This window comes from Musa acuminata, chromosome BXJ3-6 (assembly GCF_036884655.1).
Source record: "Musa acuminata AAA Group cultivar baxijiao chromosome BXJ3-6, Cavendish_Baxijiao_AAA, whole genome shotgun sequence".
Taxonomy (NCBI): domain Eukaryota; kingdom Viridiplantae; phylum Streptophyta; class Magnoliopsida; order Zingiberales; family Musaceae; genus Musa; species Musa acuminata.
In genome coordinates, this window is record NC_088354.1 from 32370601 (window position 1) to 32441716 (window position 71116).

General features: G+C 37.4%; 7 protein-coding genes across 12 annotated transcripts; 1 reads left to right on the top strand and 6 right to left on the bottom strand.

The window, feature by feature from the left end:
- Nucleotides 1-26128: 26128 nt before the first annotated feature.
- On the bottom strand, nt 26129-30306 carry LOC103989014 (uncharacterized). 3 transcript variants are annotated; one of them, XM_065154359.1, is made up of 5 exons: nt 30124-30306; nt 29825-30036; nt 29625-29732; nt 26975-27049; nt 26129-26617 (listed from the first exon to the last, which is right to left on the bottom strand). In XM_065154359.1, the coding sequence occupies exons 2-5, from the start codon at nt 29956-29958 to the stop codon at nt 26383-26385; spliced, it is 552 nt and encodes a 183-aa protein (XP_065010431.1). In that variant the 5' UTR covers nt 29959-30036; nt 30124-30306; the 3' UTR covers nt 26129-26382. The 3 variants fall into 3 exon arrangements, with proteins under 3 accessions (XP_065010431.1, XP_018682623.1, XP_065010432.1); XM_018827078.2 differs by having other exon boundaries at nt 29825-30029; nt 30120-30306; XM_065154360.1 differs by lacking the exon at nt 26975-27049 and having other exon boundaries at nt 29825-30306.
- A 7827-nt stretch (nt 30307-38133) lies between these two features.
- Nucleotides 38134-39580, bottom strand: LOC135641428 (BTB/POZ and TAZ domain-containing protein 4-like). Its single transcript, XM_065156785.1, has 5 exons — nt 39356-39580; nt 39137-39270; nt 38764-39070; nt 38371-38684; nt 38134-38290 (listed from the first exon to the last, which is right to left on the bottom strand). The coding sequence occupies exons 1-5, from the start codon at nt 39563-39565 to the stop codon at nt 38134-38136; spliced, it is 1122 nt and encodes a 373-aa protein (XP_065012857.1). The 5' UTR covers nt 39566-39580.
- Nucleotides 39581-41124: 1544 nt separating this feature from the next.
- LOC103989015 (small ribosomal subunit protein eS1) lies at nt 41125-44690 on the bottom strand. Of its 2 annotated transcripts, none has more exons than XM_009407743.3 (7): nt 44598-44690; nt 44450-44497; nt 44263-44368; nt 42113-42193; nt 41860-42045; nt 41565-41765; nt 41125-41439 (listed from the first exon to the last, which is right to left on the bottom strand). In XM_009407743.3, exons 1-7 carry the CDS (start codon nt 44606-44608, stop codon nt 41347-41349), a joined length of 726 nt encoding a protein of 241 aa, XP_009406018.2. In that variant the 5' UTR covers nt 44609-44690; the 3' UTR covers nt 41125-41346. The 2 variants fall into 2 exon arrangements, with proteins under 2 accessions (XP_009406018.2, XP_009406016.2); XM_009407741.3 differs by having other exon boundaries at nt 42113-42250.
- Nucleotides 44691-52780: 8090 nt separating this feature from the next.
- LOC103989016 (cysteine-rich and transmembrane domain-containing protein WIH2) lies at nt 52781-54463 on the bottom strand. Its single transcript, XM_009407744.3, has 3 exons — nt 54306-54463; nt 53996-54188; nt 52781-53044 (listed from the first exon to the last, which is right to left on the bottom strand). Exons 1-3 carry the CDS (start codon nt 54352-54354, stop codon nt 52999-53001), a joined length of 288 nt encoding a protein of 95 aa, XP_009406019.2. The 5' UTR covers nt 54355-54463; the 3' UTR covers nt 52781-52998.
- A 3083-nt stretch (nt 54464-57546) lies between these two features.
- LOC103989017 (uncharacterized) lies at nt 57547-59017 on the bottom strand. 2 transcript variants are annotated; one of them, XM_018827522.2, is made up of 3 exons: nt 58581-59017; nt 58307-58506; nt 57547-58188 (listed from the first exon to the last, which is right to left on the bottom strand). In XM_018827522.2, the coding sequence occupies exons 1-3, from the start codon at nt 58849-58851 to the stop codon at nt 58063-58065; spliced, it is 597 nt and encodes a 198-aa protein (XP_018683067.2). In that variant the 5' UTR covers nt 58852-59017; the 3' UTR covers nt 57547-58062. The 2 variants fall into 2 exon arrangements, with proteins under 2 accessions (XP_018683067.2, XP_009406020.2); XM_009407745.3 differs by having other exon boundaries at nt 57547-58194; nt 58581-59010.
- A 4687-nt stretch (nt 59018-63704) lies between these two features.
- On the top strand, nt 63705-65329 carry LOC103989767 (protein SOB FIVE-LIKE 5-like). Its single transcript, XM_018827532.2, has 4 exons — nt 63705-64476; nt 64561-64638; nt 64731-64805; nt 64898-65329. Exons 1-4 carry the CDS (start codon nt 64054-64056, stop codon nt 64931-64933), a joined length of 612 nt encoding a protein of 203 aa, XP_018683077.2. The 5' UTR covers nt 63705-64053; the 3' UTR covers nt 64934-65329.
- Nucleotides 65330-67674: 2345 nt separating this feature from the next.
- LOC103989018 (UPF0496 protein 1) lies at nt 67675-70925 on the bottom strand. Of its 2 annotated transcripts, XM_009407747.3 has the most exons (3): nt 70559-70925; nt 69219-70438; nt 67675-68074 (listed from the first exon to the last, which is right to left on the bottom strand). In XM_009407747.3, exon 2 carries the CDS (start codon nt 70426-70428, stop codon nt 69244-69246), a length of 1185 nt encoding a protein of 394 aa, XP_009406022.2. In that variant the 5' UTR covers nt 70429-70438; nt 70559-70925; the 3' UTR covers nt 67675-68074; nt 69219-69243. The 2 variants fall into 2 exon arrangements, with proteins under 2 accessions (XP_009406022.2, XP_009406021.2); XM_009407746.3 differs by having other exon boundaries at nt 69219-70925.
- Nucleotides 70926-71116: the final 191 nt, after the last annotated feature.

The window sequence follows — 71116 nt, forward strand, 5'->3', positions numbered from 1 at the left end:
GCCTTCATGAGGTGGCCACATTTTCCTGTAAAAATGACCCTCGTCGGGATCATCAGACGAGGCCCCTCCGACGAGCAAGTCAATGGAGTGATTAATTGATCCTTTTTTTTCTCTCCCTTCCTGGATCAGGTCGGGGGTATTTATACCTGCGTGCAAGAATTGGTCAGGCCTTGGTCCGGCATGACCATTGACTCTAGGGGCGAAACAACCTCTCTGACGAGATGCCATCTTCAGGGGTGCTTGAGCGGCGTCAGACGACACTGCCCTAACAGCAGACGACACCCATGATCTGGGCAGGACTGACCCTGCTGGTCGAATGTTAGGGGCCTGTCAAGGCGAAACCAAAGCGTCGAAACCGGTGAGGCGATACCTGCGCAGTGAGGCTGGATTGACTCGTCGGGGGGCATTTTAGAGGGGTGGTGCCCTGTGATTCAGGCAGGACTGACCCTACTGGTTGAATGGTAAGGGCCTGTCGAGGCGAAACCGAAGCGTCAAAACCGGCGAGGTTTGATTGGCCGAGGTGCGTGGCTCGGACGCTGGATTTGGCCGAGATGTGACTTGGGCGTTCGATGGCCGAGGTGCGTGGCCCGGACGTTGGTTTCGGTCGAGGTGCGCTGAGGCATGGCTCGAGCATTTGTTTGGCCGAGATGCATGGCTCGGGCATTGGATGGCCAATGTGCGTGGCTCAGATGCTGAATTTGGTCGAGATGCGACTCGGGCATTGAATGGCCGATGTACATGGCTCGGATGCTGGATTTGGCCAAGATGCGACTCGGGCGTTGGATGGCTGAGGTGTGTGGCTCGGATGCTGGATTTGGCCAAGATGCGACTCGGGCGTTGGATGGCTAATGTGCGTGGCTCGGACGCTGGATTTGGTCGAGATGCGACTCAGGCGTTGGATGGCTGATGTGCGTGACTTTAACGCTAGATTTGGTCGAGATGCGACTTGGGCATTGGATAGCCGAGGTGCGTGGCTTAGACACTGGATTTGGCCGAGTGGGTAGCTTCGGCACTATATCGAGTCTGGGGACCAAGTTGTGAGCTCGACTCCGAATTGAACCTGGGGACCAAGTTGTGAGCTTGGCTCCGAATTGAACCTGGGGACCGAGTTGTAAGCTCGGCTCCGAATTGAATCTGGGGACCTAGTTGTGAGCTCGACTCCATGTTGAGTCACCGACGGGTCGCCAGTTGGGAGCGATCCGGAATGACCCGGGCGAAAATTGAGCTTGGGTTGCCAACGGGTCGCTAGTCAAGAGTGATCTGTAGCGACCTAGGAAGGAATCGAGCTTGGGTTATCGACGGGTCACCAGTCGGGGGCGATCTGGAGAGGCTCGGGCAAGAGCTGGGCTAGCGAGCCGCAGGTCGGGAGCCAATTTGGAGAGGCTCGGGCAAGAGCTGGGCCGACGAGCTGTAGGTTGGGAGCCGATCTGGAGAGGCTCGGGTAAAAGCTGGGCCGGCGAGCCGATCTGGAGAGGCTCGGGCAAGAGCTAGGCCGGCGAGCCACATGTTGGGAGCCGATCTGGAGAGGCTCGTGCCCGAGCTGGGCTGGCGAGCCGCAGGTTGGGAGCTGATTTGGAGAGGCTCGGGCAAGAGTTGGGCCGACGGGCCACAGGTTGGGAGCTGACCTGGAGAGGCTCGGGTAAAAGCTGGGCCGGCGAGCCACAGGTTGGGAGCCGATCTGGAGAGGCTCGGGCAAGAGCTGGGCCGACGGGCCGTAGGTTGGGAGCCGATCTGGAGAGCCTATGGACCTTTTATCGCGATTGGCTTTTCAGTGGGAGATTTTGGATGACGATGCGTCTTTCGATGGGTCCCCTAGGACGTGGAGTTGCTTCTCGGGTTTTCTCGAGATAGCACCCGAGGTGACCTTTTCGGATGAAGTCCTCACTTCGATTCTGGAGGTCACGACAATCTTCTGTGCCGTGGCCATAGTCCTAGTGGAACATGCTCAGAGGGAGAGGTGGAGGCCTCGGGAGAAGTAGCTCTTGTCAGTTGGGTCTCTAGCGGGGTTGTATCGGGGCTGCTGAAGTTGTTCCCCAGGATTGCTCCGCCCTTGGCCTCTTGCCGTTTATGCGCTTTCCTGCCACCAGAGCTTCGGCGGTGATGTACTAGTTAGCGCGCTAGAGCATCTCAGGGATGGCTACTGGTGGCCTCTCGATTAGTGACTAGAAGAACCTTGAAGGCTTCAAACCCATCAGAAACACCTGCATGATAAGGGAAGGGTGAGCGTCCGGGAATCCCCAGATCTCAGTAGCAAAGCGTGCCATGAACTGAGAAAGCGACTCATCTTCGTGCTGTGATAGCGTGAGCAGGGTGGCCATGGAAGGCCTAGGTCGCGCACTGGCGAGGAAGTTCTGCTCAAACTCCCTGGTGAGTTGGTTAAAGGACGAGACCGAGGATTGGCATAGCCGGCTGAACCATTCTCAAGCCGGTCCCCTTAGAGTGGTCAGAAATGCTCGGCACATCAATGCATCGGAGGTGCCATAGAGGGTCATCTGAGCCCGGAATGTGGAGACATGCTCCTTGGGATCGGAGCCATCGTCGTATATCTCCAAAGTCGGCAACTTGAAGTTGAGAGGTACCAGATTGTCCTGTACTTCCTGAGTGAAAGGGGACCTGCTCGAGCTGCCTTCATTGGACTCACCCCGCGATTTTTGAAATTCACGCTGGAACGCATCCAAACGTTGGTTGACCTGGGACAATTGGGCCCTAAGCGAGTCGTTCGCTAAGTCGAATGATACGATGTTAGGCTCGAAGTGGGGTAGTGTGACTCGGTAGGGTGCGGGTATGCTCTGCTCGGGTGGACCTCTCGAGTCCGTCGTTTGGTCTTGGGCTTCTGTCGTCCCGACCTGCTCCCTACTCGGCCTTTGCCGGGTCGGGTCAATCGAGGGAGCTGCTAGTTGCACGATTTGGGGAATGAGCGGGACGAGCATCTGCATCATCCTTGCCATCGCTTGTACTTGCTTGGTCAGGCTAAGTAACGCCTCGGGTGACACGACTGAGAATCCCGTGGTAAGTCTAGGAGGTGGTAACCCCGGGTCAATGAATGGGTGCCAGCAGGGATCTGGCGTCGAGGCCAGGATCCCCCCATCTCGAAGGACGGGGAGGGCTGATCTTCGGGCCCAACAAAAGGGTGATCGGCCGGTGGTTCTTCCTCAGGGAGAGCTCCCATGGGATGCCCTTGCGACATAGCCCTTCTTCTAGCGCCAAAATGTTAGTGAACAAATGTGCCATGGCTAGTGAGTTAGCATGGTTAGGTCAACGGGCCGATGTCGGGAGTTTCTGTTGGCTGAGCTAGACGCCGAGGTCGACCGGGCCCTGGTGACGGGGTGTTGATCAGCATTCCTTCGTGTGCTGATCTGGGCACCGTGTATGCCAAGCTGCATCTCTCCTTCTCCGGGGTGGTTGGCAGCTCGTCTTCGTGAGGTGGCCGCAGCCTCGGGAAGGGGTGTTGGTTGGCATTGGTCGGGATCCGGGCTAGTTGGCTGCTCTCCTTTGTGCACTGGATGGTGATTCTCCAGTGGTTGGCAACTCGCCTTCGTGAGTTGGCCGCGTTTTCCTGCAAAAATGGCCCTCGTCGGGATCACCCGACGAGGCCCCTCCGACGAGTAAGTCAGTGAAGTGATTAATTGATCTTTTTTTTCTCTCCCTTCTTGGATCAGGTTGGGGGTATTTATACCTGCATGCAGGAATTGGTCGGGCCCTGGTCCAGCATGACCGTTGACTCTAGGGGCGGAACAACCTCTCTGACGAGATGGCATCTTTAGGGGTGCTTGAGCGACGTCAGATGACACTACCCTAACAGCATACGGCACCGCCCCTAGCTCTTGGGGTGGTTAGGCCGCACAGTCGCACCGTTGGAGCTTGACATGGTGTGCACCCCGTGGTTCTGGAGGCGTACGGTGTCACTTCAGTCTGCAGCGCCTGTCGGTGGTTCACATAGGGCCAAAATACGCCCTATCAAAGCTATTAACCACTATGAATTTGGTCGTAACTATCTTTGAGCATAGTTCGTCTCCAAATGTAATGTGTAGGTTTACGATCCCAAGGGGGGAGATTTAGTCGCTTGTAAATCCCTTTAGTAAGAAAGTCATGAGAGTGAGATCATTAGCTAAGAGCCCAAGTTTTTCAAAAATAGAGGATGTCGGTAGAGCTACATATGTTGATCCTGACCCTCTTTACTATACGTTAATCATCTTTACGAAGACCACCAAAGCATCATTATAGTTTTGGTCGAGGTATTCTGTCTCATCTTCTCTGAAAGTTATTTGTTGTTCACCTTTAGTTCTAGAAGGCTTGCCAATGATGACTTGGGCATAAGCTTTACGACTCGAGGTGCTATCTCCTCTTGAGACTAGGTCACCGATGATGATGTCTATATATCTTTCAATCAGCTCTTGAGGTCGACGTGATGGCTCCCAACATCTTCAGATGAGCCGCTTGCGGTGTCCTCGTTATATGAGTTCCTCGATCTATTCCTTCATGTCATGATAATACTCCATATCATGACTGTAATCACAATGAAAGTGATAATATCTATATTTGTTTCTCTTTTAAGTGGAGTTCCAATTGGTCGGGGGTCTCTTAGCAAGCCTCTTTCCCTCATCCACAAGAAAACTTTCATCCTATTCAAGTTCAAGAGGGTTAGTTCATACCCTAGGCAAGGTAAGCCAGGTTATTCACCTTTCCTCAGCTATGACGATCTTGGGGTGGGGATGGATTGTGATTACTCTTGTCTCGGTCTTTTGTGGAGTTTCTCATGTTTGCTTAAGACCATTGTATCGACGGCAATATATCGGTTAGTTCTTTGAAGTATTTCAGGCACTATTGTTGATATACTTTCTACCAACAACCAGAAGAGGCGGGAGAGCTTTAGTCCCATCATGAAGGACTAAATCACATGTAAGAGGTGGACATTGTCTATGTCTCGAATCTTATTGGTGAATCGATTGACGAATTTTGCAAGCGTCTCCTCACATTATCTTAAGCCTAGAGGCATTGTTGTCATGGGCTTCGGACATATGTGGTCGAGGAAGTAGAGCTCGAACTCCTTCACTAGTTAGGCAAAGGAACTAATAAAAAGTGGCTTTATATTAGCATACCATTCTCTTGCCAAACCCCTTAAGGTGGTTAGAAAGGCGCAACACATTAAGGCATCCAAAGTGTTATATAATGACATCTGTGTCCAGAAGGTAGCGACATGCTACACTAGGTCTGTAGCACCGTCAAAGGTTTCCAATGATGAGAGGCAAAAATTTATGGGGCTCGACTTCTCTTATATGTTCTGAGTGAATGAGGATTGACTTGGCGTGGAATTGATCTACCCCTTGCCCCTAGATTATTGGAAGTCATGATGCATTTCTTCTAAGCACTAATCTATTTGTTGTAATTGGATCCTTAAGGAATTAGCCATTGAGTCGGTCGAGTAGCCTATAGAATTTTATAGTTCGAGAGTGGGAAGAGGGCTCCACTGGTGGTTCGATAGTTCATGGATACTTGAGGGGTCTGGTGGTTCGTCAACCGAGAGGATGCCGACAAATGTTGACATCAGTGGCTACGGAACTATCGTCGGTGGTTGAGGTGGTAGTGTCACTTATCAACTTGACCATGACAAGAGCGAGATGACTGCTTGTACTACACCAACTAGTGCTTGCATTTAGTGGGTGAGATTCAGGAACACCTCAATAGGATCGAGGAGGTGGTTAGCTAGCACTCATGGATATGAAGCTCTAGGGTCGTTAAGTGAACACCTATGCTGTAGTGGTACTTGTGGCGACGTGGATGTATCTAGGAAGGGTGGTTGCTGACCTATCTGGGTGAAAGCATCAGAGGTCGGAGGCAATGCCTTGCTTAGATGTTAGGGATAAATCACTGATGTTTGTATCAATGTGGCCCTGATCCGAATGAGATGAGTCATCAAGGGTTTCTCTTGCATAAAGACTAAGGTCGAAAGGGGTTTCTTGAGCTAGTCCCTTCGGCGTTCAGGTTCCTTCTTTCCTTTGGTGCTAAAGACATATCTTTATACTAACCTCAAGGGGGGGATGGGGGAGGACATCTTGTGAAGGTTCTATAAAGGAGGCAGTTCATAATTGACCTGACATATATTTTGATATTCTTAGAATATACCTACAAATATTCCTTAGACAAGTCGATTTGTAATCAACCTAAATCACCTTCTGATCCTCTAGGAATATTCCTTGGGAGAGCTGGTTCGTAACCAACCTGAACCACCTTATCTTTTGAGAATATTCCTATAAATATTCCTCAAGGGAGTTGATTCGTAACCAATTTGAATCACCTTCTTATCCTCTAGGAATATTCTTGCAAATATTCCTTAGGGGAGGTGGCTCGGCAACTCGATAACTGACTCGAGTTGCCTTTTAGACTTCAATCTTTGTAGATAAGAGAGTGTTGGCCTGATATGACATTAGCATGGTGAATGATGGCTAGCTTATTTTATATTCCTTATCAGGGTGCATTAAACATGGGAGATGCATTGGCTATGAAGACCACATGAAACATGTAGCACAATTTACCTGATTATGGTGTATCGAGAACGAGTCTTATTGGCTATGAAGGTTGCATGGGTACCTCACATGTTTTGCCCATTTAGGGCACGTTGAATGCTAGGAGACACATTGACCAAATTGGCCATGTCGATGCATTGAACATTGGTTTGCTCTCTATTAGAGTGCATGGAGTGCGGAGGGACGTGTTAGCTACAAAGGTCATGTTGAGTGCATCATATGCTTTGCCCTTACTAAGGCAAATCAAGTAGCAACAGACTTGCTAAATTAATAGGCCACATTGAGCATATTTCACGCTTTGCCTAGTTAGGTTTCGATGAGCACTGTGAGATGCATTGGCCATGAGGGCCACTTCATGCATTTCGCACACTTCGTCGATTAGGGCTCATAACATTAAACACGTTGCATGCTTTTCTCTATTAGGGCAAGTTGAGTGGTAGGAGACACATTGGCTATGAAAGTCTCATTATGTGCATTGCATACTTTTCTTAATGAGAGCATGTCGAGCATAGGGAAACACATTGGCCACAATGGGACTTGTGAGCTATGAAGGCCACACCGGGCATGTCACACACTTTGTGTAGTTAGGGCACATCAAGGATGGGGAGACTCATTAGCTACAATGACCATATTGGGTGCATCATATGTTTTGCCTAGTTAGGGTGTATCGAACATGAGAGATGTATTGCCTAGGAAGGTTGCATTCGGCATGTAGTATGCTTTGCCCAAGTAGGATGCACAGAGGGTGAGAAGACTCATTGGCTACAAAGGCTACATTAGGCACCTTACACGTTTTGCCCAATTAGGGCACGTCAAACACTAAGAAACACATTGGCTATGTAAGCTTACATCGATGCTCACACACTTTCCTCTATTATGATGCATGGAGTGCAAAGATATATATATTGGCTGTGAAGGTTGTGTCAAGCACATCATATGTTTTGCCCTTACTAGAACACATCGAACAATGATAGACCTATTGAATTCGTAGGTGACATCAAGCACGTTGCACACTTTGTCCGGTTAAGGTTTGTCAAGCATAGGGAGACACATTGGCTATGAGAACCAGTTCATGCATTTTGCATGCTTTATCGGTTAGGGCCCATAGCATTCGGCACGTAGCATGTTTTTCTCTATTAGGATACATAGAGTGTTGGGAGACGCATTGGCTCTGAACATTACATTAGACACATCGTGTGCTTTGCTTGGTGAGAGCATGAGCATAGGGAGATGCATTGGCCATAAGGGCTATGTTAGATGGCTATGTCAGACATGTCACATGCTTTGCTTAGTTATAGCACATCGAATGCTACATCGAGTCTGTTGATCATTTGCTTGATTAGGCTATATCATGATAGGATGCGCATCAAGTACGATGAGATTCACTAGCCTCGACGGCCTTATGTTCTATTGTTGGGGGAGCAGCATATGCCAGATCAAGGTTGGATGCGACCATACCTTATGAATCTCGATGATTTCCAACTTGCTCAAGTCGGGCAAGCTTTTTCTTTTTATTATTGTTGCCATCATTGTCTTGACCAAGTCGAGCAGTAGATTAGAGGCACATGAGAAGTATGGTCATGTGACGCAAGAGGACAAGTTGGGTAGCGAGACTTAGTAGAGACGGGGTTGACTTGAGGGCGTGCACTTGAAGGAGGGTGCCACTGTTATGAGGACGACCGAGTTGAAGGCAAGGCCAACGTGACATTGAGACCGACTTGAGGATGTGGCTGACTCGAAATTGTGGCCATCCTGAAGGTATGGCCAAAGAGACAACTTGATAGTCCATTCTTCTCAATAGAAAGAACACACCAGCAATCGTACATTGATGGTAACAGTTCAAGGACATTTGTTTGGCACAAATTCTAACAACCTAATCATGTACGAAGAAAAAGTAAATAATACACTTTGATCCATTTCTTGGTCTTTCTTCCAAGTATCTGAAACTACTTTGATCCATTTCTTGGAGCTGTGGTGGCCATTAATCCTTCCAAGACCTCAATCCTTAGAGCCACAAAGCTCATGCACGGCATCCATGATGGCTTCAGTGGTGATAGCCTGCGGAGGCGGAGGGCGCGGGTTCTGAAGGCAGTCGATGAGCCGTGATGCAAAGTCGAAGACGGGCTTGAAACGGAGGACGACGACAATAATCTGCCCGATCACACCACCGGTGCATGCGAGTATGGTGAGAGGCTCCATGTCGAGAGGCAGAAGGAGAATGCAATAGTTGGAGAAGGAGAAAAATGAAAGGAAGCAAGTGGATGTACAGTGAAAAGTAATGCTTCATTTATAGCGTATCTGCAACGCCTACTATCCGTGGCTGTAATGGTTGAGAGGTGTTGCAGCCAAACAACAAATTTGCAGCAAATAGAAGGCCTTCATTTTGCTGTTGGTTGTGAATTCAATTTGGTTTTCACTCTTTGCTTCAGTTGCTTTGTTGATCTATTCAAGGAAATAGCCTTATTTGGTTTGTTGATTGTTGAGTTGCCAATAATGAGGATGATAACGGGTCGGACATTCGGATACTCAATTGGCTTAACAAACCCGGTTAGGTAAATTAGGTACATTGGTCTTGTTTGGACTTCAAGATACCCAATTTGACTGACTTAAGTTTGGTTAGTAATTCAATTGATTGTTTGATTTAATCCAATCTCACTACATTATGTGGATCAACTGAAACGAATAGCCAATTATAAAGTATAGTAACCCGCTAGAATAGAGTGGAATTGATTAGTAAAATAGATTAAGATTAAGTTAACTTGAAATGTTTATATTACCATTTAATGTTTAAATTTATTATAGGTATAATATAGTAGTGTTAAGTAAGATTTTGATTGTTTGAGTTGGATATTGATTGGAAGCCAATTGAGATCGTTGTCCATATTTTATTCCAAGATGATGTTGATTGAGTTATCCACTTGTACATCCAAACTTAAATCAGTAAGGGATTTGGGAGATTCAACTAGACTTTTTAATAGAAAAAAGGTCTATGTCTTGAAACACACCTAAATAGCCCTTTTATAGAAGGGTTTCAAATGTAATGCTAGTTATGAAGAAGGTAATGCTCTTCTTTCTAACTTAATGACAATCATGGTGCAGTGAACTCGGGACATATGCATTTGGAAATACATTTATATTTTTAATGTACATTTGGATAAAGAAGTTTGAGTGAATGTGCAATTGTGGAATGCTTTAAATGTTTGTTAAATAGTAGATAAAAATTACACTTTAAATATGTATTAACATAAGTATTGTTTGATATAATTCAATTTCAAAAGTTCATGAATATTATGTGATAAATTTACCTTTCTAGTATTTTAAATATTTATTCAAAAGTAAATAAATATTTTTAATTGAAATAAATAAATATATGTAATCTTACAAAAAAAAATTTGTAGGGTCTAGATATAATAAATAAAAATATAATCATATAAATGAATGTCAAATAATCATTAAAATAAATAAATAAAATTTTCAGCTTACAAAAGACATTCGAGAGGAGTCATTGACATTAGTGATAGGGTTTCGATTATTAGTAGTAATCTTGTGATTTTAGAGAATGTCATAAGGTACTTTGAAAAATCTAAAAAACTTTCTTAACATCTTGCAAATGTTAAAATGCTAATAATACCCTAATGTAGCATCATTAATTAAGCATTTACAATGCAACATCCACGCTCATATGTGATTTGAAAAAAAATTATCAAGCACCAATTCACATTTGAAATGTGCATTAGGCCCTCAATTCACATTGACCCAAGTGCACCTGTGATAACATCCAACTCACTCTGCCATGTGCATAGAGGTTGAGCATGTGGAAATGAGGTGTCGATCATATGGCACCAAGGTGTCGACCATATGACGTGGAGGTGTTAGCCATGAGGCATCGAGATGTCGACTATGTGACATCCAAGTATCAATTGCATGGTGCTAAAATGTCAGCCATGAGGCTCTTTAAATTTCTCGAAGGCATCGGACTTATGCTTCATAAGTATACATGTTCATACCTTGAGAAATCATCAGTAAAGGTAATAAAGTAGGAGTAACCTCTTTTGGCATAAGTTGACATGAGACCACATACATATGTATGAGTTCTAGCAGCTCAATTGCTCTATCTCTAGTAACCTCTTTTGGCATAAGTTGACATGAGACCACGTACATATGTACATCCAAACTTAAATCAGTAAGGGATTTGGGAGATTCAACTAGACTTTTTAATAGAAAAAAGGTCTATGTCTTGAAACACACCTAAATAGTCCTTTTATAGAAGGGTTTCAAATGTAATACTAGTTATAAAGAAGGTAATGCTCTTCTTTCTAAAAAAATTTTGTAGGGTCTAGATATAACAAATAAAAATATAATCATATAAATAAATGTCAAATAATCATTGAAATAAATAAATAAAATTTTCAGCTTACAAAAGACATTCGAGAGGAGTCATTGACATTAGGGATAGGGTTTCGATTATTAGTAGTAATCTTGTGATTTTAGAGAATGTCATAAGGTACTTTGAAAAATCTAAAAAACTTTCTTAACATCTTGCAAATGTTAAAATGCTAATAGTACCCTAATGTAGCATCATTAATTAAGCATTTACTATACAACATCCATGTCAAATGTGATTTGAAAAAAATTTATCAAGCACCAATTCACATTTGAAATGTGCATTAGGCCCTCAATTCGCATTTCAAATATGTCCCCCAAGTGCACGATGTGATAACATCCAACTCACTCTGTCACGTGCATAAAGGTTGAACATGTAGCAATGAGGTGTCAATCATGTGGCACCAAGGTGTCGACCATATGACATGGAGGTGTTAGCCATGAGGCATCGAGATGTCGACCAGGTGACATCCAAGTATCAATTGCATGGTGTTAAAATGTCAACCACGAGGAAACAAGGTGTTTGCTACATGATATCGGGGTATCAAGTATGAGGTTGAGTTGACTAAACATGTTGAGGTGCACTATGGGTCGATTCAACTATATGCATTATCATGGCATGCTTTGGGTTGAGTCAATTGCATGTGTTGTTGAGGTGCGATTGCTAATTCAGCCACATGCATCATTGAACTATGCTTTGGGTCAAGTCGATTGCACATGTCAGGCATGATTTCCCGCATGTGTGGTTCCTCATGTGAGAAAGTTCTCTATGGCCACTATTTGCAAGTGCAAGGTATCATCGTCGTCTTTCTCACAAAATCTTTAACATTGCACAAAACCTAACAAGATCTGGTTCTTGACATTTGTAGTGATGGTTTGACATCAGGCTAATGTGGTGTCACTTGGTGCTTTCACGTGCTAGTTGCTTGGTGCTAGTCATAGGTGTCCTGCAAGCCAATCGTGTTAGTGATAGCACGTGTGACATAACACGTACTCTTTTTGCTTATTATATTAGTCGGACAAACTAATACTTTGATATTTTATCATTTTATATTGCTTGTTTTATATATATATATATATATATATATATATATATATATATATATATATATATATATATATATATATATATATATATATAGTGATGTCCGTGGATCTATGCTCTAAATAATCCTAGTCATAGGTTACTCGAGAGGGACATTGAGATAACTAGATAAACTAGTGTGTTGTATACCCGTCCATATAATAGAGGCAACTAGTCTCACAACTGCTCGTGTGGAGATTCTAGGGCTATAGTGCAGGTACTTATTGGAGAATGAGTTCACTGATTAATTCGCTTACGGAATGCTGGATGGTTAATGATACCTCATTGTTAGACAGTGATTATATTATCCTAGTGGTGTACTTGGTCCTTAGACTTGAGACACCAAGAATATCCTGTATAAGTACTTCACTTTTTGATACCAGACTTATAGGTTTGGATATTACAGATCTAACACAATCGGTCATCGAGAGTGGCAGTCAACCTTACGAGAGCTATTGAGTATCGATATAGGATCATCCGCTCTCGGTGTTATGAGAGGAATATCTCATATATTTTTACTTAGATAAATCCATAGCTAAGGTCATTCAGATTAAGAGAGAAAGAGTTCTTTGGGAGAATCCGATTAGAACGAGACTCGAGTAGAAACCGTATGGGTCTGACAACACTATGCTCGGTATACGATCTCTGGGATATTAAATGGATGAGGGGCTATAGGTACACGATAACTAAGAATAGATAGGTAAAAAGGATTGGATTCCCCTATATCATCTACGGGCTATAGCGTAGTGGCCTAGTACGTCCACAGTCGAATAGTCGAGTGAATTATTATTGAGATAATAATTCACTGTGCCAAAAGGAGTTCTGACAGGTATGACTCACGGCTAGCTCGATATTGGGCCTAGAGGATCACACACATATGGTAGGTATTACAACGAGTAGAGGTTCAGATATGAGATATTTGTTGGAGCCCATATCTTATTTGATATCCAATAAGCCTTTGAATTATTAGGTCTTATAGATGAGATCTAATAAGAGCCAATGAGAGATTATTTGATAGAGATCCACTAATCTAAGAGACCTAGGTAGTTGGATGAAGATTCAATACCTAATAGAGTATGATCCATTAGGGTTAAGTAGATATGAGACCTCTATAAATAGGAGAAAACCAAAGACTCATAGGCTAGAGGTTTTTTTGTTGCTACTTCCTATTCTCCTCTCCCCTTTTCCTCCTTAGATAGCAGGTGTGGAGATTTGAGTAGCGATTTGAGGAGCATCGTCGCAGCCCTACCGTGTGGATCATTGTTAGAGAAGAGGGTGCTTGACCTAATTCATCCTCTCCTACAGATCTATAGAGATTCAGGGATATACAATCTCCCTAGGTAAAACACATCTATCTCATATGTGGATTTAAGTTTCGTGAGTTTTGTGCACCAATCTTTGCACGACGACGAACACCTTTTGAAAAATTTTGGCTTTTTGTTTTATGTTCTTCCGATACACATGTGATGTCGCCCCTAGATTTCTAAATCATTGAGGATTTTGAAAGATCATAATGATGACTTAAATAACTCTCGATTGCCTAAGTGTTGCCATATTACCCCTTTCTCGAATCATTCGGGAGTCAAATGAGCATTCGAGATAATTGAAGGGTTACCCTCGGCCCCTATAAATGGTGGACCAGATTCATTCATTGCTCTCATGTCTTCAAACAATTTGGTGCATTTGCACCATAGTGTTTAGACTCTTCCCCAGCTTTAAACAAAGGTCTGAATGTCTTCCTCTTCCACCTTCTCCTCCAGCATATGGGACTCGAATAGATCACCATTTTCGTCACAACTCTCGATATCAACAATGGAAACTTCTTTCGCAAAAGGAATCAAAGTGATTGTGTCAAGGGAGGCCTTTCGAGGACGAATCCCTTAAGGGGTAGAGTCTCACCACCTTCAGCACACTCGCTCACCTTCAACTCTATTGTGTCGGCCTCTAACCTAGATTACATCCGAAAGGCCTATCACATTCCAGCAAAGTTTGAGTTGATTATTTCTCAACTTGGTACCTAACCCTATAAGTCATGTCATTATTTCTGCACTATGCTGATACGTTGGAGGTGGGACTACGCTTCCCCCTCCTCTCTTTTTTGTTGAGGCTTTCGAGTACTATAAGTTCTCGCATGCCTAGATAGTATCGAACTTATGATTCTATCTTGTGGTGTTCATTAGGGAGTGCAGAAGGTTTTGCATTGCCCCAACACTGACCCTGTTGCTCAAGTGCTATAATGTGTGCTTCAAAGTTTTGGCCTACATATTCTTTGCCCGCTCAAGCTGCAAGGTCAAAGATGCTCCACCCTTTAAAAAAAGTTAGAAGAAGAGATTTTTTTTTGTTTCTCTAAGGAATTGATAGCTGATCAACTTGAATTGATCCACTCATAAGTTTTCCAATGTTGCCTTAAGGCTTTATGGGTCAAAGAAAGAGCAGTTCTGCTGAATTGTTCTCGCTCTATCGGAGTCCATCATTATCCTTCAAATATGTGAGCAATGATTCATTAAGGCAAGTCTTAGCCCTATGCCTTAAGAATTAAGGTAAGCCACAACCCCAAGCCTTAGCCCTGCACTTTAGGGATTGAGGCAATGATTCAATGAGGCAAGTCTTAACCCTACACCTTAGGGATTGAGACAAGTCATAGCCCCAAGCCCTGTTCTTATTTTTAAGATTTTATCGATCTTGTGGCTAACTTTGCTTGTTTGTAGATATGGATTTCTGCAGCAATATCATCCAAGCTAACAGAAGGACAAGGAATGAAAATAAAGATAATAGTTCTACGCCCTTCGGTGAGGGCACACATAGAGGAAAAGGTTAGGTAGGAGTAGAGTCACTAGTCATGAAGATGCAAGCATCATCTGGCCCTTGGATTAGGCATCCTAGGATGTTTAAGGGAAAGAGAAGGGCCCTTGTATACAAGTATCGATCAGAATCTCCACCACTGCCTTTGCTTCCAAGCTAATACTAACAAGGAGAGGAGGCTCCTTTAATAATAGATTTGACTCCTCTTGCCCCGGGGGGAGCTCTCTTGGGAAATTGAATCCTCCTATTAAGGGGGATCAGAGGGAAGACCACCGATCATAATAGCAACAATAGTAGTACCAACTAACTTTGCTTGTTTGTAGACATGGATCTTTGCAGCAATGTCATCCAAGCTAATAAAAGGACAAGGAATGAAAATAAATATAATGGTTCCACACCCTTCGATGAAGGCACACCGAGAGGAAAAGGTCAGGCAGGAGTAGAGTCACTTAGTCATGAAGATGCAAGAATCCTTTGGCCCTTGAATTAGGCATCCTAGGATGTTCAAGGGAAATAGAAGGGCCCTTGCATACAAGTATCGATCAAAGTCTCCATCACTGCCTTTACTTCCAAGCCAGTACTGACAAGGAGATGAGGCATCTTTAATAATATATTTGACTCCTCTTACCCCAAGGGGAGCTCTCTTAGGAAATTGAATCCTCCTATTAAGGGGGATCAGAGGGAAGATCACCGATCATAACAGCAACAATAGTAGTACCAATAGAAATCCCCATAGTCTCCTCCAAAAAGGATTGAACGATTCAGGTCCCTCAGCACACGTTGGCAACCTGCTACCCATTAGCACATTCGGGATTCTACCTATTTGGTGGAACTCATACAATTATGAGTCAACAATGGGGTGGCTCGAGGGAGAGGAAGCTATGATCTCTCCCACCTGAAAAATCATTAGTACAAGCTGGCCTTAGGAGGATCGTGGAAGGCCATCGAGTGGAACCGAAATATACTACACCTAGGGTTGGCCAAGGGTCTATACATATTGAGGACCTCATGATGCCTATAAATAAATCATCATGGTAAGCAACTTTGACTTATTATTTTTCAAGTGCTACATGTTATCCTTCTAACTTCTCTTCTTAGTTAGAAACTCTTATTGCATGATGGTGATGATTAATAAGGCACAAGACTCCTCGATCACCATGGCTTATCTAATGAAAGAGAATGAAGAATTAAAGAGGAAAGAGATGAGCTAAAGAATAAGACAATCGAGAGAGATCATTGCTATGACAAGTTAGCCCAACTCTATATTTAGGTGGACAAACTAGAGCATTAGAATAAGGTGAGGTGAAACTCAATTGTAGAGCTCCACAATAGAGTTGAGGTCAATAAGCAATAGATTGATAAAGCAAAAACCAATAGAGTTAGATTCAATGACATGGCTTTAAAGTCTCAAGCTGAGGTTGTTGTCGTCCAAGCCAAGGTTGGCTCCCTCCAATGCATTATGAGGGGTTTACAAAGTAACTCAAGGAGTCTAGCCAAAGATCAAGATGAGAGAGGTGACCAAGTACAAAACTTCTTGGGGATTTGAGAAAGGGCCAACCTGATTGAGCCTCAATGCTTTAAATTTTGAGGACCAGCTCATAGTCTCCCATGCACACTATGATCATCTCGAGATTGATCTCTCGAATGACTCTAGAGTTTCATGCCCATTTGATGATAAAGTACTCTTTGTCAACTTAGATAGAATTAATAATCGGAATGACACCATGATTCTTATGGAAGACGATGAAGTTAAGTCAAGCAAATAGGTCGATGGAAAACCTAGAGAGGTACAGCCACCAACTAACTTAACCCCTACTGACATGAAGGAGTTGACTCTTGAGCTTAAGTCCCTACCAATTCCCACCAAGATCTTAGTGCTTGATCCTCCCCAGACTTCAGAAGATAATGAAGTAGAAATCATTTAATAAGAGTCAAGTTGGCTTATCATATCTATCTGTTTTTTTTGTCTCTTCTTCTTTCTGATAATGACAAAGTCTACCATAATATGTCAAATAGTTTCTTATAATAACTCTGGAAAGTAGTTGGAGGTTAGGTGATAACCTTGTACAAAAACCTCAATGGTTGGAGCCCACTAATATATGTGATAATGAGAACAAATAAACATAGATCCGAGACCATCCTTAACTCATTATTAAATTTCTTCGTGTAGCTTGCCAATGACTCCTTATCCTCTTAGCATATGGCTTGAAAAATGTTATGAGTTTCTTTAGGAGCTTATAACTATTAAACTTAAGTTTAAACTCTCATACTAACTGCCCAAATAAGGAGATCGATTTGAGAGACAACTTGGCAAACCAATCGATCCTCACAGGGTCATTGAAAAAGTCTAACATATAAAGAAGTTTGTGGTCCTCTATAGTATCATATGCGAAGTGAATGCCACCACGTGCTCCTTTGGATTTGATTTTACATCATACAAATCAAGTGTAAGCAAGTAAAATCCCTAGGGTATGGGTTCATCTATAATATTCTTGATGAAAGGAGATAGTGGATAAGAATCAATTTTATGTTGTCGAGATATTGATCATGTGACATCGAAGTGTTAGTCATATGAAACCGAGGTATCAATCGTGAGGTGTTGAGATATTGATCATATGTCACTAAAGTATCAATCATGTAGTGTTAAGATATTAACCACGAGGCATCGAGTTGTCTAACATATAAAATAATGTATCAATCACAAAGCGCTAGAGTGTCGATTGTGTGTTATGGAGGTATCAACCATGTTATTATTTTCATATCAATTAGCAAACACAATAAATATTAATCCATCTAATTTCATTTATGAATATGATAAAAAAATAATAGTGTCACTAATGATTTGATATGAGAGAGTTCCTTAGAAAAACTCTGCTTTTCACCTTTTTCTCATATAAAACTCATGTTACTTCCACATAGTTCATCCTTTTTTTAATATAAAAAAATACCCTAAAGTTATTTTTTGATTTTTTTCTTTTTTATACTCATTTAATAGAATCAATATATTCAATGAGACTGATTTAATCTATTTCAATACTTAGGCCAATCAAAAATAAATAATAGTCAATAAAATTAAATTATATATAATTCACTATATAAAATGGATCTAAAATTAAAAATTATGAAAAATAATAAAATAAATCAAAATTGATATTATTTATTATAAAGTAAAACATAACACATAATATTTATATTTGAATTAAAAATAATGAAAGTGTTGAATAAATCACTAAATATTAAATATTAATTAAACCGAATGACATTACAATGATACATCAAATAATAAAATATTTTAATCAAAATTATCTTTATCTAAATAACAAAATATTTCTCACATAAAAAAATAAACTTAAAGATTTTCTTATCAAGATTCACTTCTAGGTTTCATACAGGAATATGGAATGAGGTCTTAGGCTTCCCATCCATGAAATAAGAGGCTAATTGACAAAAATATGAGAGATAATGCTAATTTAAATATTTTTTATTCAAGTCATAAGAGAGATAACGTTAATTTTTGACTCTCTATTCACAATCAGTATAACTGAGCCTCAAGAGACTCATTCATGGATTTTTCAGGTTGAAAAGATTTGGGAGGTCAATTTTTCATAATAGTGAAAAAACAATGAAATGAGGGACTTTACCGGATATATATATATATATATATATATATATATATATATATATATATATATATATATATATATATATATATATATATATATATATATATATATATATATATATATATATATATATATAGAATAATCCATTTATCACATAACTAAGCAAGCCTGGACTTCAATTTCATGACAAAAAACAAACTACCGAGATATTAAATTGATGGTAAATGATAGAGAGTATAAAAATGTTTGATAGATATATAAGAAAATCTGACAATCCCTTATTTTGTCATTTAGGAGTTTGTAAAGACCAGATTATGATCAAGCTAATCTTGTTCGTCAATCCGAGCTGACGAGGTGAGTCTGTCTGGTGTGATCCGCTTGAGTGCTTTCCATTCTGACAAAGGAAAATAATATCGACTTCTTTTAATTTCCTGTGGCCACGACGGGATCGCTGCATCCTCACTGGACGATACTGGTGTCAGTGCCGCGCCCCTCTGGTGGCTGGTCTTGTGTCCCTCGACGTCATGGGAGGACCAGAATACCTTGCCGCACCGAGAGCACCTGTAGACCTTGAACTTCATAGGCGACTTCTGCGTCCGCGTCTGCTGATCCTCCAAAGGCGGCGTCTGCTGCTCGTGTGCGGGCTCGTCGGACTGAAGAGGTTGCTCCGACGGCGGCAGCAGATTTTCATGTTCGGAAGCTCCTCCGCCACCCGCGCTGCTTCTAGAAAGCATTATGAGGGCAATGGCGGAGTCGATCTCATCCTTGGTGAAGCGGCTGTGAACGTCAGAATCCTTATCGGGGGCTACGGGATAGGGGGAGATAGCGAAAGAGGGAGGGGGAGTGGTCGAGGCGGAGGCGGAGGCGGAGTAGGAGGCCCCGGAGCGACGGCGTTTCGATCGCTTTCTCTTCTTGTACCAGGCTACCTGGTACAAAGGCGGCGGCAAAGGTGGCGGCGACGGCGTCTCGTCCCGGCTGACCATGGAATCTGCAGCATCTACGTCCATCAGATCTGTGGATAACTCCATGCGACCAAGAGGAGACGAAAGTTGGCGGAGATGTCTCGAGCAGTATATACTCTGAGAGTTTGGAGCCAGTAATGGAAACTTCAGGCAAGGCCCAGTAAACAATTCCTACGTTGTGATTGGACAGACAGAGGGTCCCACCATACACGTGGACGAGTACCCCATTCTAAACTGGTTTACCTTATCGAAGCTTCGCAGGACGTCATACTCTGACTGGTGACACGTCATAGGAGATGACACGGTGAAGAGGCAGCAAAGACGTTACCCGCACGTACAACTGCAAGAATTCTCTTGTGGGCCTCCTTGCTTCTCCAATTCAAAAGCAGGTAAACAAAGTGGGCAGCATGCGCCGACGTTTCAATGAAGAAGTACGACCGAGCGCGTGCCCGACAGCGGTCCGGTGGTCAGTCCAGCGTTGGAATTCGAATCATGATTGGAATCCACCGTAATTAAAAAGATAACCCCAAATATTGTGGCAGGTTTCGAGTATTTGGGTAATTCACCGAAGTCAATTAAGGGTTTATTTATTCATTTATAAAAAAAAATATTCCATATAAAAACGATTATGTGCGATACCGATAAAAAAAAAAAGATTGTGATGGGCTTTTCTCCTTAAAGTGCCTAAATTATTTTGGATGCTTCATTCATTAACTTGGAACACGTACGAAGATTAAGGTCCATCATGATGACCACTATAAATTACTTCTTTTATTTATCCACAAGAGAAACTTCTATTTTTATGACTATAGTTTTGAAGTGTTATATTATATCTCGTTTACTCTTTTTTTTTTTTTTTTTTGGGTGAGTAGTCTTATATTAGCCCTTAGTGAATAGTCTTTATGAAAGTAGATAACGATAGCGACTAATTAGTGTTTAATTAGTGTTTGTATGTACTCACATCAATTATATTTCTTTAAGCTCAATTAAAATATTTACTATTTATATCTCATATGAATATAAATAAGTATATTTTTTATAAAGGGTATGTAAGTGATAAAGAAATATTTTGATTCTTAATCTAATAAAATTTTTCTTAACTACACCATTTAATAACCTTAGATTTATCAAAAAAGACTTTGAACCATCAAATTATAATAATAATAAAGTCGTAAGTTCTAACTATTTTAAGTAACTATATGGATCATTTATCACTATAGAGATAAGTAAAAAGTCATATGTTTGATAAGTTTAGAATATTTAAACTTTTATTTATCTATCATTTTAAGTTTATCTTTGTTTCTTCTTTTATCACTAACATTAATCATTTTATCATTATGAGGTAACTATAAATTCTCATTTTATCATTATGAGGTAACTACAAATTCTTCTATTATTATTATGAGGTAACTACAAATTTGTATCATTATCATTATGAGGTAACTATAAATTCTTCTCTTATCATTATGAGGTAACTATAAATTCTTCTCTTATCATTATGAGGTAACTATAAATTTTTATCATTATCATTATTAGGTAACCATAATTTTTTATCATTATGAGGTAACTACAAATTCTTCTCTTATCATTAGGACTTGAGAGTATCATTATGAGGTAATGGTAGTACCATTAGGACTTTGTAGGACTTGAGAGTATCATTATGAGGTAATGATAGTTTTATTATGAGGCAACTACAAACTCTTCTCTTATCATTAGGACTTGAGAGTATCATTATGAGGTAACCATTTTGATATTAACACATAATTTCAATGTGTAACTATTCTAATATTAATGCACCACTTCGCGAGTAATGACCTTGAAATCTTACTATAAAAGGTGACTCAAGTGTGTTTCCCAACTCTATGTGATACTTTTAACTTATCATTATCATTACGAGGTAACTACAAATTTTTTTCATATCATTATGAGGTAACTACAAATTCTTATCATTATCATTATGAGGTACCTACAAATTTTTATCATTATGAGATAACTACAAATTTTTATCATTATGAGGTAACTACAAATTCTTCTCTTATCATTATGGGATAACTACAAATTCTTATCATTACCATTATGAAGTAATTACAAATTTTTATCATTCTGAGGTAACTGCAAATTCTCATTTTATCTTTCTCTCATTTTATCTTTTATTCAAATGATACTTGATTGATTGTTATGAATAAAAATATTTTTTTCTTAACTTCCTAGTAACTTTAAACGTTTATCTGAACATTCTTAACGTAGTCAGACAAACTATAATAAATATATTAAATACATAAATTTATTTATTTATATTTTTAATGCATGACTAGCATTTGTTTTTCCCAATGCCATCTTTTAGAGATAAATAAATTTCTAGAGCATACTTACCATTCTGATTCATTAGCACTTAGAAGACAAACCAAAGGCCGATTGATGAACATAATCTCGTGGTATCATGTCATCTATGTTAAATGGTTTGTTATGGAAGGAGGTACCTTTTTCAACTATTATGTTTGATAGAATTTGTAAATTTTTAGATTAGTTTGTTTTGTTTTGAAGAGGAAAAGCTATGGGAGTAGAGAGAGCTGTGGACTTTCTTCTTTGTTGGTCACTTTCTTTGAAAACCCTCTCCCTTACCATAGAGGTCATCTAATTTGTTGTTAATGTCGTTTGAATCTCCTCCCATGGATATCAACATTATATAAGGCCTCTTCTGTTTTTGCTTTTTCTCGAAAGAGAAATGCACTTAATATTTTACCCGAAGGTCCCTCAAATATTAGAGGAGATATCCTATAATGTTAATGACAATTCTATCATTCAGGCATCCTCTAGAGATATAATTAGAATTGTTTAGGAAAACTTAAAGATATTTATAGTAGCATACAAAAGAGAATTAACCATGTTAAAACTAGAGAGGTTGAGGTCCACTCTAGTGTCATGTAATCGATACCCTAATGTCATGTGATCGACTCCTCGATACTATATGGCCGATAGTTCAATACAATATTTCTAACACTATGGCATCATATGGTCAACACAGTATTATTCCTTAGGGGCTACAATTATCTCCACGATCATTGTATATTCTTCAAATTCGATATGACATACTACTCATGATTAGGAAAGACGCATAATCATTTTGATATTAACACATAATTTCAACATGTAACTATTTTAATATTAATACATGACTTTAAGAGTAATGATGATGAAATCTTACTATAAAAGGTGTCTCAAGTGTGTTTCCCAACTCTATTCGATACCACAACTTATCATTATCATTATGAGGTAACTACAGATTCTTCTCTTATCATTACGAGGTAGCTATAAATTCTTATCATTATCATTACGAGGTAACTACAAATTCTTCTCTTATCATTATGAGGTAACTACAAACTCTCATTTTATCTTTCATCGAAATGAGACTTGATTGATTGTCATGAATAAAAATATTTTTTCTTAACTTTCCTAGTAACTTTAAACGTTTATCTCAACATTCTTAACATAGTCAGACAAACTATTATAAATATATTAAATGCATAAATTCATTTATTTATATTTTTAATGCATGTCTAGCAGTTTGTTTTCCCAACGCCATCTTTTTGAGATAAATAAATTCATAGGGCATACTTACTCTTCCGATTCATCAACACTTAGAAAACAAATCAGAGGGTGATTGATGAACATAATCTCATAGTGTCAAGTCATCTATGTTAAATGGTTTGCTATAAAAGGAGGTACCATTTTCAACTACTATGATAGAATTTGTAAATTTTTTGATTAGTTTGTTTAGTTTTGAAAAGGAAAAGCTACGGGAGTAGAGAGAGCTATGGACTTTCTTCTTTGTTGGTCACTTCCTTAGAAAACCCTCTCCCTTACCACAGAGGTCATCTAATTTGTTGTTAATGTCGTTTGAATCTCCTCCCATGGATATCAACATTATATAAGGTCTCTTCTGTTTTGCTTTTTCTCGAAAGAGAAATGCACTTAATATTTTACCCGAAGGTCCCTCAAATATTAGAGGAGATATCATATAATGTTAATGACAATTCTATCATTCAGGCATCCTCTAGAGATATAATTAAAATTATTTAGGAAAACTTAAAAATATTTATAGCAGCATGCAAGAGAGAATTAACCATATTGAGACTAAAGAGGTTGAGGTCCACTCTAGTGTCATATGATCAATACCCTAATATCATGTGATCGACACCTCGACATTATGTGGTCGATAGTTCGACACCATATTTCAAACACTATGGCATTATATGGTCAACACAGTGTTATTCCCTAGGTGTTACAATTATCTTCACGATCATTGCACATTCTCCAAATTTAATGTAACACTCATTGTGTAACTATTCTAATATTAATGCATGACTTCGAGAGTAATGATGATGAAATCTTACTATAAAAGGTGTCTCAAGTGTGTTTCCCAACTCTATCCGATACTCTCAACTTATCATTATCATTATGAGATAACTACAAATTCTTCTATTATCATTATGAGATAGCTACAAATTCTTATTTTATCTTTCTCTCTCATTTCCAAATGATACTTGATTGATTGTCATGAATAAAAATATTTTTTTCTTAATTTTCCTAGTCACTTTAGACGTTTATCTAAACATTCTTAACATAGTCAGACAAACTATTATAAATATATTAAATACATAAATTCATTTATTTATATTTTTAATGCATGTCTAGTATTTTTTTTCCCAATACCATCTTTTTAAGATAAATAAATTCCTAGGGTATACTTACCCTTCCGATTCATCGGCACTTCGAAGACAAACCAAAGGCTGATTGATGAATAGAATCTCATGATGTCATATGATATATGTTAAATAGTTTGCTATGGTAGAAGGTACCTTTTTCAACCCTACTATGTTTGATAGAATCTGTAAATTTTTAAATTAGTTTATTTTGTTTTAAAGAGGAAAAGCTACTAGAGTAGAGAGAGCCGTGGACTTTATTCTTTGTTGGTCACTTCCTTAGAAAACCCTCTCATTTACCTTAGAGGTCATCTAATTTGTTATTAATGTCATTTGAATTTCCTCCCATGGATATTTACATGGCATAAAGTCTCTTCTGTTTTTGCTTTTTCTTGAAAGAGAAATGCACTTAATATTTTACCCGAAGGTCCCTCAAATATTAGAGAAGATATCCTATAATGTTAATGATAATTCTATCATTCAAGCATCCTCTAGAGATATAATTAGAATTGTTTAAGAAAACTTAAAGATATTTATAGTACCATGCAAGAGAGAATAAACCATGTTGAAACTAGAGAGGTTGAGGTCCACTCTATTGACATATGATCAATACCCTAATGTCATATGATCGACTCCTCGACACTATGTGGCCGATAGTCCGACACCATATTTCTAACACTATGACATCATATGGTCAACACAGTGTCATTCCTTAAGCATTACAATTGTCTCCACAATCATTGTACATTCTCCAAATTTGATGTGACACACCACTCATAATTAGGAAAGACGCACAACCATTTTGATATTAACACATAATTTCAACGTGTAACTATTGACTTCGAGAGTAATGATGATGAAATCTTACTATAAAAGGTGTCTCAAGTGTGTTTCCCAACTTATCATTATCATTATGAGGTAACTATAAATTCTTCTCTTATCATTATGAGATAACTTCAAATTCTTATCATTATGGATAACTACAAATTCTTCTCTTATCATTATCATTATGAGGTAACTACAAATTCTAATTTTATCTTTCATCGAAATGACATTTGATTAATTGTTATGAATAAAAATATTTTTTTCTTCACTATCCTAGTAACTTTAAACATTTATCTCAACATTCTTAACACAATTGAATAAACTATTATAATTATATTAAATACATAAATTCATTGATTTACATTTTTAATGCATAACTAGCATTTTTTTCCTAATATCATCTTTTTGAGATAAATAAATTCCTAGGGCATACTTACCCTTCTTATTTATCGGCACTTCAAAGACAAACCAGAAGCTGATTGATGAACAGAATCTCGTGGTATCATGTCATCTTTGTTAAATGGTTTGCTATGGAAGAAGATACCTTTTTCAACCCTACTATATTTGATAGAATATGTAAATTTCAGATTAGTTTATTTTGTTTTAAAGAGAAAAAGCTATGAGAGTAGAGAGAGCCGTGGACTTTATTCCTTATTGGTCACTTCCTTAGAAAACCTTCTCCCTTAATGTCATCTAATTTGTTGTTAATTTTGTTTGAATCTCCTCTCATGACTATTGACATGACAAAATGTCTCTTCTATTTTTGTTTTTCCTCGAAAGAGAAATGCCCTTAATATTTGACTCGAAGATCCCTCGAATATTAGAGGAGATATCCTATCTTCTATTTTTGTTTTTCCTCGAAAGAGAAATGCATGATTAGGAAAGACACTACCATTTTGATATTAATATTTTTGTTTTTCCTCGAAAGAGAAATGCATGATTAGGAAAGACACTACCATTTTGATATTAAAACATAATTTCAACGTATAATTATTCTAATATTAATACACGAATTCGAGAGTAATGATCCCGAAATCTTACTCTCAAGTCTTAATACATTTGGCTCTAAGAGACTTGATAAATTAGTCAATACCTTAGACTAGCTTAAGCATAAGCATCTTATGGACTTTATCAGATACATCTCGATATAATTTTGTAGCGTTTGATATAATGTGAATCAAGTGGGTTCAGTGTTTTCCGACACTAGTAAAAGATAAGCATGGAATAGAACCTCGGTTGTTTCTGATTTCACATCCCACTCAAATACCTAGAATTTACAATATTTAAAATATGTTTGGGACACTATCATTGCCCTTTCAAGGCTTCCGGTTTCTATGTTGGATAGCATGTTCAACAAACTCAGCTGAAACTGGATAATTGGATTAGATATTGTATCCCAACCAGGCCGGGAGAACTACCCTCGTCAGTTTGTCTTGCATGCCTAAGAGATTACCCCATGGATACTAGATAGATAACTTAAGCATTCAGCACATCGTAGTCATCCAATCTCTCATTATACTCCATCACCTTCCTCTTGATCTTGGAAGAATCCACCCAGGTCACAAAGTCCTCCATGTTCCTTGTCACGAGAAATGCCGGATCTGTCACCACATCTGGCCCTACCCGGACGTGGCCTTGTTCGATGTATGTTACAGCCTCCCTTAGATGCTCAGCAAACTTTAGGTACACCAAAACAGTAGCCAGCCTGCGTCTGCAACAACAGAACTGCCTTTAGCTGCGCAAATGTGGTTCTTCTCCACTGAAATAACATGAGAAATTGGCTCACGTGTTGAGAACATGTGAGCTACAATTGATGAAACCTAAACATCCACCAATGAGAAACAGCTATAGCATAGTTATTATGAGGTTTATCTCATTGAAAGGTATTGATAAACCAAGCTACCTCATCTACATCCACATTCCCAGATTGATTGGGTATGAGATGGGAACTCAGGTGTGCCCAATTTGTAAATGTTATTGTGTGTGTGTGTGTTTGTAAACTCAAACAAGTCCAATTTGTAGAATAGAAAGCTTCCATACTGATTTCAAGTAAAAACGTGATGTATACCTACAGAAGGAACTAACTGAGAGTTTGTCACACTTGGCCAAGCTCTTTTTTGTTGAGATTACACCCATATTATAACTGCAGCACACGAAACAATTTAGATTAATCAAAATGTAAATAATCGAATTTGTTAGACCAATTCCACAAAAGCACAGAAGTATGATAAACACAATCCTAAAGAAAGCATAAATTGTAGCCAAAGTAAACCATGAAATACAATATATTAGTTGTAAATAGGATGGCATTTGATTACTAAGATGAAACATGCCCTACATATTGCCTTGAATTGCTGTCTTTAGTGAACCCAAATAATACATCACAAACTATAGTCATCAATTGTTACTTCCTAGTTTTCATCTTATAATACAAAGTCTTTTATTATTCTTAATAACCAAGAATGCCCCCCAAGTCAACTCTTTCCTTGAAGGAGATAAACAACTATACAGATTCTAGGCCCTGGAAAGTTCTGTTGGCCAATATAGGTTGGCAATAATTTTTACATCTTAGTTGTAGAAAAAGTCAAACTAAATTCTTTTTATTTTCGGATCAAACTGAATTATGATCTCATTAAACTAAAAAACTAACCCGAGTCACCTCACAGATGATGTCTATACCATTTAAACTCCAGGATTAATCTTCTCCCTTTAATTATTTATTCAAATAATTACCATCACCACATGACAGTACCTAGTTGCCGAATATGTTCCTCTAAGATTGAAAGTGGGTTGCACAATGTCCATCAAATTTACCTCCATATTCCAATAGCATCAGAAAACGTCACAAACATGTGTTGTCACATAACCATAATAATATCCAAATTTTGCTTTCTAAACTTTCCAGATATTAATCCACAAATGAGTTAAACTCTATACATATCCAGATATCTGAATCTCTAAATATACCTTTTAAAACTGTCTATTTAACTGATACAGAAGTTGGCTATTTTACCAGTTTATGTAAAAGCATTTTGCTTTTTTTTTCTTATTCTTCTTTTTACCCCAACATATGCCTTTTGGTGTTCCTATCCAAGGAACATCAATGAGAATTGTTGCTTAAATAATGAGTGATACTCCTATCAAATTCATGGAATAGCCATATCTGCATCACTCTAGATGTATCCTGAATCCAAGTCTACATATGTACAATTCATGTTCACATTCATTTTTTATTTGAACAATTATGGTTTCGACATTTAGCATCTGAATCCACATCGATATTCATGTCAACTGGTACATGTCAATACATATCTGCTTTCCTGATATCCAATCAATGTCCAGTCTGATTTCCCCCTAGCTAATGGCATCACATTAAAAACATATTCGAGCAAAGAGAGCTCATCTGTGTCTAAAACCTCAAAAATTTTGGGCTCTTGATCAGAGCACAAGTATATACCATAAATACTAGCATCAACCAAATATGAATGTTAGGTTATGCAATAAGTGGACAATATAAGGTTGATGAGAGTAAATTAAAGCTGGCACATGGATTCAACAACAAATCCAGACATGACAGCCAGTTCAGGAACCTTGAGAAGATCACATTTGACCTCAGATTCCTTGAATATAACAGGTCAAAAAACCCCATATAAAGAGGGCCTCTCTACCACCAGTATGGGATTTAGAAAGTGATACCACAGATTCCTTCTCACTCTATACTTCATTCAGCTGTTAACTTGAACATCTGATAAGCCCCATCAAAGATTGCCTCGATCCCTTTCTTGGCTGTCTTCAATGATGCAGGCAAAATCTGTCACCTAGACTTGTACTCATCCATTTCAGAAGTCATTTGTATGTGGATTAACAGCACCAACTTACATGGTTCATGGCATTGACTATGATAGAATTCTATCTCAGCCTCCTCAAATTCACCAGTGAAACCACTAGAATTATACTGAGAGCTGATCGATATCAACCAGATTGGATCTTGCAGAAAAATGACAAGATCAGCAGAGAAAGAAAAAAGAAAGAAGGGATAGGAAGAAGAGGAGTTCTAGATTCCGTAGAGAAAAAAAAAAACATTCTAAAACATGTCAGAAAAAAGTTTGTGCGTGAGTTATTATCACTTGATCAGCATATGAACATTATCCAGTCTCATAGAATGGAGAAACTGATTCTCCAAAAAAAAAGATGAGGCACTAACAAGGTAATAGCTTTCTCCTCTTGAGTAGAATTGATATGACATTCAGTCTGCAACAATCAGAAACCACTCAACGATTCTTCTAAGAAGAATTTCTAAGAAGCAATTGACACAACTGAGAGTAGGAAGCATCTATTTATTTTATTCATAGGAAAAAGCAAGCACAATATATAAGTAGAACCCTGCTGATATGTAAAGTGCATCATACAGAATACCAATCAAAAGCGTTCATGTTTGGATACCTATAATCACAGTCCTAAGGAAGCTTTTAGTCTCCAACTGCAGAAGGCTTTATGAGAGGACAGCCTTCTGAGAGGACCAAAAAGACATGCAATAACAAGTTGATCACTTACACATACAGTCAATTCTAGCAAAGAAAAAAACTCACAATGAGTATTGAAGCAAATCATGAAGAACCCACTTTCCAAAATTACCAATTCATAGAACTTCTACGAGGAAGACAAATTAATCATAGCATCTTAAACAAAGAAAAGGCTCGGTCATCTAATGGACTTACAGCTTTTCCAGCAGGGCATCTGTCGTCTCGATACGGAAAGGGTCTCTGGGATCCATTTGCTTCAAGACGTGCACTAGCTTCTGCACCATCCTGCATATACTCGAATACCTAACAATCGAAAAAAGAAAACTCCTATAAATATCAACCAAAAGAGCAACCTTGCTGCCAAAAATTAAGGGAGAGGAAAGTGAACAATATACTTCTTGTAGTCATCTCTCTCGGTGAGGTGGTAACGGCGCGTGACGAGGGCTTCTCGGTGGCCGCCCTCGCGTTTGTACTCGATGAAATTGACCTTCTTGAGGAGCTTTTTCTCGTGGAACTTCAACTTCCTCATCTTTGCTCACTGCTCCGATGGATCAAATGAAGAAGAAACGAAACCTTCAAGTCCCGATCACACCTTTCAAACTGCGAAGTGAACAAGGGAGGCGCAAGAAAGAACGATGTTTAGGAGAGTCCCATCCGATTCAATGAGTTGATTTGTTTACAGTTCAATACTAATCATGCAGGATTTCTTTCGGTGGCATTCTGAGCTTTTAGCGACTTCTAACAGAGGAGGAACAGGATGGTGGTGAGCGCCGCCGTTGAGGGTGGCGGCGGAAGACGGTTGCGCTGTGAGCGGACCGCGGTGAGCAGGATTTAGGGCAGAGAGGACACGGAGGGAGCCGACGAGGTCGGGGCTCGTTATAACTTATTTATTTTATTTATCTATTTTTATAACAAGTGACTACTTTTATAAAAAAAAAAGATCATATTTTACATTTTTTTCAAAAAAAATCCCTTTTATTTTTTTCAAGCAATAATTTTAATTTTAAAAATATCTAAAATATCCTTCAAAAATTTTCTCGTTAAATTTTTATAATCTTTTTTATTAGTTTTCAACTGTTATAGTGTTTTCTCGTTTATAGTATTTTTCAATAGTATTTATAGTATTTTATTAAGATATTAAAATATTATTAATATTATTAAAAAATACTATACATGACATGATATTATGTCCTTTTAGTAACACCATTAATCATAGACTATTATAATACTATACTTTTAGACTTATGATTGATTCAGTTTGGATTTAGAGTCTATTTAAATCTTTTACTATGCTTTCGAGTAAGGTCTTATAATATTTTTATTATGATAGTCAAAACACTATAACAAGTGAAAAAACTTTGAGGGGTAATTTGAGTATTTTTAAAATAGGGGTATTGATTGAAAAATACCCAAAATGTGAATATTTTCTAAGAAATTTATCATTTTAGTTTTTCTTGCATATTAAAAATAATTATTTGTGTTAAAATATAGTATAATAGTAATAAAATTATGAGATTGTTGAGGAATAAATCAGATTATTTCATTCTATGTTTACACGTACAAGGTCCAATTTGATCTCCATCAAATAGCTAGGTTTTTTTTCTTTAACCCTCTTAAATAGCTTACATAATATATTCGAATTTAGTTTTAACCCATCTAAATTACGAGAGGAATGTTAGAATCATGGTTTTGTTTTATATATTGATCCATCGAAGAGACCCGAATGGTATTTTGATTTAGTTTTATATCAATTTATCTGATAGACCCGAATAATATTTGGGTTTTGCTTCAGAATAGTTTCATATCATCAAAGTTATATGAGAGGGGATGTTTTTTAAACAAAATATAAAATAGTTTTATTACATAAATGACATATATGATGTTCACATGTGAATTCGAACCTAATCAACTTAGATACCTTAATAGAAATACGAGAGATGTTTAAATCATAATTTTATGTATCAATCCATCAAATATACTTGATTATGGTTCGGTTTGAATCAAAACCAAATCAGGTCTATAGTTTGGTGGTTTCAAACTGAATCCTACTGAATTACAATGGTTCAATTTCAATTCTATTTTGAACTTGCTAGAAAAATAAAAAACCTAAACAATCAAATATCCCTCCAAATGATTAATTTAAGGAGCAAATGAAAACCAAAACCGCATAGAACTGGTTCGGTTCCGATTCTTTGACATAAATTAGACAATTATGATATTTCAATAAAAACTTGTATCGATATTGACGTGATACTCTTATGTTTCTCCACAGAAGAACAACCTTCTATTCTCATGCTTAAAACACACAGTCTTACATTAACATGTGTTCAATTGGCTCAAATCAGGTACAAAGAAAAAAAAGCATAGAATCATAACTTTCGTAGCAAATAACACACATCGTCATTGTCTTCCTCCAAAGCATCCAAAACTACATGCTTTGATCCATTTCTTCGAGCTAAGGTGGCATGGATCATCACTTGGCCATTGATCCTTCCAAAAACTCACTCTTGAGAGCCAAAGGCCGGTGCACAACGTCCATGATGGCTTCGGCGGTGATGACCTGCAAAGACGAAGGGTGCGGGTTCTGAAAGCAATCGACCAACCATGAGGAGAAGTCAAAGACGGGCTTAAAACGAAGGATGATGATAACAATATGCCCAATCACTTTGCCAGTGCATGTGAGTATGGTGAGAGGCTCCATGTCGAGAGGAGGAAGGAGAATGTAGTAGCAGGAGGAGAAGGGGAGAGGCCTGAGAGATGCAATGAAGGGCAGTGGGTGTAGAGTGGGTAGTGATGCCTCATTTGTAGTATGTCTGCACTGCCTACTACTATCCAAGGCCACAAACAACAAGCTCGCACCAAATAGAAAGCCTTCAACTTGCGATTAGGTGTGAATTCTATTTGGTTTTCACTCAACTTCGGTTGTTTTTGTTGATCTATTCAAGGAAATAGTTTTGTTAGTTTGTTAGATGATAAACGGATCGGATTCTTTAGATCCTTAAGGCCTTTTCCACCCGCTTAATTTATTAGTATACGGGTCAAGTTTGGATTATGAGAATTAGGCAGAAAAACCCAATCTGTTGAGCAAAGGTAAAACTATATTAGATTAAATCACTAAGAACAAAAGAGAGGCCTGCGGATCATCCGTTGTGTACAAAAAGGAGGAAGAACGAGTGTTCTCATATCTTTCACCATTTGTAAAAATAAAAATAAAAATAAAAGGTAGGTGAGACACTTTCACCATATTAAGTTTGTAAAAATAAAATAAAATATCACAAAAATAGATCTCAGCAACCACGGGATGGGAGTGAATCCCTGGATAAAATTTAGTATGGACAAAGAATTATACTTGATCCACATGTGAGTTAGTTGAAGGTGGTCAAGAACCCTTCCAATATTGTCAATGCTTCAGCCATAGGAGGGTTGACTACCTTTCAAGGGCTACCACCGAGCCAAAAATGAGAGTTATCAATGTTCAAAGTGTAAAATCCTACCATCGCACGAGGTCAACATAAATAAATAAGATATCAAATGCAAGAATAATTAAAACTCACCGGTAGTCTCATGGGTTGTCTCCTAAGATCTCAACAAAGCCCATAGGATCCTAAGCAAACTAAAGGAAGTCATTGGTAGCAAATAAGGTCTTTCTCAAGGGTAAAAAAATATTGGCAAAATAGTTACAATACTTGATATCGTTACGATTGTTCCACAAGAACCAAAAGAAATTATAAATAATGCTAAGGAGCTGGTCTTTAGGGGAGTCATCAAAGGAGGAACCCTCCTTAATTAAGGACCTTGAGACCAAGAAAAGAAGAAACAGAATCTGAGATGAAAGTGCTACTATAAAGTAGCCCAGAATTAAAAGTGATAATCCAACAAAATACGTAAAGAAGAGTTTAGATGCAAATGGTAAACATAAGTCTTGTCGATAATAATATGATAACATATATGTAGTTGAAAATAGAAAGTGATTCTAAGAAAGTTTTCATAGGAATATCTTGATTTTGGGAACAATCCTAAGACACCACATCACCTTTCAATTAAGTTTCCTCAAGAGTGTAATATCTGAAGAGGTAGGGATTACTTATTGTATACTATTTGAAAGAGTGCTAGTGGACGAGGGGTCCTCTCAAATATCAATGTTGTTTCTATTTTCATTGATCTTTTAGAATCCATCCTTGATGGGAAGGATCAAGGATGTAAGTTTTCATATTTAGCCAAAAATATTTTAACTCAAAGGGTGTCATGAGAGTTAAGGATATATATAATACACTTAGCACAAATGATTTTCTTAACTACTAGAAGATTATAAATACTAAAGCCATCTTCAACTTTGGGTAAGATCATGGTATTCGTATTGATAAGATTTATTTTGTTCTTTTGACTATCATTCTAAAAGAAGTCTCTAAATAATTTAGAAAGCATAGAAATGAGTTTACCATATATCTAAGAATTGAGGAGGATTTGAGTAGGAAGTCTCTAAATTAGGAATTGAGGAGGATAGCAGGGACTTGTGCCAACCTTGGATTTTTCCCAATGCTTTATCAATCAAGGTGCTTTGATACATATCCTGCCATCCATCTTTAGAGGAGAATATTTTAGCAGCCAGCTGCCCTCCTTGATACCTAGGTTAGAGCATATAGAGTGCTTAGTCATTGGGCCTTATTGGGAAGAGAAGTAAATGTTTGATTTATCAATGTTGACTTTAAGATAAGTAAGAGATTCAAAGATTTCCAAGATTTTAAGCATTCGGGAGCAGGATTTGGAATTGGCTTTAAAGGATAGGAGAAGATAATATGTGAATATGAGATAGAGATTTTAATACCTTTAATATTGTAGGGTGTCATCAATTGAAAAAGGATTAACTCCCTTCTTTTCACAACTTTAGCAATAACAGAAGAGAGGATTTGCTGAACAATTATGAATAGGTAGGGTGACAAAGAATCTCTTTCCCTTATCTCATGATTACTCTTAAACCAATTTGAGTGCTCACCATTGATCAAACAAGTAAAGATATGGGAGGTAACACATGATGCAATCTTATTAATGAGTTTAGGAGGAAAGTTTATGAGATTTAGAGAGGTTTTGGTGGCTTCCTAAGAAATCAAATCAAAAGTTTTTTCTAAATCTAACTTTAGAAGGACATATAAATTTTTATCCTTAGATAGGCACATAAGAACAAGCTCCATAGTTATAAAGATGATATTATAAATGTTTCTACTTTTGATAAAAAGTAAATTGTTTGGGACTGATCAACTTGCTTACATATAATTTAAGATAGTTGACAAGGAGTTTGGTAAGGATTTTGTAGATCATATTGCATAGTGCAATGGGGTCTAAAATCCTTGATGTAAGCAGCAGCACTAGTTTTAGGAATAAAGACTAGCAAAGTGTGGCCCCAAATTTAGGAAATGGGAGCTCATCAGGAGTAAAAGTTAGTAAAGGAGGCCAGCATATTATCTTGCCAACCCTCATCTGAGAAAGAGCTAGTTTGATTTCAACAAACGAGAAAAACCTAATAAATGAGACATAATCAATCAGAGCTCTGAGTCTAGATTAGGTAGTTGGCAAAGGGTAGCATACTAGTCTGCCAAGAGGGAAAGAATAGAGTTAAAGTGTCTAAGCAATCAAGAGAGTCATTGGTTTTGATGAGCCAAATCTAGTTTTTCCATCTTCTAAGGGAGCACATATTCTAAAAATATCTAATGCTTTTATTCTCCTCATTGATCCATTGAGCTTTCGATCTAGTCTACCATTTAATATGTCATTGTCTATTAAGGGCAAACAGCTTATTGGATAGACTTTGCAACTTTCGATCAGGGAGGAGTGAAATTGTGTTTAATAGATGATTTGAAATCATTATTAAGGAGCCAATGGAGATCAAATTTAAAATGTATAAGGTTTTTTTTTATCTTTCTAGGAAAGTGACCAAATCCAATAGAGAGAGGAGAGTGATTGGAAGCTACACTCACATTAGAGCACCATCAATTGATTCAGTTACATTTGTTGGTCACAAACTCTTGGTGACCATGAGTAACTTCTCAGCTCAGACATTTGGTTCATTAGCCTTCTCCAACCTAATCTTCTTTAAAGATGAAAGCAACACTACTTATGCAGCAAATGACGTGCATGGGAGGGAGTCTCAACAGGCATGCACAACATGATCGTCTTCGACTCGTTCCTTGGAGTTGTGGTGGCATGGAACATGCATGGCATGTTCATTCTTTGGTACAGCTTAGTTCCTAGAGCCACGCAGCTCGTGGACGGCGTCCATGATGGCCTCGGTGGTGACGGCGCGCGGAGGTGGGGGGCGCGGGTGCTGAAGGCAGTCGACAAGCCGCCGGGCGAAGTTGAAGGCCGGCTTGAAGCGGAGGACACAGATGGCGATCTGTCCGATCACTCCGCTGGTGCATGCGAGTATGGTGAGAGGCTCCATGTCGAGAGCAGGAAAGACAGTAGGAGGAGGAGGCCTGAGAGATGAAAGGAAAGCAGTGGCTCATTTATAGAGTTTGTGCGGTGCCTAACATCCACGTATGTAATGGTCGAGAGGTATTGTAAGCAAACAAACAAGCTTGCATCAAATAATGTTATTAGGTTGTGAATTCTGTTGTGTTTTCCTCTATTTACTTGTGTAGTTTTTCTTTTCTAATTCAAGAAAATGATTTTTGTTAATTATTCATACGATGGGAATTCTTTATATTGGATAGAAAAAATAGAATCTTAATTAATAGGGTTCGGATTCAGATCAGAAAAAAAACAGTATTTCTTTCCAACCAATAAATAGCTATAAAGCTTAGCAATATAATAAGACAAATTGAAATATCATCTGCTTATTGGAATGAATATTATAATGGTGATGTAGCAAAAATGGGTATTATTAGATAAAAGATGGATCCTAAAATTCTAAGGATGATGTTTGGTTTTGGAACCGCAAATTTGTTCATTTAAAAAAAGAAGGAAAAGAATATGATAATAAACATTGGTGAGTTGTAAATGTTTTCAAGCATTTTTACCTTTTTCTTTTCTAATAGTTACAACAAAAAATATCTACAATAAAATAAATTAAATCCAACATAAAAAAATGACAAGTAAAAGGATCATTCAACCTATAAGAGTGTCAAGAAATAGAACAAAAAGAAGAGATGTTTTTAATAACATCCAAATAATTTTTTGTATATTTGTCTTGTAAATAGCATACACAGTCCCACATACAACTAAAAATTTAGGTGACTGTTAAATGCAACGCATAATAATGTAGACTGGTTTTAGGGTTATTGGTGATTTGCAAAAGCCAAAATATTAAGTGGGGAGAGGGATTAAGACATGTTTGCAAGCTCACCTTTGTCGTAGGAGCAGTTCAGTTCAGGTCACCCTTTCAGCATGGATGGACTGTGTGTTGGTAGTGTTGTCACCTTGACAAAACTTTGTGCTCATTGGAGTCTTGTGAGTTCGAGTTGGATTGTTGAGAGAGAATAAAAAGATGAGAAGAAGAAGAGCCCCAAAAGCTCAACTCAAGATCGACCAAGAAAAACGTTAATTCACTGTTCATGCAGAAAAGTAACGATCCTAATAAATGAGAAAACCATTTCAAACATTATTGCACAAACAGAACATGTAAAACTAGGAATTTGTAACTGTTAATCAGATAATTTTGAGAGCATTAAATTTAGGGTTAGTGGGAAACCCAACTTCAAATCATGTTATGTCTTGGGATCATATATAATCTTGAACTTATGATGATTTCTAGTTCTTACTTTTTTTAATATTGTTGTCTTACAAAATATAATTGTTTAACTTATTAAAAAATCCTCAGTAATTCCTTTTTTTGATTCTTTGAATGATTCTCCATGACTAAACTAAAAACTATTTTTATTCATGTAATTTTGTTTTTTCCTGAATCATTTTCATATTGGAAAATTTTTATCATAAATTTCCTTTTCATTCAAGCCAAATTATGCATCAGAATAATGTAGGCTATATATTGGGATATTAGCCTTCTTTATTTATTGTAAATATAATTGGGATATTAGGGTTGGTAAAATGATTTTACATTTCTTAACAGGTTCCAGGTTACTTGAGAATCCAAGTTATGGCTTTGGTGAAGAGAAGTGTAGGAGAAAAAATAATTTATTTTTTGTCATGTATGAAAAAAAAAAATCCTTTAATATAAAGGATTATTTTTCCATGTAAATATCATCTCAAATTTATATGCATCTAGTGTTTCCTCTAATACATAAATTTCTGTAGAGTTTTATGTTAGAAATTGTTTAGATTTGGATTAATTTAAGAGATTTATTCTTTATTTTTGTTATGTTTACATGGTAAATGATTTAAAATTTTTAAGAAGATAAAGGAGTAAAACTTTTTTCTTTTCTCTCTCTCTCTCTCTCTCTGTGTATATATATATATATATATATTCTCTTTGGTATTCAGTAAAGGAGCTATTGTTCCATGTAGCATAGGATATTTAGCTTGTAATTGCATCTGGTATGATTTATATGACCCAAATCAAAAAGCCCTGATGTAACAACTTAGTTTATCTTTCTTATACGTTCTATGTTGCTTGTTTGTCATACAAGTAGGTCACAACTACGACACAGTGAGTTCACCATGGCAGCTCGACCAGGCGTCCGTTCCTTCCTGCAAGTTACATTGCAGCGATCTACAGTTCATCGTGCTCTTCCAAAAGAAGAGCCGTGACAGGTCAATGAAACGTGAGCTGGGGCTGCGTGCACACCACCACCACCGACGAGTGAACGCGTGCCCGCGAGAAGTCCGCCGCCTCCAGCACTTTGCTCACCAACAGTTTCCACTTCACCTCGTCCTTCTTGCTCTGCTGCCTCAACCTCTCCTTGAAATGCCTGCAACCACAAGCCGTAAGCATGGAAGGAGGAGTCCTCTAAAGGAATGGACCGATGACCATGAGTGGGTTACCTACTACCTGCAAAGCGGGACTTTGCACCCGTCCACCTGCGAGCACAGCCGCGAGTGGAGCTCGAGAAGCTGCCACATCCTCTTGCAGTGGGTGCAGCCACCGAGCACTCGGTTCTTGCAGCCGGCGAAGTGGCGGACCAACGCTTCTAGGCCTTTGCAGGCGGGGAAGTTGCAGGGCGCCGCGTTCTGCTTCAGAACCTTGTCGTGAGGCCCGATGGTGCGGCACCCGTCCCTGCAGATGTGGACCAGCGCCTCCATCGCTTCGTGCAGCTGCAGGTAGATCTTCCTCTCCTCTATCTTCCTCACTCTCTCGATCTTGCTCTGGTAATCGGAACCAGGTGGGTGTTCATCGACCTTGAGAGCTAAAACGAGAAGGATAAAGTGTGCCCAAGGAGCTTACTGAATCGTCATCGATCACCGACTCGAGAAGCTCCTTCTCGAGCACGGGGTCACTCTGCCTCATCACCTTCCACCCCCCGGAAGCAGACACCTCCTTGAACTGCTTCACTATCAACCGGTGGCAGAGGAGGCAGAGGCGGGGCGCGTCGCAGAGCCTCGCGAGCTGCAACGCGTCCACCGCGTTCTCCGTGGTGAGCAGGCCTCTCTCCAGCTGCTGCACGCACACCATCTTCAATGATGGGATCACGAATGCATGCGACAGCACCAGCAGATGCAGCACGAACTCGTTCATCTCTTCCTCCTCGTAGCTATCAGAACAAACACAAGATATCAACGGGTCCAGCGATTCCGAGTCGCAGTGTGTAAGCTGTTACCATGATGTGTAGAGGAAGCGAAGAAAGATGCGGACGGCATTGTGAGGAACACCGCGGATGGAGATCGCCCTCCGACGCCCTCCTCTTCTCTTGGACTGCTTCAGCATGGTCTTGATCACCGGCGAAGCCATGCCCTGTTCATCACAAAGAAACGTCGAACCAACCAGAAGAACACCGTGCTTCGATTCTCGACAGGGAAGATGGGGGAAGGGGACGTACAAGAATGCTGGCGTGGGCCAGAATGATGCCGTCGTTGGTGTAGACGCCGACATCGGCTCGGTATCCGTCGGCGAAGAGCCGGTGGAGTAGATCCCTGGTCAGGTTGTCAGCCATGCAGCAGCTGTGCTTGGCCAGCCTCTCGCAGTTGTTGCTGGTAGCAGCTAAACTTAGGACTGACGGTGGCTGCGGGCAGCACCTATGGATGCTCATCTCCCACCTCTGATCTGCCATTCGCAAGCTTTTTCTTCTCCTCCTCTTCCCTTCACGGGGATCGCAATCGTGCATCAGTTACATCTCATCTAATTCTAAATTATGTGCCAAATGTCATCAAAATCAAAGAGAAATCTTACAAGCTAGAGGAATGCATGTCATACCAGGAATGTTAAGGGACAAGAACTACCCTTTCCTTGATCAACGAGATTAAACGAGAAGAGACGAACTTGTTCAAGGATCAAACGAAGAGCTTGGGAACATGTACGGATGTGGCCCGAGAATGAGCTCTGCTGGAATTGAACAGAGATGAAGATGGCGCAGAGATCTCACCTCGAGGAATCTGGCTAATGCTTGGCTTCTATATATCTTCGGCATTGCGCCTCCCTGCACAGGGGTTGTAGATGGTAAACACCCTGTGCCATGCAAGAATGTGTTGTCTGCTTCCCCTTCCACGTCTTCAGGAGATGTAATGGTGGTTCCCAGATGATTACAGGATTAGCCTTCGGAAATGGTGGCATGCAACAAAAACAGCGATGACCATTCATGCAGCTGGTCAATTCTGTGGCAGGTTTGATGCCATCATTCGAGAAAGACCAGGTCAAAATCTAGCGGGAAGAACAGCCTCATGTTTCTAGTTCGCCGCATCTAATTTTGGGACTGTGGGACTGGAGGATTATTTGTCAATCGAGAATTGCTCATCAAGTGATTAGATCGGTGAATTTTTTTACTAGATTAAATGAAACTTAAATTATAGGTAGTTATTGATAATCTCCATTTAGAACTTTCTTTAATATATTGGATATTTATTTGCCTTTTGTCCCCTTCGAAGTTAGTTTTGGTTTTTTGCCTTTTTTTTAATAATCCATAGTGTAATTAGTTTTCAATTTAATTTGTGCTGGGTAATCCATATAGAAATATCACTGGAAATCCATATGAGTAATCATCATTTCTAGAATCATTCTTAAAGTTTATTTATTTATTTATTGAGAACTTCATGATAATTTACAACAAATCCTTTTCGATTACAATCTATAAGTACATAATATGGTAAAATGACTCAACTAATGAATATATAATGTGGAAGTTAAATATAAAAAGGAACTCGAACAATTTATTTGCCAACCACTCTCAAGAAACCACAAGTCAATTAGTCAAACAATCAATAAAACATTTGCTTTAGTACAAAAAGACACGAATAATCCGTTCCGGAACGACCAAACTTCTTTCTCTACGTACATAAAGTATTATTAGTTCTTCATTGCCTATTTTATTTTGATTTAAAATATTATTTTGATCATTTGAAAATTAGTTTCCTTGAGCTTTAGATTTATTTACTCTCTTATTATTACTGGAAGCTTTTTCACAGACAACCTCTGTCAGGAAATGACATGCAGGGGATTGTTGATATCCATGAAAATATAATATATTTACAGACAACCTCTGGCAGAATCCATTTGGTAGCGTAAGACATTTCCTTTCGCTTGAAAGTTATCAGGATCTTACAAATGAATAAATTCTGAGGAATTAAAAAAAAAAAAGCTTCAAATCTTAGTTAATTGAAAAAACCCATGGCAGCTAATTAAATGGATCATCAAGTACATTTAATATTAAAAAATAATTTCTGTGTTTGTGAAGAGCTCATCCATTCCACTAAAAGAAAAGCCAACCGATGCTGGAAATAATGCCAAAGATGTCACTGATCAACTCAATAGCAACAGGAAACACAAAACTGCAGCAACTGCATTCATGTGGATGTTGGCAATAGAAAGACTAGATATCTATGCCCCAGTTACTTCTTCACCTTCCATCTGGACATCTTCAGCAGGTCTGTCTACCTTGGCACCCACATCCTCCTTGTAGTCACCATGGACCTGCAAATGGCAATTGTCAAGGAGACTGAAGAAAGAGGGCATTGAAACCCATTTGATTAACCTACAGATTGCCATTGTTCACCCAGTCATGTCAAAAGAAAAAGGAAAAGAAGGGATAAGAGTACCTCCATAAGCTTCCCCAGATCGAATTTGGGAGCCTTGAGAATTTTGACTTTGCGGATGAAAACATTCTGCAAGGGGTAAATGCTTGTTGTTGCTTTTTCAATTTCCTTACCTATGACCTCTGGTATGAATTTCTGTACCAAATCCTTCAGATCACCAGTTGTAGCTTGATTAACCATAATCTCTCTCATCTTGCGGCGTATCTGTGACCACATAAGAAGGCATGACTAAAACTGTCCCTCCCCACCCCCCACAATAAATACAATAAATATCAAATGCATTTTACAACAAATTTACCTGTCTGATCTGACTAGATTGGGCGTAACACGTGCGTTTAACCTGATTTGGGCGTCTCTTAGTGAAGCCAATACAAAACATCCTCAAAGTGTAATTGTCGGTCGTCTTCACATCAACATGTGCTTCAATTAAAGTCTGCCACTTTCGGACTACGTATCTAACCTTGTCAGTTGTCAGGTCCATGCCCTACATAAGTAAACAAAATAAGATGGTTGAAAATAAAGAGTTAAGCACAATAGTGCAAGACACATACCCAGAAGTTAGTTAAAACATTCTTCCCTTGCACATCCTCCGCACGAAGCCGGATTTTTCTGTGCGCCTGGTCCTCATCATTCTGCAGGTCAGCTAAACAAACCTCAAAAACTCTGTGCTTCAAACCTTCAGATGCAATCTGAGATGACAAGAAAGATCTTCAACACCTTTAAGCAATAAAAAATTCAGCTCACCACATACACCAAGAACATTAATGTCCAAACATATTCCTGAATGAACCATTAGAAATGAAAACCACAAAATTCAAGCAATTCAAATAAATAATGCCAGATGGTATATTATGAAAAGCAAAAAAGGTCAAATCTTATGGCAATCAGAGGTGACATGCGAAATGGTCGGGTTGTGTAATTGTTTTTTATTTAGGCTTGAAGTTACAAAGAACAATCTCATACCAAGAAAGCTTTATGGTTATCTCTTCACCTCTATCATTTCAGGTTTGAGAAATGATTTAATTTTAACTTCAATAGCATTTTAGTTGACAAAACCTTATAGTGCAATGTTTTCAATAGGCGCTCAACGCTCACCTAGACGTTCGGACGATGCAAGGTGAGGCCTAAGTGCCTCGAAATATATTGGGGGGAGTTACTTCAAAGAGGCATGACTCAAGCATGTGCCTGAGCCCAAGCACTGGGTGACTTAGGCATGCACTTGAGACAATTGAAAGTTGGGTTCAATTTTGAGAGCCTAGGTTCAATCAATTTAAATTAGTTGGCTTAGTTGAGCCAACTAATTCAACAACTTACTCCTGTATAAATTAAAATATCCAGTTTCAAAAATAGAACTTCATGGTCATAGAAAATAATTTCATTCGACACAAAATATGGATTAAAAATGTACTCAAAGATCCACAAATTTAACCCATTGTTATGCATTTAGGCATGTATGGTTGATAATCCAATTCAAGTACCACATATGTATTATTCCTTTAACATTCATTTGAAGTATCACCATTATGATACATTCAATCTTTAGATTCTGCATAGAGATATCATATCTTAGAACCAAGAATGACAATTTGTTTAAAAATTTGGTGTGACAACCAAGAAGGTGAGGTATGCCATCCACAAAACACTTGGAAGCATGGTCGAAGACCAATGCAAGTCTCAATAATATTGTTGTGCCTTCTCCAAACTCTTGTGATGGTGAAAATCTTTAAGTAACTATGAATCCATTGCAACATTGTGGGCTTCCGATTCTTACTTGGTTTCACAAACACATATTATAGCTAAAGCATGTTGAAGCCCAAGGGCACCCAGTTAACCTCAACTGAACTGAAAGCAGATATTTGACTTAGTTACGTTTTAATTAACAAAATGTCTATGAACCATATTCTGTACATGTTTATTTCATTGTGTATATTATTTATTAGCTCAAAGTGCAACCCAAATGTTTATCAACCATATTCAATACATGTTTATTTCATTGTGTGTATTATTTATTAGCTCAAAGTGCAACCCTTCTCTCATTTGATTCTACCGGTGTGGGAATTCTCGTAATATCTAACATTGATCATATCTGGACTAATTCATCAAGAGAAAAAAAGTGCCCCTTGTAAGTGCATGATTGTAGGATTCACACTGAATTAAAAAGTGAAGCTGGAGCATCCGGATCAATTAGTTTTAAACATACCTTATTATTTATCCTTCCCTCCGGCTTCATTATCTTTTTTCTACTTTTTGAAAATAATTTTCTAACGTGTAGACAATAGATTATGATCTCCTCCATAGATAAGAACAGAGCAACACTCCTTGATCAGCCCATAACAACAAGCTTAAAAAAGAACTGATATTTAGAGAAGAACATCTGAAAAAAAATTTAGCAGACGATGGTACACCATCCATGGACAAAGTTTAACTCCCAAGAATTGCACCCATTCAACGCAATCTCACTCCCACCTGAGTCTGATAGTTAACTAGAAACCCATATCCCGCAAAATTTTTCTCTCTGACAAAGCAAAACTTTCTCCAAGGGCTCATACATTTCAGAAATATTATCTTATAATCCAAAATGTAAAACAATTTCAACAATCGACACATAAAGATCTCATTTTGACCATAAAAAAAAACACCGAATGCTTCTCGACGAGACACATAAGCAGAACCAGAAACAACAACGATAGCGATAACACACCTTGGTGCCCTGTGTCCTTGAAACAAGGGTCTTGCCAATGTTCCTCACGTTGAAGACTGAAGGAGCCTTAATGTCGTACCAATCCTTCTTCGCGAAAGGATCAACCCTAAAAAACGTCAACCGGAGCACGAGAAAGCGTCAGATACAGCAAGAGAGAGAAGAAAGGATGGCTGGGGCCAGAACTCACGCCTTCTTCTTGCCTCCCTTCTTCCCCTTGGAGATCCTCTTGTTCTTCCTGAAGCAAAGGAGAGAGGGGGAAAGAAGAGTAGATGAGAAAAAGGAAGCGAAAGGGTAGAAAGAAGATCAAGAGACGGACAGATAGAAGAAATCCCAACCCGACCGCCATGGCTGCGGCAGATCCTCCACCTCCAAAGCGTTTCGGCGCCGACGATGGACGATAAAGAGGCTGCTGCCCTATAAAGGCTTTATCTATGTCACTTTTTACATATTTATCCTTGTACTGTTTCGAAATAGCTTATTTGTCTTTGTAGATCTTATTATAGCTTAATATGTTTCTCCAATAATAAGATAATCGAAATCTAGATTATATATTAATTTAAAATACCTTTATACCCACAATATTCTTATATTTTAGGTTTTTTAATATATATATGTTGAATTTAAAATTAAAAAAATATAAAAATCATTATCTTTAGAGGGATATATATATATATATATATATATTTAGAATCTTGTATGATTGTGACATTTGGATTTGAAGCTTGTTAATCGGACGATCGATATTTGAAGATTTTAAAGCATTTAATAGATTGCCTTCCTGAACCCATTTAGTGGCATAGTTTAATTTGACGGCCCCCTATTAATTGGGCTCGTAAAGCCCATTAGCCTTTTGGTCCAACGATGTTTAATATCTAAACCTCACATATCATACTGATTAGGCCGAAAAAGTAATAATTTTTACCATTTCATCGTACACTTTATTTTAATATTTTATTCTTTTCTTGTGATTTACAGTTTTTGTAAGAGTTATATGATGATCTAAGAGGATATGAAAAGGGATTGTTATATCATAGTCATTTAGGTCTAAATATTCATTAAGGGTTGATTATAAATAAATAAATATATATATATATATAATTTTTTATTGGACTATAATAAAATTTGAGGATGAGATGGATTTTATTAGACTTTGGGATTGAGCTTATATGATACTATCAAAAGAGATATCAGATATAAATCTTAAAATACATATAGAGATAAGTTTTCATGAATCACTAATCATCTCTTTTTAAAAAGGGTTATATGGTATTCATGTAAATGTACACACTTGTTCTTATCCTACCCACCACTTTTTTACTATGAGGCATGTTACATTCATCCAATGAAAATTCATCCTTATAAAAATATTATAAATCTGACATTTCGTACTGTAATAGCCAAGATCCTTAGGTGGAATGTTCTCAAGAGTGAGAGGCTTTACCTATCTATTTTTTTCTTTTCCCTCCTCCCCACCACCCTTCTCTTTCATCTTCAATCATCATAACAATATCATCACTATTATAGCAGCAACACCACCACTAAAATAAGTAATAACATTAATCACTAATGGACATCAACATATCCCCCATCGACAACTACCACCTTACATATCACCTTTTCTATCCTGTGCTTGATCGTTGTTTCACTGCTCAAAGCCAAGAGCATTATTTTTTTATTATTATATTAATCCAATCCCTTGATTTAGGATTAGCTCAGTATACTTCACCATTTAACTTTTTCACCCAAAGTAAGCTTCTAACTCCTCTTATTTTAAGCTTGCTTATAGATTTATTAAATGGAAGATGAGTTAATATCTTTATTGCTACCACTTGTCTTTTTCAAACTTACTGACTACATCATTTCTCATTACATCTTTTATTTTTTTTATCATCACTCACCCCTACATTAGATTTTATTTTTTTTATCATCACTCACCCCTACATTAGATTCGCATCAAAGCCTTGGTCGAATCATTTTTTACTTCTTATATGACTTATTTTATTTCTTTGTATCGTCATTTACTTTCAGTAATTTTTAACTTTCATTATCAATATTGTTCTATTTATTTTTAATACTTAGACACCTCCAAATAAACCCAAATTTAACTCATTTGTAATGCTTTGAGTCCAAAATAAATTCTAAAATTTTAGACAAAAATATCACTTATAACCTCTCCAAACACCCTAAAATTTCAATTCTATCTTGATGGTCCAAATTACACATATTCTCATTATATGACTACCTATAGTGGAATCGCTTACCATCCAATGAGCCTATAAATCTAGGATAACCTAGGATGGATTTAAGTCAGGTTATACAAGTGTTGGATTAAATCAATGCTAAACTTGAGGCTATGAAAGTCCATTTAGTTTGTTACAAGGAAAACTATCAAAATTCAAAGAGCACTTAACCACTCTTAAAGTCACTTGATCGTCACCTAGATGAAGGGATCATCTTGATAATAACCTAACTTTTATGACCATATAAATCTACTATAACCTAGATGACCTAGGGAATATGCTACACCAATTCGTGAAGCTCCTTTGTATATACCTTATAATAGTGAGATAGATTGAGAGAATGAATAATTTAATTTAAGACACTGATGAAATCACTAAGACCTATATTCTAAAATGATGAGAATGATATTACCAATAGGATTTAGTTAAACCTAACTTACTTTGATGGGAATCTTGATCCTCAAGTATTCTTGAACTAGTTAGTGGCAATGGACCAAAATTTTAATTAGTGCTTGATACTATAGAATTGTAAAGTTAGGTTTCTTTGCTTGATGCTAACTAATCTGACTAAACTGTATTGGATTAGTACAAAGTGCCACCTAGAGTGTCTTGATATGGTTCCCGTAGATTGATGGGATAGGATAAAGTTTAAGCTTTGAGAAAAATATGTATCTCCCTAATTTAGAAACCAACTCCTAAAACAATTAAGCATCATACGTTAAGTCTCTATAGTTTCTAACTACACGAGTTATTTTGATAAGCTCATGGTTCGATGTGACATTCATGAAGAACCCATTTTTATTATAACTAGATTTATTACTAATTTGTGATGAGATATTCAACATAAAATATCCTGCTTTGACTTAGATTCCTTGGAGTGTGTATTCTAAAGAGCTCTTGAAGCTAAACAATACAATAAAAATATAATTAGAAATACAACTTGAAGGCACGTAAACCCACTTGTATGCACTCCTACATACTCCCACGTAGATTAGTGTTGTCCTACCTAAGCAAGATAACAAAAATACGTCAATTGTTATCAGGAATACTCGAGATAAACTATAATGTATTAAATATTATAAGTATGGTCACTATATCCGAGAGTGTCCACATATAAACTTACACCTAAATAAAAATGAACTTATAAATGACTATACAAAGTAATATTATGATGATGAAAAGAATAATTTTGCTAATGCCACCCAACACATTATACACTGTAATGGTCATATTTGTACATTATGTCTTAGCTCTACCTAAAACTTTTGAAAATTAATATCGCATAAGCATCTTTCACATATACACTGTAATGATCATAATTATATGATTATTATAGATGGAGGAAGCAATCTTAATGTAGTGTCTTAGATTACTATAATCAAATTTAGATTCAAATATGAACCATATCCATAATATTAAATGTAGCTTGAATAAATAAAATTAGTTATCAAGAAATGTTTAGTTTCTATTAGTTTAATTATATATAAGAACCATGTTTGGTATGATATGCTTTCAATAGATTTTTTTTATGTATTACTTGATAGGTGTTAGTTATATGATATGAATGTCACACATTATAATAAAGCTAATACCTAGTACTTTAAGCATAATGAGAAGAATATCAAATTGGTTTTCTCGCCTGCTAAGGAGATTAGAGTTGGTACCTTTAAGAGGATAACATATAAATTTTTGCATATTTTTAGGCTTGACCCTTTTTTTATTGAGCTAAAAGACTCATAAATTACTTTTACCTTACTAGCTAGAGAGGTTCTCTTTGAATCTTAGACCAAATTACTTATTGATGTCCAAAAAAATTTTTAAATTTTTTTTTGACATAACCCTTAAGAAATTCCTAATGAGTTATCTCTAATGTGTATATCCAATATGTCATTCACTTAGTTTCTAAAATCTTTTTACCAAATTTATCTCACTATTGGTTGAATCCTACTAAGCATGCAGTGCTTAAGAGGCAGGTTGTTGAACAACTTCACAAGGGGTTCATATTAGAAAGCATTAGTCCTTTTACTAATTTGGCATCTTAACTTTGAATAAGGATGGTAGCTAGCACATGTCCATTGGTTATAGAGTCATTAACAAAATTACTATTAAGTATTGGTTCATCCCTAAGTTGAATGATATATTAAACCTTTTGATTGATCTTAAGTGATTTACTAATATTAATCTTGAGAGTGATTGATTACTATCAAATTAGAATCTAACCTGGTGATGAGTGAAAAACTACCTTCAAGACAAGGATGGCCTCTACAAGTGGCTAGTTACGTTGTTTAGCCTCACCATACCCTATTCATATTTATGAGAGTCATAACTCACCCAAGTTTTATGACCCTATCTTGGAAATTTCTTATTGATAATATATAGGACACCTTATATAGATATTAGAAGTTATTTTAAAAAAAATTCTCTACTTGAATCTCAAGAAATGTTCATTTCTTATCGATAATATTGTCTTGTTTAGATTTATAGTATCTATTAAATGACTTATAATTGACCAAAAAAGATAAAAGTTATTCGAGATTGACCTGAACCTACCATAAGCACTAAAGTTCATAACTTCCATGACTTAGCGACTATTTATCATACATTCATCAATAATTTTAGCACTATCAAGGCTTCTATCACATATTGTGTTACGAAAAATGTGTTCATACAAATCAAAATTGCTAGCAAAGCTTTTTAGGACATTAAGATTAAAATGATCGAAGCCCAAGTACTTAGACTACTTGATTTATCTAAAATGTTTGAGATAATGTGTGATGCAATTAATATCGATAGGACTTTGAGTCAAGAAAGATATCTCATAACTTTCTTCAATGAAATATTAAATGAAGGTAAAAGAAGATGCTACACTTATGACAAAGAATTAAATTTAATTGTACAAGCCCTTAGGTATTAGAGATACTATCTTCTATACCATGAGTTTGTCTTCTACAATTATCACTAAACTCTATCTTACGTTAATATCTAAAAAAAATATAGCCCTAAATATACTAAATAGGTTAAGTATATGCAGCAATTTATATTTGTTATCAAATACAAAGTCAAAAAAAAAAAATAAGATAGCCAATATGTTAAAAAGAGTTAACATATTTTTGTACACCTTTAAGGTAGGTGATTGGATTTGATAAATTGAAGGATGCCTATGTAGACTATCATGGAACCGTATACACTATTATCACATAGATTTATTAGTGACCTATATTATACACTATATAATGAGTATATATTTTATGAAAATATGTTGTGTATTCCCAAGACCTCAACTAAGAGCTTTCTAATTTGGGAGTTGCGTGTTGAAGGTACAATTAGACACCATGATAGGGATCATATTATTGCACTTATAGAAGATTGATTTTTCTGACTTAACCTAAGAAAGGATATAGCTAAGATTATTAGATATTGTCACACTTATCAAATAGCCAAGACTAGAAAGCAACAAAGACATAAACACCCTATTACCAGCACCCACCTTGGAAAGATATAAATATGGATTTTTTTTTAGGCATCCCTCACATTATCCCGATTCCATTTTTGTTGTTGTTGATTGATTTTCAAAAATAATATATTTTATCCCTTACTCTAAGACCTCTTATGCCTCTTATATGTACGTTCTTTCTAATTTTATTGTTTGATAAAAATATATATTTTGTCAGCTAATTTTAAAAGGCATTATGAAAATTATTAGAGGCTAAACATAGGTTCTCCTCGATGTATCATTCCATGCTTAGCCAATAGGTCATTGATAATTTTGATATTTGGTAGGTCACATAGCTAACTAGAATATGGTACTACCTATAGTCGAGTTCATATTTAATAGTGTCATCATTGCTCAACTTATTTTAACTTATTATTGGTTAATATTAGTTGAGAAAACATATCAATCTTATCTTTTTTTGTCATTCACTTTCATCCCTTAGATACTACTGAACCTTTTGCCTAACATATTCATGAGTTATATAATAAGATTAGATAAAAAAAATTATTTCAAATAATTTATTATAGAAGTAAGCATAAGATATATATTGTAGGTATAAATCTTTCCATAAGAAAGAGTAAGTAATGATAAAAATTTGACCTAAGAGATATCCCATATCATAAAAAAGGTTATATACTAGGAGCATAGATCCTTATAAGACACTACAGAGGGTTAATGAAGATAACTATATTCTTGAGCTACTAGAAGACATAGGCATCAGTAATATCTTCAATGATGAGGACTTATCCCCTTACAATAAATTGATAGAGCCTACGTTAGAGATATTTTTTAACACATAATAATGATAACAGAATCATTCCTTTTCTTTCATCTAAGTATCTCTAGTTTCAAAATTCCCTCTACACTTGATCATTCGATAGTAGATCGAGAATATATTGGATAACTAACTCATGATTTTTTTCACGGAACAAGAACATAGATATTTGTTACGGTATCATAGAGAATCTAACTTTGATGATACATAAATTTCAGGAAAAACTGCTACGATTGACAGACATCGATCTCTTAGAGTAATACTCACTTTTGTCGCATCACCTTTTTTTTTGTGTTTTCAATCACCGTACGCAAAATCACTCACTCCTACATTAGTATTAACTTCTTTTATAAATCTTGTAAAGGTGTTTGATTGGGTATATGAGGAAACAGGGGAATCTAAATTTGTTTTGTTTCAGCTGTGAAAACAAAGAAGGATATCACTGTATTAAAAAATTGCAATACGTAACCCTTCTTTTATAATCTTCAAGTAGTGGACAAAATTAAATCAATTGAAAGAGTGGCACAGGGTTTAACCTTATCAAATAATCTGCTTATCTATCAACTATTCTACCTCTGTTAGATATAATCTATTTTGTAAATACGGAGCATCTGGTTTTACAATTTGCAAACTCAATTTCTTGGAACACTCAATGTGTTAGGATTTGCCATTTCCAATAAAAGAATATTTAAACTTTAGATTTAAAAACCTTTAGAGCTCGAATAATTTACTTATACCATTAGACACAATTAATCACGTAGAATTAGTAGAATAATGGAACAGTAATTTTCAATCCAACAAAGAGAAGAAACCTTTTCCCAACTTGTTTTCCACAAGTCAGGACCAACATCGGCAATAGTTTTATTTGTAACGAATACTATTAAGCAATATATATCTATCATGGGAATTACTTATTATTATTTTTTATATGTATTGTCATCGCTGTGATTTTATGTAATAGTGACAATTTAGGAAGTTATCAATAGATTTTTTAAAATAGTGATAATAAATATGATTTTGTTTTAGCAAAAAAGCATGTTTGTTGGATGGAATGGTCAGAATAATCATAAAGCATTACAGGGGTTTGGCTTGGATTCTTCTGATTTGGTCAAACTTGTACAACAAGGTTGGCTTTAGATGTGGCCTCCCTCCCTATCCAACAACCAAGTTGACCAGTTTACCAAGAAGCCTCCCTAGGAAAGCCCGTAGCAAAGTTGACTGACAAATCTAATTGGAATTAGGTAAGGTTCCATCTATGTCCTCCTAAAAATTACAAACCTAGGAGTCATAAACTAAACCAGGGATGTCGATATAAATTGATCCATCGTCCATAGTTTTCCACCATCCCACCAGTCAGTCAACCCTCTCTATCTCATGTTCAACTCTCCAATTTGGACATCATTGTATGTATGTAATCACAGGCAAAAGAGAAACACCTAAATAGCAAGCGAAGCATGAAATTAGACAACAGTATATATCGACTCAATCACATGAAAAAAGGCCTGGTTAACTTGAACCTAATGCAAGCAAGTCAACTCAGTCAACCCTTTCTTTTATTGACGTTGACTCCAAGTCTATTTTTTCTTCTTGTGCTGCCAGATGAAACCTAATTCGGAGCAGTTTGGAAACATTGACAGAAAACTGTTCTTTAACCAATTTAGAACCCACCATATCCTCCCTCAGTCATTACCTGTTCATCTACTCTTCATCAGAATTGCCTATCTTCAAAATAAGATTATAGTCACAATGCTGGATTTTAAGGGCATCATTAGCTCATAGGCTCAGGTATGAAATCTCCTGGAAAATCTGCAATTCAAACTTCCAGTCAAACAATTCGACACTAGATAGTCAGCAAAAGATTTAGGCCCAATGAGCAATCAGAATTAATGTTCTATTCCAATTTCAGGGCATCTTTGCTATTACTGACACCTGCAGGCAGCTCAATGTCCATTGAGCTTCCACTACTATTACAGATCAAATTAATACCAACTGTAGAGATACTAGCAAACAGAACACCAATAAAGGATACATTCATCTTTTATTAAATAGCAGGTATGGAAATTCAAATGTAAAACCAGGAAGGCACACTAAATTCGAGGTTTCTTACAACAAAGGTAAGAGAAGGGAGAAATCATTGTTTACATGGAAACTAGTTGATGGAACCACCACTCTCGCCTTAAATCAGACCATATGGTGATTATATCCTTCCTTTTTCTTCTGATTCCCTCTCAGAAGCAAGCATCCAGAAGGCAGCAGCAGCAAAGAGCAGCCAAGCTGCAAAACCAGAAAAAGAGTAACACAAATAAACAATTTATCACAGAAAGCAGCTCAAAGCTGCTTGTTATCAGATATGACTCTCTAATATAAAATGCAGATTTTGTTCTCAGAAGATATTTGACCCAGTGCCCACTAAAATATTTTTGCATTTGCATCGAATTGGTTCACCACCAATCTCCATGAATTTCTAAACCGGATGCCAGAAATTAGAATTTCTCCACCAGTTATCTACTAGAGATCAATCATTACGTGTGACAGATCATGACAGCATAAACCTAGATAACCACCTGTGAAAATAAAACTTCGTATATTTGTCTTAGCATCACAACAACATTGCTTCTTTGCAATCTGGGACACCACAAATTAATTAGCAGAAACGTTTTCTCCCTTGGAAGAGTGATGATAACAAAGAAAAGAAATGTAAAATAGAGGTAGAAACTTTTGATACTTCAATAATCTTTTTAAGAAGTAAATATCATGGCATAAGTTCCTAATTTAATTATAGCAAGAAATTGAATGCCTAAATAACTTCTCAAACAAGTAAATATCATCTCAGATATTCTTAATTAGCAAGGATTAAAAGTGTTTCGAATCCGTATGTCCTGATTGGTAACAGTGAATGAGTATACATACATATATGTGCAATGAATGATAACTGCAAATATGGGAAAGTAAACGTCTTTAGCACGTCATAGGCTTGAACGTGGTTGGCACGTCGTTTACAGGTCGCAACGCCCAGCTGCGCACGATAACCCAGGACACGATATCGTGCACCGACGACCGGGCACGGCCGCGACGAGGCGGATCCGGCACCACGAGCCGCGGATCCCGTCACCCGGCGCCTCCAAGTTGGACCAACACGCCAGATCCGACCAGGGAGAGATGGGAAAAGGGTACAAGGACAGAAGAAGGTAGGTAGGGAGGGAGAGAAGGTTCAGGTTTCATTACCATCCTTCGACGAAGGAAGGGCCGCTGCTCTGCTGCCGGGGCGGCGGCTGCTGAGCGTAGGGCGGAGGGTATCCCTGCTGCGGATACCCCGCCGGCGGATACCCCTGCGGTGGGTAGCCCTGCTGCGGGTAGCCCTGCTGCGGGTACCCAGGCGGCGGATAGGCGTCCTTAGCGTACCCCTCCGGCGGATAACCTGATCACCACCAACAATCCGACCCGAACAATGAAAAAGATCAACATCACCATCATCATCAGGATCAATTCTCCACCTCAACCCGAGATCGTGCATCAGATTCAAGATGGAAGATACCTTGGGGAGGAGGGACGCCGACGGGTGGCTGCTGGTTGTAGTAGCTCATCCTCCTCGCTCGTTCTTTCCGAATCGGCGGCCGCGAGAGAGAGGAAGATTTTTCGCTCCGAGGGAGGAGGGATGGTGTACTATATTAATGACGCTTTTACATATCTACCCCTATCAAAATCTAATATGACCTGTTTACCCTTTTATATGTTAACATCTCTTTAAGATTTAAATAACTAAGTTTTTCCTTTTTTCGCTTTATGAAAAATACGTATACTAATTTAAATTAAAGGGGTAAATAGGGAAATTAATAGCTAACGATAAGCACGGAAGCTTCGGCCTCGGCGTTTTTAAATGTGACTCGGAGGTCAGGCGCAAGAGGAATGATGATCAAACCGTAATGGACGGCTGGGGCGCGATGATTGGATCGAGATGCGACGATCGGGACCCTCCAAGTCAAAGTCATAACAGATGGGTGGACGGTAGACGCGTTCCAAGTGGGGACGGGCGGTTGGAGCCACGTTGGGGTTGTTGGGTGGGGCCACGTTTTGTCACTATCCATACCGGCACAATTTCGAAACAAGAAAAATTCGTTGCAAATATGTTTTTCCTTTTCTTCAAACTGCAATTACTGAAATCAAAGTTAATAAAATGAGCCAACAGTCCATTTCTTCAAAATTAAAACTTTAATAAAGTGTCTAAAAAAACCAAAATACATTCAAATGCAATTCAAATTTTATAGATAATTATGTTATTTTAACTTTGTCACGTTCATGTGATGCGTGTGTGCTTGTGACAGAGACGAGTTCGTTAGGCTCAAAAATAATTTAAATATTTTTGATGAGATAAGTATAAATTTTTTCTATAATTTATTATGACAGAATGGTAGTCGGTTGGTTTGTTTACTTGATATCTTGAAAGCTAAATTAAGTGGATTAAATTAATAAATCAATTATCGCATCAAACTCTATCATAATAAATAATATCATTATTCAGTACATTATCATATTTATCATTAATAAGGAATAAGATAGGATTTACCCATTTATATTCTACCACAATATCGAATTATGTTAATGATTTATGTTGATCCATTTAAAAGCTTAGGCAAATAGATAAATATATGATTTTATTCATTTATATTCCTAATAATTTATCATATACTTAGGCTCTAGATTTATATTCCTAATAATTCATCTTTCTTTTATGTCACACATAAAGATATTTTCAATCAAGATTTTAGACAACTGAAATCTGGCTAGACCCAGTGCAGAGGTCACTAGTATATTGGGTTGGGTTGGCCTGTTGGGTTCAGGTCGGGTTTGCTAGACCTATGTATGTCCATTTGGATGGAGCAGCTCAAATTATATTGCAGAATCACTACTAGATGTTGGAGGTCAGTAGAAGATGGCAGCTACTTCCAAACATTGATATAGGACAGTGTCTGTTGTTGGGGGTTTATTTCATTGTAGGTGATACCTTTCCAGCATGGGATACTCGAATGGAAGTCCTCTTTTGCTTGTAAGGTTTCTCAGTGATGGGTGGGTCCCTTTGATGGTAGGTAAGCCTTGTCACCCAATAGGAGGAGTAATTACCTCCTTAAAGTATAATTGAGCCAATTGGCCTTACTGAAAAGGTTATTATTAATTGGTTACATGCTAGTATTTGTCCGTGAGAAGAATCCAAAGACCATCATCATTGATCCATTGAATCCCCTTATCTTTATTTAAATAAATAAGATATCAAATAGTTAATGTATTTATTTTTTATTATTCACAGGCTCAAATATATCCGTTTGTTTTTGTTGCGGAGGAAGAAAAAATAAATTAAAAACAAAATCTGGGATCAATCAAAAGCATACTTTAAAAAATTAATATAAGATTACGATAAATTTTAATATTTATTAAAAAAAATTAAAATTTTCATCATGTAAAATCAATAATAAGACTAAGTTATCCACACTCAAACATAAACTTTTTTACATACTCTAACATGATTCATAAATCCCTACCTATACCGAAAATCAAATTCTTCACTATGTAAAATTAATAAAAAGATCTTAGTTATCTCCACTTAGGCATAAATTTTTTTATACATCTTTTCATATAAATCATCGAAGAATTTATACCTTTTTCTCTCAACCTCTCTAGATATCTTAGGGAGAAACTCAAAAGCACCAAAAATATTTCTCACATCTTTCTCTCCTCTCGTCAAAATCTAAAGATATTTGAGAAATTTATAAAAGATCCAAACCTTAATTACTTGACATCTTTTTTTCCATTAGAATTTCTTATTCTATTAGGACAATTATTCTACAAAATTTAAAATATTTTATTAATTTTAATTTTTTTTGAATTCTATTAGTTAAAACCACATGTAATAAGGAACTCTATTGATATAATCGAGACAAATAGACTCAAAATTCAATAGAAGCAGCTCATATACGAAAATGAGGTTTCAAATAGATATCTTTATTATTTTATGAATAAAATAAGTAAATAGATAGATTTCTATGTCAATTACATTATTTTTTTATCAGGCTTATAATGCTTTTTAAAATATTATAAGCCTACTCAAATATGTTGTAATTTAGAAATTAAACTGATTTAGTTTATCGATTGATCCATAAGGTATAATCCGCACTACTCTGATGGTGAATAATCTTAAAATCATGACAAAAAGATAATTCCATTAAGAAGATATAGAAAAGATACCTCTTCGGTATTTTCAAAAGTGTTTTTTTAATTATTTTTAAATTCTTTAATAATATTTTTCTTAGTACCTAAAATGCACTTGATTTTCCCTTTATTTTCCTATGTGCTGATCATACGATGTGCAGATCAAGTTAAATATTTATATATTATGTTATAATATTTTCATCAATTCCAAAAAGACACCATGACACAATATAACGTAGTATTTTGCACTATGTTATAATATTTTTTAATAATATCAAAAAAATATAAAATAGTGTAAAAACACAAAAGTTGCAATGATTTCTTAGTATTGTTGAAAATACTAAAAATATTATAACTAGATCAATTTAACTTATGAATTAGTCCATATAAAAAAAGATTGAAAAACAGGATAGATATCGAGGATATTTGGGTAAAAAAAAGGTTTAAGAAAGACCGATACCTTTTTCTCGAAAATTAACTTTTAAAAAAAATTTATAATTTCTTTTTCGAGAATTCGCCCATTTAATTTCAAAAAATAAATAATAAATTTCCCTCGAAGGTTTTCCTCCAAAAGCTGCATCGTGGAGCGTTTATACCGACGACGTCAACGCATACAGACACAGCTGGAAGAAAGGGGCTCTCATGGTCAAAATCAAGTCATCTATCTCAGTGTCAGGTGTTCGAGTTAAATGCCTCTTCCTTTTCGGAGCAGGCCATGAGCTCTTTCCCTTTCACTTCAACCAGGGGAGATGGACCACGACCTTTCCACCTCCCATTCCAGCTCTAATGATCTCCCCTCCAGGAAAATGACAAGCATAAAGGTGCTGCTGCAGTGACGGAGACATCCCTCACCCATCCTTCTCTGGTGGCCAAACTCTGATGAACCTATTCTGTCATATCATTTAATGCCAACGCCACTTGACTTGCCATTTTTTTTTTTGGTTTGCGGACAATACAAGAAAATAGATCACATGTTCTTCTTCCACACCCAATACCTCGCGATGATCATCATCATCAATCGAAAACAGAAACTATTTGTGTATATACTTACTCGGACTTAGAGCTAGGATTGATGTGCGAGGATGAGTACTTCAGCTAATTGCGACCTCGGCTATGCTCTTCAAGGTTGGCTTCCACTGCCCATGGCGTGCTATCTTTGCTTTGGTGCTCCCGACAGCCGCATCCTGCAACTCGGCGTCCACAAGTGCCTCCGCTTCCTGTTCCTATGACAAACGAGAACATCGAGGAACATATAAGACTTAATTCCTTTCATATGTATCCGGTCGATCGCCGTAGATGAATTACAACAAGAAGATACTGCAGAAATCCACATACCGTCGCCGGTGGAGTCTCCGACTCGAGTTCAATGCCACCGTCACCACCACGACCACTACCTGGCTGGCCCGAGGCAGCGAAGGCAATGGAGGCGCCCCCGTCGCCGCCTCTTTCGCATCTGGGCCGGTGCTTTTCTTTCTGTTTGACAAGCAGACGGCCCAACTTCACGTGCTTCTTCGACGCGAACTCCCTCACCACCTCTGCACACGCCTCCGACGCTCACAACCAAGAGCAAGGAAACGGAGGAAAGGGAAGTAGGACTTTAGCGACTTGCCTTCGAAGCTGACGAGGCGGTAGACGCGGCCGATGTGGAGAGTATCGTCGGGGCGAAGCAGCTTAAGGTGCTTCAGGGGAGCGTCGCCACCGCGGGCGGTGGCGGAGGTGGCGTAGGGGGGAGCGGTGACCACGATGACCGCGGCGACGTAGTGGCCGGGGTTGGAAGCCATGACTTGGCTCGCGCTCAAGGACCAGTACGCCCTCTCCACCCTTCCTCCCGGGTGTTGGATCACCACCGTCGTCGCCTCCGCCGCTTGGCAATTCCCCATCTCTCTCTCTCTCTCTCTCTCTGGTGGGTTAATTCTCTGTGCGTGTTATGTAGTGCTTGGACAAGTGTCGAACAGTATGGCGACTTAATATATATGAAGGAAAGACTTGGTCTTGGGTCGCACTCAGGTGATCAGTGGTGGATCACTGCACGTATATGCTTCGACACCGGGGATGACCCATGCAAGCCTTCCACGTAACGCAACCCAGGAAGCAGCAGCAGCAGCAGCAGCTCATCAGCCGTTCCCGTCCTCAGCAGGAGCACCACGCATCACAAGTTTGGGGCAAAGCAGCAGCTCAAATTCCAACATTTAATGAGGCATTGATTAGGATTCATTCCAGGATGTATACGATGTGAGGCACGTTGTGGCAACTCATGGTGAATAACAAGTTTAGTTGAGGCATTTAATTAGGCTATGAACGCCTGAGCTGCAAATGAGGTAAGAGGAACACAAGCAGAAGAAGGTGGAGAGTGACGAGAGAGTGAAGTCTGAGGACGACGACATGATTGACTTGATTCGTTTTCTTCTTCATGTGAAAACTTGCAAAAGGACGGACGGACTTAATGTACCTTCCAGCTGTATTTATGAAATAAGAAATCCTATGAAGAAATATTAAAATAAATAAGAAATTCTGCTGCAGGTAGAATAAAGTAGTATTATTATTATTATTCATAATTAAAAAATAATAAGAAATATTCAAGTACCAAAAATAAAAGGGAAAAAGGCCATTTTATGAAAATAAAAAAAAGAATATAAGAAGTCTACAGTGAATACGCCAATCTTCCCACACAGAAACTGTTAACAGTATCATCATAAGTTGGATTTATAATCAAATAATAAATAATATATATTTAAGTATAAAAAACAAAAAAAAAAGATTCCTCAATCTCATGGAGATTATTACTTGGAAATTTCTGTGGTATAAATATTCTATTAAAATAATAAATAATATCATTGGGGTTTAATATAATTGATCCGATTTCTCATGTGGCTAATCAAACATAAGTTTGAACTCAACAACAAGTCTCATACGTCATTAATTCTCCTTTTATTTCATCTCTTTCTCTCTCATATGCTACAATTCTCGTGAATAAAATGTTCAAAAATAACAGATGGCTATAGTTTCGTAAGATCAGTCAAATCATTTGGGGACAAGGACGAGACACTAACACAACATTTTGCAGTCTTATATGCACATTCTAGCATTTAATTACATATTTCTGTTCAAGAAATCGACATGTATTATCTCGGAGTAATTACAATATGATTCATCGAATTATACGATATGTACATATAAATACCAAGACTACACCACATGCGATCACCATGAATACGTCAATTATGTTCATAACATGTCTACATCTCTATAGAATAGAATTCATGATGATCTTTCTCTTTTAAGGGATGCCAATTTCATTCATAAATCTGTTTGCCGTGTTAGATAAATAATTATCGAGTGAGGAAATTGGTATATGTTAGGATTTCGTAAGTATTTTTAGGAATCTTAATTATATTTAAATCATAAATAATTATTGAGTTAGGAAATTGGTATCTGATAGGGTTTGATAAATATTTTAGGGAGTTTCAATTATATTCAAATTACTTGGATGAATCCTAATTAAATTTAAATTTTTGATGAATAAGGATTAATATTTACATTAGGGATTAATATTTCCACTCCATGTTTTAAGATTCCCACAAAGTTAAATCCTATATTTCCACTCCATGTTTTAAGATTCTTGCAAAGCTAAAAAAATCTCAATTCTTGGTAGAAGCTAAATCCTATATTTTCACTATAAAATTGGTATGTTTCTGCTTGTTTACTTATTTTACAACTATTTTATTTGCTTATTATAACTTTTGTAAATGTTTTAAGTTTAAATATTTTTTCGATACGATTTTATCGAACGAGATTTTTGAATCGCCATAATTTTTATGAAAACACTAATTCACCCTCTCTTTTAGTGCCGATTTGGTCCTAATATATATAACTTATGAGAGTAAGATTATTTTTTGCTCCAAAATGTTATATAACATATAAAAAAATCTCAATTCTTTATAGAAGCTAAATCCTATATTTCCACTCCATGTTTTAAGATTCTTGCAAAGTTAATAGATAAAACCTACTCAATGTTTATGTGGGGGTAAGAACTTGAACAAAGATAATCAGATCAAAATCAACAAATTAAAGAAAAATTAGTGGATGACATAACGACGGATTCTATCATTCAGCACAATCATGAGTATAAAAAAATGTAGCATAACAAAAAAAGATAAAAAATATAAAAAAAAAAGATTCGAGCCTATGATATACTTTTAAGAACTTTATCAATTAACTTAGTTGACACCTTAAAATAAAAATAATACTAGCTAAGAATTAAAGACATCTTAAATATTGTCAAAAAGGTAAAGCCTTTCTTTTATAAGAATAAGAAACAATAGTAAAAGATAATTAAAACTTTTACTTAATAAATTAACAAAAAGAAAAATGTTCGGTTTTCAAAAAAAAAAAACACTAACAATATTTCCCATTAAAAAAGTGAATAAACAAAAGAATAATATAGAGCAGACACAAACGATCTCAATTCGTCTTGCTTTGAAAATGTGGTTTTTTTTTTTTGTTGGAATATTTAAAATGGTGTGTGCTGCAATAAATAATGTATAAGAAAGTTATGGATTTGTGGATGAATAATCTCTTTCTTACGGCATGTATGTGACTAATATTGTCTTCAGATCCTACCTCATTAAATCCAATTTGGTTCAAGATGGCCCAAATGGTCCTGCAGGATCATCATATATATATATATACACCTACCATATTAGCACTTATGTAGCTATGAATGAATAGGGATAGGTTCATGCATCAACTTACCGGCAAGCTGCTAGGCATAACTCAACAGCTAGATGGCAACTATTAATTACAAATAATAATAATAATTATTATTATATCAAGTGGACAAGCAAAGAAAATGACTTTATAATTGGTTGATACAAAAGAAATAACAAAAAAAAAGCTCATTAATTTTTAGATTTGAATTGGTGGCATATGAGCATCTTTGTACATCATTTAATATACTAAAAAAAATTTCTTAATCAAACAAAAAAAAATCATTGATCAAAAGAATCAGACTAATTACTTAGTATCTAAGCAAACATGACTTTAAAATAAAAATAATATATGATCTGACTAATTAATCGAGGTATATGAATTCAGATCCGACTGATACTTACCTTTCGATATTGGATTAAGTGGTATGAAATCTGATTTAGGCAAATCGAATTGACCACCAAGGTTTCTTTTAGCAGCTTGTTACATGGAACTCTTGGCCCCTCCATGAGTCAGCTATGATCTATGAAGAAAGAGCCTAAATAGAGAGACATGACATCTGAATCAGATTGTTGCTTTTCTCGGATAATCCCATTCTGCCTCGTTTGGTTTCTGAAGAAGCACTGAGGCTCCACTTCAATTTAGTGTTTCTAGACAGGAAGGTGGAATCCTTTTGCCACTGGAACAATGGCAACAAAAGAAGAAAGAGAGATTTGAGGTTGACAATCGATCCCTTTCATCATAAAATTAGTGCTGGGATCAATTATGCTCTTTGATCAGGTCTACACCATCATAGACATTTTGCTCTTTCACTATATAAAAAGTCCATATTGTATGTATATATATATATATATATATATATATGTATATATATATATATATGTATATATATATATATATGTATATATGTATATATATGTATATATGTATATATATGTATATATGTATATATATGTATATATGTATATATATGTATATATGCATATATATGTATATATGTATAGATATGTATATATGTATATATGTATATATATGTATATATATGTATATATATGTATATGTATATATATGTATGTATATACATACATACATATATGTATATACATACATACATACATACATACATACATACATACATACATACATACATACATACATATATATATATATATATATATATATATATATATATATATATATAATAGGATGATTTTCTTAGAAAAAATCTCATTTTGATTTTTTTTCCCAAATAGTACCCTCCGTTTGATCTTTCCCAAACAATATCGCTAATTCGAAAAATATTAAAAATACTTCTCACCAATTCTTTCCATCAAAATTTTTTACCCAATTTTTTTTATCAATTTTAAATTATTGTCATGTTTTCAATTAGCATATATAGTATTTCGTTTAATAATATTTATAATATTTTTATTAAGATGTTGAAAACACTATAAATACTATTGAAAAATATTATAAATGACATTCTCTTTAATCCTCATTATTCGTAAATCTTTACAATATTATATTTTTAGGTTTGTAGTTAGTTTCATTATGGTTATGAGTCCATTTGAATCATTTATTGTGTTTTTAAATAGGTTTTACAAGTTTTTATTATGATAGATAAAATATTATTATAAATTAAATTTTTATTTTTATTTAGGTAATGTTATTATAAACTATATATATATATATACATATACATATATACATATGTATATATATATATGTATATGTATATATATATATATATATACATATATATACATACATATATACATATATATACATACATATATATATACATACATACACACATATATATATATATATACATACATATATATATACATATATATATACATACATATATATATATATACATATATATATACATATATATATATACATACATATATATATACATACATATATATATACATACATATATATATATATATATATATACATACATATATATATATATATCCCTCTTCATCTGGTTTCCTATCATTTGTACATAAGGAATACATTGACATCACCTGGACAGGGGAAGAGAGGAGCCTCTCTCTCTCTCTCTCTCTCTCTCTTAGTTGTCTCTCCAAGATCACCAGCAAAGCGTCCAATGCTGTCTTAATTTTCATCTGTACCGAGGAACACAAAACTGGGTGAAGGAAGGATGGCAGGGGCACAAGGACAAAGCTTGCCTGTGATTTGTCTCTCCTGCCCCCGGAGCCTCCTCCTCTTCCGCTCCTTCTCCTCGTCTCTTATATACCACAAGAAGCTTGTCCATCATCACCACTACAACATCTAGTGAAAGCTGGAGCAACGACAGCGGTAGTTCCTGCCGGAACTCCTCCTCCTATGTCCATCGACAAATGATACAGGAGGACGAGATGAGCTCGGAGTGCAGCAGCGGTTGCCAATCTGGTTGGACCATGTACTTGGCCCAGTCCTCGGACGAGCAGAGCTCTCTTCGCCACAAAGATGCTAGCTCCTTTCATGGACAAGAAGAAGAAGAAGAAGAAGAAGAAGAAGAAGAAGAGGAGGACCTGTCCATGATCTCCGATGCGTCCTCTGGGCCACCGCAGTTGCATGAAGTTGATGACGAGCGTGGCCACTACTATCGACACTCCACCCCTCGCTGGGAAAGCAATGGCTGCCTCCACTTTGCTTCAGCTCCCGCTGCTGCAATGGGTAGGGATGGTGGCAAGAAGAGGAGAGCGGAAGCAGCGCAGCAAAGGGATCATTCCTCTGTTCTGGATGACACTGCCAGTTCCCAACTCCTCAGCAGTTCACAGGCATGCAGTAGTAGTCTTTGTTCCTCGTCATCTTCTCTGTCTCAAGCTCTATGGGAATCTGATTACATTTCTTTTCTATCCCAGCATAGCATCAATGACTGCAGCAACCACATGAAGCAATCCATGGACTTCTCTTACGGCTTCTCCACCACCCACTTTAAAGTGCATCTCAGGCTCTTTCTCCTAACTTTAATGTGCCATTTTCCTCCATCCATAACTACATCAAAAGCACCATCAATCCCCTGATCTTGCAGGCAAGGTCTGCGCCACAGGAGCAAATGGGCTACTCTCGATCCTCTTCATGTGTCAAGCCAACCCCGTCAAGACCAGTTGTGTGGACACTGTTAACCCCTCCATTTTTTGTTTCAAGGAAAAACAATTAGCATATGCTCACGAAGATATGCACTTGTCGTATCAACAGGTACCAAGGAAAGAGGGAAGAAGGAAGATGTGGTGACTGGTCTCGCCTTGCTACCTGTTCCGAAGAAGATGCCCAAGGATTCGTCGTCCACATATCTCAAGGAGATCTTTCTTTGGGGCTTTTCAGGGGTTTATTTTAGTTCTCTGTTATTTCCTTTTGCTGTGTCAATGTGCAGCGGGAAACAACCTGAGCAAATGGGAAGAGAAGAAAAACAAAAAAAAAATATAATAAATTGTTTTCTGTTTTTCCCTTCAATGATTCTCTTGTCATGAGAAGAGGTAGCAAAATGGAGATTGTAGGATCTATCCAGCTTTTTTGTCCACACTCACGGTCTTGGAATGAGCTCCCAGGCTTTGTTTCCTCCTTTCCCACCTACCCACAGTCTCTTACTGTCATGGGACCTGCATTTAAATGGATGAGGCTCCATGGAGAATCCACAGCTGTCCAACCTCTCCAGCTGATGCATGTTTGTGTTTCCAAGCTTAATAAAGTGGTGAAACTGCTACTTAAGTTTATGTCAGCAGTGACCGACCGATCTCCAGCATCACATGTTGTGGAGATGAACACAACACCTTGAGAAATATGCAGGCAAAGGAGCCCGATGCATGGTCACTTTCAGAACCAGGTTGGCACAAAACACTCTCTGTATCTCATGGATGTCAGTGACTTGCATCTTTTTTTGCTCTGGAAGGTTTCTACTCCTGGGGCTGCCAGCAGTGTTGGATCAAAGATGATGATACAATCATCCTGACATGTTCTTGTGGAGGGGGATGACACCGGTCTTATGCAACAGTAACCTGGTCTTAGAGAGTCTCGAAAGTTCAGGTGTTTTGGAGAGAAAGATGGGTGTGATGACATGAATCATCTCAGTAAATAAAACATGCTTCATTATCCCTTACCTCAATGGAGCTCTGCTCCTCCTAAATGCTTTGGGCATGTCCAACTCCAAGGCTGTCTCCTTTGCTACCGTCCTCGGGTCATGTGCCATGCAGACAATAACTAAAGGAGCTTTCAAGTCCATTGCTTTAATCTACCCATTGTGCATATGAAGAAGACAAACCCCATAAGGAACATCAAGGAATGTTCACCACTCTCCAGTTCCATTTCCAGGTGCAGGAGGGAGAGGATTCTGCCTCTCGTGTTGGACGAGAGTATGAAGCTCGGAAGACAGCATCCTTTCTATTTCTTAGTGTTATTATTATATGCTGTCTCTCTTTTTCTCTTCAAAAAATAATTTCTTCACTGGGACATGACTACAACATCGGCTCCTAACCCAACACCAACTCAATGAACCAAAAAGATCAACCATGAACAGCTCAAACAAGGCATAAATTAATGACTGTAATCCCCTCAGCCTAGGTGTTCCCAGTGACTACAACCTGAAGTAATTCTCATGAAGAAGCATTGTGCATCTGATGAGTTCGTTCTCATGCAATCTTGCAGCCAGCTAAGTTGTGTAGGCCCAGCAGCCTCTGTGGAGCTCCTCCTCCTCCTCCAGCTCATAATCTCTCCTCTTAAGTAGCTCTCCTTGTTCTGATCACTGGCAGTGACAATTAGTGTCGTTTATGGAAATGACTGTTGGTTTTTAATTGGTATTTATTGATGTTTAATGTCGTGTACTATGTGGCATGTAGTTAATTGAATTTTTCCACCGACTTAATATTTAAAGCTTTTAAGTTTAGATAGTGAAATATTGATTGATGTTTACAACATAACTTGCATTTCCATCCATCTTTATTTATTTCTTCTTTCCAATCCATAGATGACTAAATTCTTCATTTCTATTGATGTCATCATGAGTACATGAGAAAGAGTGAGAAATCAGATTCACTGTAGATGAAAGAGATCCAACCTATTTGTCGCACATTTAGTAATTTGATGCTATATTACTAAATGATTAGTTCACTCGTACCACAAGAAAATTAAAGTTTATGATTCACTTTTATTGATTATACTTACTAATCGTAGCAATCTTACACTAGTGGTTTCATTATCGTTGTTTTGATGATTGATTGAGACTATTCGAACAATATGCTTATTACATCTTAGCAACCTTTTTCTATAAGTAGCTCGGCACACTAAGCGGTTTCATTATCTTTGTTTTGATGATTGATTGGGACTATTCAAACAATATTGTGAGAAGCTGTTTATTATTTGTATCATTTTTTTCTTTTCAATTTCATATCCATTTATGTTCTCTATATTATATGTATTTATAATCTGACATAAGAAGGTAGGATGTGTATCGCTCGCCTAACACATGCGTATCGTCTAACAATATTATGTTTGCATTATATAAAGGTATAAAAAGAACATATACTTCCACATGAAATTTGATATTCGAACACTAAATCTCAAGATATACCTTTATATAATACAAAAGATCGAGTGAAAAGCCAAGTGCTTATCATCATCATAAAACAAAACATTAGTATGTGTATATTTATATGCAAATTTATTGATCTTGATCCCAAAGATCATACGACCAAATTCTCTCTTTTCATAGAAGACTGGTGTTTCTTTCAGCCACCCATGCATAATAGATAGCAGGAGGAACCATTACAGCCTTCCCTAAAATGTGTGAAGGATTGTTACCAAGTCGCTTAAGCTTCTCCTCTAAATCATAGATGCCGAACCCCAAAGTAACTCTTCCCTCTCTCTCTCTCGATCTCTCCAAGTTATATCTATTAATCTCTTTTTCCTTGCTCACTTCTGTTTTTCTATTATAAATCACAACAAATTAGTTACTGATAAGAACTTAGGGTCATCCTAAGATGTAAAATAATTGATTGGAAAAATCCTATTTGAATATATTGTCTTTGGCATTTGGGTACTATTTTTATTGTAGTTCAGACTATGCTGGTTTGTTATTTTACAAGGTGATAAACACATTTAATTTCACATAGCGTCGATCGATCTGCTGAGATCCTAAATTTAGACCTTCTATCACTCAGGATGTTATGCTGGATGGATGCCTTCGTTGTCGATAAGGTTTGTGGTCTTTTTAGTCCCACTGGATTTCCTGGTGAAAAGAAGATCGATCATAGACATTCGTCGGCAGCAACAATGTCGTAAGATGACTCCTTCCCTAACTCTGTCAGCAACAATCTCTTATCACCTTAACAATCTCTTCTAACCACTATCTTGCTCCTTGTGCAGGAGAAGTGAATGCCATCACTGCAATGGAGATTTTCTCATATTATTAAGCAAGCACACAATGAATTAAACAATATAAGAAAATTAATTAACGGTTTAGTTTTACCTGATCAGTAACGGCATCTACCACTGCAAAGCCACAAATCAGAAGAATATGATGTGGTGATCTTAGAAGTTGGAATATATATACACACACAGACACACGAGTTCTCTACAACAGCATGTTCTGTAATTGTAGACAGACATCAAGTTCTGGACAAAGACATAGGCCTCTAAGAACTAGTCTTTGACTGTTTGTAAAGTCTCTAGTTGTAGGGGACTGCCATACTGAACGAAAACCCAGAGTTAGTTTAAATTAAGGTTTTAATTATGTAGTGAGGATCATTAGGCAAATGATCTATTGACTAGACAAATATATTTTTACTCAGACCCATGTTCCTTTATCACAGACCTTGATTTACTGAGTAAGAGGAGTCTCATTAGTCATCAAATGAGATTGATAATTTACCAAAGAGAAAACCTTGGATGCAAATTCCAAGTTTTCTTCAAGTCTCATATAGCAAGGCAGTAGGGTCCTCAATTACTGAGCTATCAAGCAAGATCGTAAAAGGAGTTGCTTATGCAATTGCAATAGCATACATAACAACTACATTCTGCATGGAAACCATGCTTATATATTGCAACAAATCAAGTAGACTTTCCAGTTGCATCTAGAGTTTAAACTCATGCTGATGTCAATGAAGGAAATTGAAGTCTCGACATTGAGGATGGCTCCCCAAATTATGAAGTAGCGTAGATTGGATCGGGTGAAATCTGAGAGCTTTCAAGATTTTGATTGAATTTAAAGTCTCAATATAAGGTAGACAGCAACTCAATATAATTTGGGTTAAAATGTTTAATACACCCTACTGTAAAATCAATTCTTTTCATGGCAAGAATGAAATCCTTTGTAGAGTTCCAAATAAAGCTAAAATAAGTGGACAGTGGGCATGACACAGAAATCTGATCCCCCCCTTACCCCTTCATGTCATCATAAGAAGAGACATTAGTTCAACATGTTTATGGCTGCAGATTGTAATGATCGAGGAAGTTATCAAATTTCTACAATCAATCAAACAGGCCAAGTAAACGAGTGAAGAAAATTAAAGCAGTTATTGTGCCTTACCAAGTTGTTCTTTTTTTTGTTTTCCTCACTTAATTGGGTGCTTCATGATCCTTTGCAAAACCACTGTCCTGGTTTTCCTTATATCCCTGCTGCACCGATCAACTTGCACTCCCAAATTCTCGATGCTCGTCGTAAACTGCTCCAACTTCCTCTTAATTTCCTCGATTGCAAACTTCATTGCCTCCACATCCTTGAGGGCAAAATCTGCATCTTCCGACAGCGAATTGAAATGAATTTCCAGATTATCAACCATCACCCTTATGGTATCCAAATCTTTCAGAGCAATGCAGGTGCCAAATTGCATTGAAGAAAGAAGGTCCCTCTCTTCTCCCAAAGCATTCTGGTAGTTCTTTAACAGTGAGTTGATCCACTTTCCAGCCGAACCGATCGGAATGGTGCATGCAGCAGCCAAGGCAGCTGCAACGGGTGGCGCAGCTACAGCAGCCGCTACAACAGAGCATATAACGACAGCTGCGAGAGCAGACACAAAGATTATGTTCGACACCTTCCTCCATGCATTGATGGATCTCAGCTTCTTGTCGAGCTTCTTCTTTCTCAGCAGCAGCTTCTCCAGCATTAGCTGCTGCTGCCTGTAAACAGATTGGAACACCTGAGAGAATTCTTCGGTGAATGGATTTCCGGCAGCCTTAAAATGTCTCAGTTTCTCTAATGTCATCGCGTACTTCCTTTTCCCATCTTCGATCTCCATCTCGCCCTTGTCCTTGTTCTCATTCTCGAAGTGCTGGAGAGCGAAGTGAATTATCAAATGGCTATCGCGAGCTCTCTTGAGGCACTTCTCGAGCTCGGTACAGTAGTCGAGGGTCTGGATGCTGCACTCGAAGTAGTCGTTGGCGAGGTCTAAGAGCTCGGGGTTCTTCCAGATGTCCTTCTTGGACTCCAGGATGACATCGACCACTTCCTTGTTCGTGTCGAGGAGGCAGCCGGTGACCTCACTGAGGGTGTTGAAGGAGAGGGAGCGGAGCTCGACACCGAGGGCGAGGGTGGAGATGGCGTGACTAGTGCGCCGCTGTAGCGTGGCATCGAAGGACCAGAGGTCAGGGTCTTCACGGCACGCCGCCTCGTAGTAGCTCAGCTCCGCCGTGTACGGAATACCGTTCTGGCCAGCGTCGGAGGGGGCGCCGCCGCCACCGCTGCCGCTATCCTGGCGGGCCGCCACCATGGTGGGCCTCCGGCTGAACCGGCCACCCATTTCGGATGAGCTAAAAAAAGGGGGATTTTTATGGATGAAATCACCTAAGATGCTAGTAAAAATCCAAAATTTTGGCAGAATAAAAGGAAAATATTAGAGAAAAAAGACGAATCGGATGGCAAAATCTCACTTTCTCCGAGTCACCCAACAACAGAACGATCAAGAAGAGAAACGAACAAGCTGGGTGCCTTTTAATGGGCTTAAATCAGAAAAGATTGAAATTTTGTGAAGCTCGGAAGGGATCAGCTCGGTTAGAGGAGGAAACACAGAGGGCCGAGTCCAAGTAGCAAAGAGGTCTAAAAGGGAATGCGAGAGAGAGAGAGAGAGAGAGAGAGAGAGAGAGAGGAAGAATGGGGATGCTATCGGAACGCAGAAGAAATAGCAACCGAAGCCTGTCGGGGAGCAATTCGTTCTTCTCCCTCAAAGACTAATCGCAGCTTCCGCGAAGGAAGCCACTGAGTCAACGAAAGGGAGATCGCAGGGAGATAAGAGTCGAAGTAAGCAAACGCAAAGCCTTACGGGAGAGAGAAGAAAAATACAATATTTATTATTATTGTTGTTGTTATTATTATTATTATTATTATTTGGTGTGACGTCAGCTAAAACAAATCTTGCATCCATTATAATGATTAGTCTAATACTAAGTCTTATCTTATCAAGGGATTAGTGCAGAACTCTAATTAATTTT

Coding starts and splice junctions, on each gene's coding strand:
- LOC103989014 (XM_065154359.1), bottom strand. CDS start 29,958: ATGAGGAAGTTGAAGTTCCACGAGAAAAAGCTCCTCAAGAAGGTCAAT. Junction 29,733..29,824: donor GAGAGAGATGACTACAAGAA/GTATATTGTTCA, acceptor TTCGATTGTTAG/GTATTCGAGTATATGCAGGA. Junction 26,618..26,974: donor TCAGTTAGTTCCTTCTGTAG/GTATACATCACG, acceptor CTGTTGTTGCAG/ACGCAGGCTGGCTACTGTTT.
- LOC135641428 (XM_065156785.1), bottom strand. CDS start 39,565: ATGAGCATCCATAGGTGCTGCCCGCAGCCACCGTCAGTCCTAAGTTTA. Junction 39,071..39,136: donor CGCTTCCTCTACACATCATG/GTAACAGCTTAC, acceptor TTGTTCTGATAG/CTACGAGGAGGAAGAGATGA. Junction 38,685..38,763: donor CGGTGATCGATGACGATTCA/GTAAGCTCCTTG, acceptor TCCGATTACCAG/AGCAAGATCGAGAGAGTGAG.
- LOC103989015 (XM_009407741.3), bottom strand. Junction 42,251..44,262: donor CAAGGACACAGGGCACCAAG/GTGTGTTATCGC, acceptor TTGTCATCTCAG/ATTGCATCTGAAGGTTTGAA. Junction 41,440..41,564: donor ATCTGGGGAAGCTTATGGAG/GTACTCTTATCC, acceptor TGCCATTTGCAG/GTCCATGGTGACTACAAGGA.
- LOC103989016 (XM_009407744.3), bottom strand. CDS start 54,354: ATGAGCTACTACAACCAGCAGCCACCCGTCGGCGTCCCTCCTCCCCAA. Junction 54,189..54,305: donor CGGCGTCCCTCCTCCCCAAG/GTATCTTCCATC, acceptor GGTGGTGATCAG/GTTATCCGCCGGAGGGGTAC. Junction 53,045..53,995: donor CCTTCCTTCGTCGAAGGATG/GTAATGAAACCT, acceptor CTGGTTTTGCAG/CTTGGCTGCTCTTTGCTGCT.
- LOC103989017 (XM_009407745.3), bottom strand. CDS start 58,851: ATGGGGAATTGCCAAGCGGCGGAGGCGACGACGGTGGTGATCCAACAC. Junction 58,507..58,580: donor CCGCCTCGTCAGCTTCGAAG/GCAAGTCGCTAA, acceptor AGGCGTGTGCAG/AGGTGGTGAGGGAGTTCGCG. Junction 58,195..58,306: donor CGGAGACTCCACCGGCGACG/GTATGTGGATTT, acceptor CGTTTGTCATAG/GAACAGGAAGCGGAGGCACT.
- LOC103989767 (XM_018827532.2), top strand. CDS start 64,054: ATGATACAGGAGGACGAGATGAGCTCGGAGTGCAGCAGCGGTTGCCAA. Junction 64,477..64,560: donor AACTCCTCAGCAGTTCACAG/GCATGCAGTAGT, acceptor TTTCTATCCCAG/CATAGCATCAATGACTGCAG. Junction 64,639..64,730: donor TCTCCACCACCCACTTTAAA/GTGCATCTCAGG, acceptor CTGATCTTGCAG/GCAAGGTCTGCGCCACAGGA.
- LOC103989018 (XM_009407747.3), bottom strand. CDS start 70,428: ATGGGTGGCCGGTTCAGCCGGAGGCCCACCATGGTGGCGGCCCGCCAG.